The 72,089-nt window shown below is 39.6% G+C and overlaps 1 long non-coding RNA gene across 1 annotated transcript; it reads right to left on the bottom strand.

Annotated features, from left to right (window-relative positions):
• Window positions 1-24,784: 24,784 nt before the first annotated feature.
• LOC129534100 (uncharacterized) lies at window positions 24,785-64,339 on the bottom strand. The gene is made up of 3 exons (XR_008680524.2): window positions 63,422-64,339; window positions 40,072-40,186; window positions 24,785-28,138 (listed from the first exon to the last, which is right to left on the bottom strand). It is a non-coding gene; the product is annotated as an uncharacterized lncRNA (long non-coding RNA).
• Window positions 64,340-72,089: the final 7,750 nt, after the last annotated feature.

The raw sequence follows: 72,089 nt of genomic DNA, 5'->3' as shown, positions 1-72,089 counted from the left end.
ATGTTTATTGCGGCACTATTTACAATAGCAAAGACTTGGAACCAGCCAAAATGCCCATCAATGATAGACTGCATAAAGAAAATGTGGCACATATGCCCCATGGAATAGTATGCAGCCATAAAAAAGAATAAGTTCATGTCCTTTGCAGGGACATGGATGAAGGTGGAAACCATCACGGTCAGCAAACTAACACAGGAACAGAAAACCAAACACCGCATGTTCTCACTCATAAGTGGGAGTTGAACAATGAGAACATATAGGCACAGGGAGGGGAACATGACATACTGGGGCCTGTCAGGGGTGGGGAGCAAGGGGAGGGATAGCATTAGGAGAAATACCTAATGTAGATGACAGGTTGATGGGTACAGCAAACCACCATGGCACATGTATACCTATGTAACAAACCTGCACGTTCTGCACATGTGTCCTAGAACTTAAAGTATAATAAAACAAAAAAAAATTTTTTTAAGTAATTTTGGTTTTTGCCAAAGTAATGGCAAAAACCGCAATTACTTTTGCACCAACCAACACTATGGGAAAACAATGAAGTTTAGCTTTTGGAGTCAAACTATCTAGGTTTATCTTCCAACACTGCCACATAATAGTTATGAGACCTTGAAAAAAGATTCTTAACCACTCTGTCCCTCATCTTTAGTCTCTTTTAAATGAGGATAACAGTCCTATTCCCCTCCAAGGCTTCTTGTGAGAATTACAGATAAATTACCTGCTAAATATAGAAAAGCACTAAGCACAGTGCCTGGCACGTGCTACTCATTCAATCACTGTGGCTTGTTATTGTCTTCATTGTTACAATTTCATAAAAGAAAGATTATTTTAACATCAAAAAAAGTAGAAAGTATCTCAGAGTAAGGAGCAATTCTTCCCAAGAAAACACAGTTGGCAAAATAAGTATATTGGTATAATATATATTATACATATAAGCAAAAAATGATGACTTAAAATTTCATTTTATAAATGATAAAATACAACAGTTTCCTTGAGACTTGTTGGCCAGTTTGCAGACACATTTAACATTGTTACTTGAAGTGAAAGTCAAATTCAGATCAGCCTTGTACTTCCTGATTTAAACAGACATTGTTGAAAATACAGTTTCTCTTAGGCTTACTTTGAAAAGTGAAAGTAATACAGTACTAATACACCCAGTTCAAACTATTTGGAGCTAATTATGAGAAGTCAAATATTAATAGCTCCCAAGGATGGCAGTTGGCAGGTTTCAGCTTCAGGCAGGTAACAGGAAGGAGCCTTTGGGCAATCCTGACTCAGAGCCTCTGTTCCAGGGCCCAGTCCACAGGTAGGTTGCCCTCATCTCTCTGCCACAGACCTATGACTGCTGCCCTAATACATGACCAGACATGTCTGGCTCCAGAAAACCTTGAGTAATGGTGCTTTTGTTACCCTTTCCTTGTCCATTATCACCCTATTCCTGTCAACCACTTGCAAAAAGAGTGGTGTAAGAATGGAAATATCACTCTATGTGCTGGGTGATTTTCATACTGTTGGAAAATCTATACTTGGGGTTATGTTACTGTATTTTAATTCTCACTACATGAAAGAGATAAAAGGGTACAGCACTGTAGATTCCTGCCTGACTTTGAAACATGTTTCAAAATACCTTAAAACAAGAAAATATGTTAGTTGACCTCTCAGGGTCTCTCTCAGCACCAGTCATCAATATCAAATGTCATAGTATTAGCTGATAACAATTATATTGGAAAGATCTAGAAGAGCAATGGATAGTATACCAAGAATTAGTTTAGAGACCTACACCTGAAAAATGTTTTGAAATAATTGATGATTACAACAAGAACAGTAGTTTTCATCATTACCATTATCCTTGTTGTTTTTAACATGAAAGAGTAATGTTTTAGTTAGGATGCCAGCTGAGAATAAAATTCACCAGAAGGTTCAAATGAAGACACTTTTTAATCTAGGTGTAGGTAGGGTTAGAGAATAAGCAAAGGATATGAAGATATCCACAGACTAGTAAAAGCAGGATGTCTAAAAGTCCAAGGGAAGAAAATAGCGCTCCCAGAGCTCACTGAGGGAGGGCTGAAGACATGGAGTAGGGGCTACTTGTTGAGATCCTTAGCTAGGGAGAGACCCAGCTGTGGTCAGAAAAGCAGTGCTGAAATAATGAAGGGGGAGGAAGAAATAACTCAGTAAAGCTCTCTGTTTTCTCCCACCTGCAGTCTATAGCCAGTGCCTCCTAGTGAGTGAACTCAAGTGGAGGGCAACCAGGCAGGGGGCCCAGGTTATGTAAGTGTAGGGGTCAGTTTCCTCAGCACAGGGCAGAGCAGGGCAGAGAATGGACCTAGGACAAACAGAGTAATTAGGACAAGCCTTTACTACATGCTACACCCTGGGCTAGTGTTTTGCATGGATTATTTTATCTAATCATCAAAAAGACTCTGTGTGGTAAGTACTAGTATTAGCTTTGTTTTCCAGGTGTGAAAACCAAACTTACAGATGTTAAGCAATATGCTCATTGACCCATCTGCCTGCAAGTAGTGAAGCCAGGAATTGTGAACTCTGATAATTTGATTTCACTAGGTAGTTAAGAAGGATAAGCAAATAAAGTTCGAGATGTGTATTAGTCTATTTTCACACTGCTATAAAGAACTTCCCTGAGACTGTGTAATTTATAAAGGATAGAGGTTTAATTGACTCACAGTTCCACATAGCTGGGGAGGCCTCTGGAAACTTACAATCATAGTGGAAGGTGAAGGGAAAGCAAGGCACCTTCTTCACAAGGTGGCAGGAGAGATAAGAGAAAGCAAAGAGGAGAAAGCCCCTTATAAAACCATCAAATCTCATGAGAACTCACTCACTATCATGAAAACAGCATGGGGGAAATGACCCCATGATCCATTCACCTACCTCCCTCATGGGGACTACAATTCGAGATGAGATTTGAGTGGGGACACAGAGCCAAACCATATCAAGATGTTATGCTAGAACAAGGTGTCAGCAAAACATAATCCTTGGGGCTAAATCCAACTTGCCACCTGTTTTGGTAAATCAAGTGTTATTGGAACATAGCCATGCCCATTTGGATTACATTTTGTCTCTAGCTGCTTTCACAGTGACGCAGAATTCAGTAGCTGCCACAATAAAGAAATGTCCCACAAAACCTAAAATATCTACTATCTGGCCTTTTACAGAAAAGGTTTGGTGACTCCTTCACTAGAAAGAAGTAAAGATTTTACTTGGAGGCTCTCCCTGACTTCTACACTTCTTACTATCATCCTACAAAATATTCAGAATGAACCCCCTCCATTTCAGACACAGCACACGCCTGCCTGATGCATTTCAGGCAAAGGAAGGCACAGGCATGGCACCAAACTACAGATTAAGGCAGCTGATTAGAAATAAATGATTAATTTCAATTCTGAAAATAATTTTTATTATACAAATTTTGGAAGATATTAAAATGGTGAGATAGAAGATTAAAATTATGCTGCCCAACAATATTTTCATTATACATAAACACATATAATTTTTACTTTTCACAAAAATGAGTTTATACTATGCATACTACTATTGTAATCTATCTATTGAACTGTCATTTCACCTAAATGTTCCACAATATATTTTCCTTCAGGGTTATTTTAATGGTGATTGAAGTAATTCAATTAAAATAATTATTATTTATTTAAATAAAGCTAGTCCCACTCAAAATTTATTGACACCTTCCATGTGCCAGGCACTCTCCTAAGTGCTAGGGATGAAACACTGAACAAGAGAGAGATTGTATCTACTTTCAGAGAGCCTTTATTCTAGAAGGGAAAACATAGAATAACAGAAAAATAAATAAAACCATTGCAAACTGTGATCAATGTCATAACAGAAAGAAATAATAGAGAAAAATTATGCAGAGGTGTTTTATATAGCCTGGTCAGAAAATGTCTTTCTGTGGAGAAGGCATGTTAGTTGAGATCGAAAATGATGAGAAGGAGTGAGTTATGCAAAGGATGGGGAAAGAGCATTCCATGCAGAGGTAACATCAGATGCAAAGACCCTGAAGACTCAAAGGAAGCTTATTCAAGGAACAAATCAAAGATCAGTGAGGCTCAAGTTTGGTGACTACTGAGAAGAAGGTCAAAGGTCTGTAGAGTATAAATACCTAGGATATGCAATGAAACACTACTTAGCAATAAAAGGAATAACTTGATACAGGCAGTAACATGGATGAAATCTTGAAATCATTATGCAGAGTAAAAATAGCCAGGCACAAAACAGAAGACATGGTACGCTTTCATTTATATGAAATTCTAGAACAAACAAAACTTATCTATGGTGATAGAAATTATAACAATAGTTGTCCCATAATTAGGGAGTAGAGCAGGGGTTAACTAAGGAGGGACATGAGGTTATTTCGGGGGGTATTGGAACTGTCTTATATGATGATAGGAGTGTTTGTTACATGGGTGAATAAATTTGTCAAGGCTCATCAAATTATACACTCAATATCTGTGCATTTCACTGTGTGTAAATTATACTCTAATACAAATTTTTTAAAAACAAAAGATGCATAAGCACAAACACGCACAACCACACACACACACATTGTGGCTGGGGCCATTTCTTGAAGGGACTTTGAGCTCATGGACTGAGTGTAGATTTTATTTTCAGGGCAATGGAAGGCTCCAGAAGGTTTTAAGGAGTGGAATGATATGACTCGATTTATAGTTTAAGATTCCTATTGCTGCTGTGTGGAGAACGTATTGGAGGATGAGGAATGTGGAAGCCCCAAAACCAGTTAGGACCTACTGCAGTAGTTCAGGTAAGAAGTGATGGTGACCCTCAGGACTAAAGTGGAGGCAGTGGGCTAGATCAAGCATATATCCAAAGTCAGCCTCTTACTAAGTGACAGTTGTTCTGTTTCCTTTCTGTACTATTTCTGTTATAAACCATGGTACAAAGAACATCTTAACAGATCAATATTTGAACATATCTAATGGTTATATTATTGGATTAAATAAATTCTTAGAAGCAGAACTACTAAAATAAAGCAAAGTAACATTTTTATTTAGATACATGTTATTGAATGATCCAAAAATCAGCAAAATAACCATGAGTGCCCATGTTTCTAAATCTCCACAGAAACAGGCCATTCTAAATAGTAATATGATGCTTACACTAATTTGTTTGTTGAGCTGAAGAATAGCCTCTTGGTGTTATTAAAAATTACCATTTTGAAGATGGCCAAATAGGAACAGCTCCAGCGTACAGCTCCCAGCATAAGCCATGCAGAAGATGGGTGATTTCTGCATTTCCAACTGAGGTACCGGGTTCATCTCACTGGGGAGTGCCAGACAGTGGGTGCAGGACAGTGTGTGCAGTGCACCGTGCATAAGCCGAAGCAGGGCGAGGCATCGCCTCACCCGGGAAGCACAAGGGGTCAGGGAATTCCCTTTCCTAGTCAAAGAAAGTGGTGACAGATGGCACCTGGAAAATCAGGTCACTCCCACCATACTACTGGGCTTTTCCATCAGGCTTAACAAACAGCACACCAAGAGATTATATCCTGCACATGGCTCAAAGGGTCCTACGCCCACGGAGCCTCGCTCATTGCTAGCACAGCAGTCTGAGATCAAACTGCAAGGCAGCAGCAAGGCTTGGGGAGGGGCGCCCGCCATTGCTCAGGCTTGAGTAGGTAAACAAAGTGGCAGGGAAGCTCGAACTGCGTGGAGCCCACCACAGCTCAAGGAGGCTTGCCAGCCTCTGTAGGCTCCACCTCTGGTGGCAGGGCACAGACAAACAAAAGACAGCAGTAACCTCTGCAGACTTAAATGTCCCTGTCTGACAGCTTTGATGAGAGTAGTGGTTCTCCCAGCATGCAGCTGGAGATCTGAGAATGGGCAGACTGCCTCTTCAAGTGGGTCCCTGACCCCCGAGTAGCCTAACTGGGAGGCACCCCCCAGTAGGGGCAGACTGACACCTCACACGGCCGGGTACTCCTCTGAGACAAAACTTCCAGAAGAACGATCAGGCAGCAACATTTGTGGTTCACCAATATCCACTGTTCTGCAGCCACCGCTGCTGATACCCAGAAAAACAGGGTCTGGAGTGGACCTCCAGTAAACTCCAACAGACCTGCAGCTGAGGGTCCTGACTATTAGAAGGAAAACTAACAAACAGAAGGGACATCCACACCAAAAACCCATCTGTATGTCACCATCATCAAAGACCAAAGGTAGATAAAACCACAAAGATGGGGAAAAAACAGAGCAGAGAAACCGGAAACTCTAAAAATCGAGTGCCTCTCCTCCTCCAAAGGAACGCAGTTCCTCACTAGCAATGGAACAAAGCTGGACGGAGAATGACTTTGACAAGTTGAGAGAGGAAGGCTTCAGAAGATCAAACTACTCCGAGCTAAAGGAGGAAGTTCGAACCAATGGCAAAGAAATTAAAAACTTTGGAAAAAAATTACACGAATGGATAACTAGAATAACCAATGCAGAGAAGTCCTTAAAGGACCTGATGGAGCTGAAAAACACGGCACGAGAACTATGTGACAAATGCAGAAGCTTCAGTAACCTATGCGATCAACTGGAAGAAAGGGTATCAGCGATGCAAGATGAAATGAATGAAATGAAGCATGAAGAGAAGCTTAGAGAAAAAATAATAAAAAGAAATGAACAAAGCCTCCAAGAAATATGGGACTATGTGAAAAGACCAAATCTACATCTAATTGGTGTACCTGAAAGTGACGGGTAGAATGGAACCAAGTTGGAAAACACTCTTCAGGATATTATCCAGGAGAACTTCCCCAATCTAGCAAGGCAGGCCAACATTCAGATTCAGGAAATACAGAGAATGCCACAGAGATACTCCTCAAGAAGAGCAACTCCAAGACACATAATTGTCAGATTCACCAAAGTTGAAATGAAAGAAAAAATGTTAAGGGCAGCCAGAGAGAAAGTTCAGGTTACCCACAAAGGGAAGCCCATCAGAGTAACAGCTGATCTCTCAGCAGAAACTCTAAAAGCCAGGAGAGAGTGGGGGCCAATATTCAACATTCTTAAAGAAAAGAATTTTCAACCCAGAATTTCATATCCAGCCGAACTAAGCTTCATAAGTGAAGGAGAAATAAAATACTTTAGAGACAAGCAAATGCTGAGAGATTTTGTCACCACCAGGCCTGCCCTAAAAGAGCTCCTGAAGGAAGCACTAAACATTGAAAGGAACAATCAGTACCAGCCACTGCAAAAACATGCCAAATTGTAAAGACCATCAAGGCTAGGAAGAAACTGCATCAACTAACGAGCAAAATAACCAGCTAACATCATAATGACAGGATCAAATTCACACATAACAATACTAACCTTAAATGTAAATGGACTAAATGCTCCAATTAAAAGGCACAGACTGGCAAATTGGATAAAGAGTCAAGACCCATCAGTGTGCTGTATTCAGGAAACCCATCTCACATGCAGAGACACAGATAGGTTCAAAATAAAGGGAAGGAGGAAGATCTACCAAGCAAATGCAAAACAAAAAAGGCAGGAGTTGCAATCCTAGTCTCAGATAAAACAGACTTTAAAACAACAAAGATCAAAAGAGACAAAGAAGGCCATTACATAATGGTAAAGGGATCAATTCAACAAGAAGAACTAACTATCCTAAATATATATGCACCCAATACAGGAGCATCCAGAGTCATAAAGCTAGTCCTTAGTGACCTAAAAAGAGACTTAGACTCCCACACAATAATAATGGGAGACTTCAACACCCCACTGTCAACATTAGACAGATCAATGAGACAGAAATTTAACAAGGATATCCAGGAATTAAACTCAGCTCTGCACCAAGTGGACCTAATAGACATCTACAGAACTCTCCACCCTAAATCAACAGAATATACATTCTTTTCAGCACCACCTCCACACCTATTCCAAAATTGACCACATAGTTGGAAGTAAAGCACTCCTCAGCAAATGTAAAAGAACAGAAATTATAACAAACTGTCTCTCAGACCACAGTGCAATCAAACTAGAACTCAGGATTAAGAAACTCACTCAAAACCACTCAACTACATGGAAACTCAACAACTTGCTCCTGAATGACTACTGGTTACATAACGAAATGAAGGCAGAAATAAAGATGTTCTTTGAAACCAATGAGAACAAAGACACAACATACCAGAATCTCTGGGACACATTCAAAGCAGTGTGTAGAGGGAAATTTATAGCACTAAATGCCCACAAGAGAAAGCAGGAAAGATCCAAAATTGACACCCTAACATCACAATTAAAAGAACTAGAGAAGCAAGAGCAAACACATTCAAAAGCTAGCAGAAGGCAAGAAATAACTAAGATCAGAGCAGAATTGAAGCAAATAGAGACACAAAAAACCCTTCAAAAAATCAATGAAACCATGAGCTGGTTTTTTGAAAAGATCAACAAAATCGATAGACCACTAGCAAGACTAATAAAGAAGAAAAGAGAGAAGAATCAAATAGATGCAATAAAAAATGACAAAGGATATATCACCACCGATCCGACAGAAATACAAACTACCATCAGAGAATACTATAAACACCTCTATGCAAATAAACTAGAAAATCTAGAAGAAATGGATAAATTCCTCAATACATACACTCTCCCAAGACTCAACCAGGAAGAAGTTGAATCTCTGAATAGACCAATAACAGGATCTGAAATTGAGGCAATAATTAATAGCTTACCAACCAAAAAAAGTCGAGGACCAGATGGATTCACAGCCGAATTCTACCAGAGGTATAAGGAGGAGCTGGTACCATTCCTTCTGAAACTATTCCAATCAATAGAAAAAGAGGGAATCCTCCCTAACTCATTTTATGAGGCCAGCATCATCCTGATACCAAAGCCTGGCAGAGACACAACAAAAAAAGAGAATTTTAGACCAATATCCTTGATAAACATTGATGCAAAAATCCTCAATAAAATACTGGCAAACCGAATCCAGCAATACATCAAAAAGCTTATCCACCATGATCGAGTGGGCTTCATCCCTGGGATGCAAGGCTGGTTCAACATACGAAAATCAGGAAACATAATCCAGCATATAAACAGAACCAAAGACAAAAACCATATGATTATCTCAATTGATGCAGAAAAGGCCTTTGACAAAATTCAACAACGCTTCATGCTAAAAACTCTCAATAAATTAGGTATTGATGGGATGTATCTCAAAATAATAAGAGCTATCTATGACAAACCCACAGCCAATATCATACTGAATGGACAAAAACTGGAAGCATTCCCTTTGAAAACTGGCACAAGACAGGGATGCCCTCTCTCACCACTCCTATTCAACGTAGTGTTGGAAGTTCTGGCCAGGGCAATTAGGCAGGAGAAGGAAATAAAGGGTATTCAATTAGGAAAAGAGGAAGTCAAATTGTCCCTCTTTGCAGATGACATGATTGTATATCTAGAAAACCCCATCGTCTCAGCCCAAAATCTCCTTAAGCTGATAAGCAATTTCAGCAAAGTCTCAGGATACAAAATCAATGTGCAAAAATCACAAGCATTCTTATACACCAATAACAGACAAACAGAGAGCCAAATCATGAGTGAACTCCCATTCACAATTGCTTCAAAGAGAATACAATACCTAGGAATCCAACTTGCAAGGGATGTAAGGACCTCTTCAAGGAGAACTACAAACCACTGCTCAATGAAATAAAAGAGGATGCAAAGAAATGGAAGAACATTCCATGCTCATGGGTAGGAAGAATCAATATCGTGAAAATGGCCATACTGCCCAAGGTAATTTACAGATTCAATGCCATCCCCATCAAGCTACCAATGACTTTCTTCACAGAATTGGAAAAAACTACTTTAAAGTTCATATGGAACCAAAAAAGAGCCCGCATCGCCAAGTCAATCCTAAGCCAAAAGAACAAAGCTGGAGGCATCACACTACCTGACTTCAAACAATACTACAAGGCTACAGTAACCAAAACAGCATGGTACTGGTACCAAAACAGAGATATAGACCAAGGGAACAGAAAAGAGCCCTCAGAAATAATGCCGCATATCTACAACTATCTGATCTTTGACAAACCTGAGAAAAACAAGCAATGGGGAAAGGACTCTGTATTTAATAAATGGTGCTGGGAAAACTGGCTAGCCATATGTAGGAAGCTGAAACTGGATCCCTTCCTTACACCTTATACAAAAATTAATTCAAGATGGATTAAAGACTTACATGTGAGACCCAAAACCATAAAAACCCTAGAAGAAAAGCTAGGCAATACCATTCAGGACATAGGCATGGGCAAAGACTTCATGTCTAAAACACCAAAAGCAATGGCAACAAAAGCCAAAATTGACAAATGGGATCTAATTAAACTAAAGAGCTTCTGCACAGCAAAAGAAACCACCATCAGAGTGAACAGGCAACCTACAAAATGGGAGAAAATTTTTGCAACCTACTCATCTGACAAGGGCTAATATCCAGAATCTACAATGAACTCAAACAAATTTACAAGAAAAAAACATCCCCATCAAAAAGTGGGTGAAAGATATGAACAGACACTTCTCAAAAGAAGACATTTATGCAGCCAAAAAACACATGAGAAAATGCTCATCATCACTGGCCATCAGAGAAATGCAAATCAAAACCACTATGAGATACCATCTCACACCAGTTAGAATGCCAATCATCAAAAAGTCAGGAAACAACAGGTGCTGGAGAGGATGTGGAGAATTAGGAACACTTTTACACTGTTGGTGGGACTGTAAACTAGTTCAACCACTGTGGAAGTCGGTGTGGCGATCCCTCAGGGATCTAGAACTAGAAATATCATTTGATCCAGCCATCCCATTACTGAGTATATATCCAAAGGATTATAAATCATGCTGCTATAAAGACACATGCACACGTATGTTTATTGCGGCACTATTCACAATAGCAAAGACTTGGAACCAACCCAAATGTCCAACAATGATAGACTGGATTAAGATAATGTGGCACATATACACCATGGAATACTATGCAGCCATAAAAAATGATGAGTTCATGTCCTTTGTAGGGACATGGATGAAGCTGGAAACCATCATTCTCAGCAAACTATCGCAAGGACAAAAAACCAAACACTGCATGTTCTCACTTATACGTGGGAATTGAACAATGAGAACACATGGACACAGAACGGGGAACATCACACACCGGGGACTGTTGTGGGGTGGGGGGAGGGGGGAGAGATAGCATTAGGAGATATACCTAATGTTAAATGACGAGTTAATGGGTGCAGCACACCAACATGGCACATGTATACATATGTAATAAACCTGCACATTGTGCACATGTACCCTAAAACTTAAAGTATAATAATAAAAAAGAGAAAAGCACAAAAAAATTACCATTTTATTACTACAAAATTAGAATATTTTCATATTGTTTAGGCACCTGCATTTAATTTTGATTTATCCATCTCTTTTTTGAAAGGTGGTTGTTTTTTAGTAACTCTTGATTCTATGATGTTTACGATTTAAGCTACACAATAATAGACTCATTAAAAAAATGTGGTACATATGCACCATGGAATACTATGCAGCCATAAAAATAACAAGATCATGTCTTTTGCAGGGACATGGATGGAGCTGGAGGCCATTATCCCTTGCAAACTAACACAGGAACAGAAAACCAAATACTGCCTGTTCTCACTTATAAGTGATAGCTAAATGATAAGAATATATGGAAACATAGAGGAGAACAACACACACTGGGGCCTATCGGAAGATGGAGGGTGGGAGGAGGGAGAGAATTTTAAAAAATAATGAATGAACACTAGGCTTAATACCTGGGTGATGAAATAATCTGTACAATAAGCCCCCAAGACATAATTTTACCTATGTAACAAACCTGTACATGTACCCCTGAACTTAAAATAAAAGTTTAAAACAATTTTTTTAAAAATTAAGTCTCCATTCCTAAGCCTTGTAATGAGTTTTATGAGTTTCTTCCAACAACAACAAAAAAAGTGAATTGTACATCGTAGATGCATCAGGTAGTCAGGCCAGGTTCCACTCCCTCATGTGAGACTTCTTTTGGCATACCATCCTGGGTCAGCCAATTGAGTTCCCAGTGAGTCACAATCTTCTAGCTGAGTCAGCATCCTTCCCACAATATCTGTGTGAATGTTTCCTGTTTCTCACTTCTTATTGTTACACAGAGATAGCACCAGAGAGGTCAGATGGTAACTTTGCATAAGAAGATTCCAGAAGGTCATTGTCTGTTCTCTGTTTTCTATGCAAAATGGAGTTTGTTTGAATGGTTGAACCCTGTGAGCCTGCTCCTTCAAACGTAATGTTTCTCAGCATTTGCTTTTCTGCAGTGGTAATTCTAGTGTGGGAATTGAACTGAAATCTGGTTTTCTGTTGTGTTCCCCAAAGTTTCATTCTTTGAATCCTTTTCTTTTCAATATTTATACATTCTTATTGGGCAAAGCTGTCAACGTAGATTTAATGTTCATTCACTTGTGTGTACTAACAACACACAGATTTATAGTAAAATTATTTGTGTCAAGCCTATTTTCTGTATTTTCTACCTGATTTTTATTAAAATAAAAATTCATGGATGTTTAATAACTCCTTCAAGACCAAGGATTTCCATTCTTTTATAGAAGACTCCTAGTACGATATTCACCTTTGCTCCCTATTCTCCTGGCAAGCCTCTCATCTTGTTCCTGTTAATATTTAGTAAATGTCTCGGGTAGCCATTATTTTTAGTAGAGGAATTAAATTATTATGTATTAATATTTCTATTTGGAAGCTTATATTTTTTTCCTTCTAAGGTTCTTTGGTTTTTTTCAAAGTGGTTCCAGAATCTCCCCAGTGTTTTCCACAACAATTTGACTTTATTAAACTGGTTATTCAGATTCTGAACACACACAGTACAGGTATGGCTGCATCACCAACTAGCAATTATTATTATAATTTATGACTCTGGAGACAAAGTTCCTTAAGGACCAAGAGCATTTCTTGTGAATCTTCGGATGCCTTCAATTCATCTTTAATGGCAAGTGCAGTGACTGCCATATGATGGACACTCAATATATGTGTGTGGATGGGACCTAATGAAAGAATGAAAAAATGATGAATGAATGGTTAATTAAAGAAATAAAAATACAGTCTGGGACTCTGGAATTCTCTATGGAGGGACCCCAGGTATTTTCTCCCCTTAGCACCATGTTATAACCAGTCACACCCTCAGAACACTGAAAAGCTTAAATATCCAGATAGAATTTCACACAAATTGTTATCAAGTACCTTAAAGTAGGATAAGCTTACTTATAATAAGAATTTTATTAGAAGCCTGAAATCCTGGGTATTTTTCTCCTACGTTTAGTATGACATTGTGCAAGGAATTTAAATATGCGGTGCCCACATCATCCTTCTATAAAACTCTTAACTCATAGTTAAGATCTACAAAAAAAAAATTGAGAACTTTTTCTGAGATTGCTTTGTAACTGCTAAATTTGTATAAGAAAATCTTTAAAATGTTCACCAGCAACCATAACCATCATTAAAAATCAGCAAATATCTTTAGATTTCTTTATAAAACATATATTTAGGTATGAAGAACATGAAGAAAAAGATATGATGCTAATCAGTTAATGATGCATAGAAAACAAGTTTTGCTCAAAAATAAAAGTTATATGATAATATATGCCTAGCCTTAGAAAAGTTATTTGCTGTAACCTAAAGTTTGATAAACATAACTAATCTAGCATGAATGGGATGGGACACCAGGAATGATGACAAACAGTGTCTATTTCCTAGAAATAAAATTTGGGTTCTGGGTGAAAGCACTCTATGAGTCTCAGGTATAATTCCAGGACCAGGAACTAGATGATGTGAAAGATCCTCTGGATGGTACGGGCTAGTTATTTTGTAGTACTATGATAATATTGCAGCCTCTCATGCAATGCTCTTGCCCTTAGTATTTATATTCTCTTCTAGAAGAGAAAATGACATAAAGAACAAGTCCCTAATTGTTTTGGTCAGGGTTCCCTAGAGGGACATAACTAATATGATAGATAAACACATATAAAGGGGAGTGTATTAAGTATTAACTTACATGATCACAAGATCCCACAATAGGCTATCTGCAAGCTTGAGGAGCAAGGAGAGTCAGTCTGAGTCCCAAAACTGAAGAACTTAGAGTCCAATGTTTGAGGGCAAGAAGCATCCAGCATGGGACAAAGATGTAGGCTGGGAGGCTAGGCCAGTCTCACATTTTCACGTTTTTCTGCCTGCTTTGTATTTACTGGAAGCTGATTAGATGGTGCCCACCAGATTATGGCTGGGTCGGCCTTCCCCAGCCCACTGACTCCAATGTTAATCTCTTTTGGCAACACCCACACAGACACACCCAAGATTAATACTTTCTATCCCTCAATCCAATCGAGTTGATACTCAGTATTAACCATCATGCTAATCTAATTAAAATCATGTGAACAATGCTTGTAAAACTGTAGATCATAATATAGTGGATTATAACATCAACTGAATGGGACACAACAAGCACTTCTTTTAAAGTGAAATAAAATAGAAAAATGAAAAAAAAATTCATTACATGGAATAACACTGTTATTTTGTGACAATGTTGTATAAATTGTGTGTTTTTATATAAATCTGTATCAACTGTATGTTTTGTTTCTTGAATGTGGGTTGTGTCCAAAAAACTTTGAAGGTCCCTGAATTAGGAGTCCAGGGCAGATTTGTTTTAAGAACTAAAATAGAGTCACCTCCCAGTAGGGGCTTACAGACACCTCATACAGAAGAGCTCTGGCTAACATCTGGCAGGTGCCCCTCTGGGACGAATCTTCCAGTGGAAAGATCAGGCAGCAATCTTGGCTGTTCTGCAGCGTCTGCTGGTGATACCCAGCCAAACAGGGTCGGGAGCGTACCTCCAGCAAATGCCAGCAGACCAGCAGCAGAGGGGCCTGACTGTCAGAAGGAAAACTAACAAATGGAAAGGAATAGCACATAGACTCTAAGACCTCATCCAAAGGTCACCATCATCAAAGACCAAAGGTAGATAAATCCACAAAGATGGGAAGAAATCAGCACGAAAGTGCTGAAAATTCCAAAAACCAGAACACCTCTTCCTCTCCAAAGGATCACAACTCCTCGCCAGCAAGGGAACAAAACTGGATGGAGAATGAGTTTGACGAGTTGACAGAAGTAGGCTTCAGAAGGTGGGTAATAATGAACTCCTCCAAGCTAAAGGAACATGTTCTAACCCAACGCAAAGAAGCTAGGAACCTTGAAAAAAGGTTAGATGAATTGCTAACTAGAATAACCAGTGTAGAGAACAACATAAATGACCTGATGGAGCTGAAAAACACAGCATGAGAAGTTCATGAAGCATACACAAGTTTCAATAGCTGAATCAATCAAGCAGAAGAAAAGATATCAGTGATTGAAGATCAACTTAATAAAATAAATGGAGAAAACAAGATTAGAGAAAAAAGAATAAAAAGGAATGAACAAAACCTCCAAGAAATATGGGGCTATGTGAAAAGACCAAATCTGTGTTTGATTGGTGTACCTGAAAGTGATGAGGAGAATGGAATCAAGTTGGAAAACACTCTTCAGGATATTATCCAGGAGAACTTCCCCAGTCTAGCAAGGCAGGCCAACATTCAAATTCAAGAAATACAGAGAATGCCACAGAGATATTCCTCGAGAAGAGCAACCACAAGACACATAATCAACAGATGCACCAAGGTTGAAAGGAAGGAAAAAATGTTAAGGGCAGCCAGAGGGAAAGTTCAGGTTACCCACAAAGGGAAGCACATCAGACTAACAGTGGGTCTCTCTGCAGAAACCCTACAAACCATAAGAGAGTGGGGGCCAATACTCAACATTCTTAAAGAAAAGAATTTTCAACCCAGAATTTCATATCCAGCCAAACTAAGCTTCATAAGTGAAACAAATAAAATCCTTTACAGATCAGCAAATGCTGAGAGATTGTGTCATCATCAGACCTGCCTTACAAGAGCTCCTGAAGGAAGCATTAAATATGAAAAGGAAAAACCAGTACCAGCCAGTGCAAAAACATACCAAATTGTAAATAACATTGACACTATGAAGAAACTGAATCAACTAATGGGCAAAAAACCAGCTACCATCATAATGACAGGATCAAATTCACGCATAACAATATTAACCTTAAATGTAAATGGGCTAAATGCCCCAATTAAAAGACACAGACTGGAAAATTGGATAAAGAGTCAAGACCCATCAGTGTGCTGTATTCAGGAGACCCATCTTACATGCAAAGACACACACAGGCTCAAAATAAAGGGATAAAGGAAGATCTACCAAGCAAATGGAAAGCAAAACAAAGCAGGAGTTGCAATCCTAGTCTCTGATAAAACAGACTTTAAACCAACAAAGATCAAAAGAGACAAAGAAGGCCATTGCATAATGGTAAACGGATCAATGCAGTAAGAAGAGCTAACTATCCTAAATATATATGCACCCAATACAGTAGCACCCAGATTCATAAAGCAAGTTCTTAGAGACCTACAAAGAGACTTAGATTCCCACACAATAATAGTGGGAGACTTTAACCTTCCACTGTCAATATGAGACAGATCAACGAGACGGAAAATTAACAAGGTTATTCAGGACTTGAACTGAGTTTTGGATCAAGCAGACTTAATAGACATCTACAGAACTCTCCACCCCAAATCAACAGAATATACATTCTTCTCAGCACCTCATTGCATTTATTCTAAAATTAACCATATCATTGGAAGTAAAACACTCCTCAGCAAATGCAAAAGAATGGAAATCATAACAGTCTCTCAGACCACAGTGCAATCAAACTAGAACTCAGGATTAAGAAACTCACTCAAAACCACACAACTACATGGGAACTGAACCTGCTCCTGAATGACTACTGGGTACATAACGAAATGAAGGCAGAAACAAAGATGTTCTTTGAAACCAATAAGAATGAAGACACAATGTACCAGAATCTCTGGGACACATTTAAAGCACTGTGTAGAGGGAAATTTATAGCACTACATGCCCACAAGAGACAGCAGGAAAGATCTAAAATTGACACCCTAACATCAAAGTTAAAAGAACTAGAGAAGCAACAGCAAACAAATTCAAAATATAGCAGAAGACAACAAATAACTAAGATCAGAGCAGAACTGAAGGAGATAGAGACATGAAAAACCATTCAAAAAATCAATGAATCCAGGAGCTGGTTTTTTGAGAAGATCAACAAAATAGACCACTAGCCAGACTAATAAATAAAATAAAGAAGAAAAGACAAACGAATCAAATAGATGCAGTAAAAAATGATATAGGGGATATCACCACTGATCCCAGAGAAATTAAACTAACAACAGAAAATACTATAAACACCTCTACACAAATAAACTAGAAAATCTAGAAGAAATGGATAAATTCTTGGACACATACACCCTTCCAAGTCTAAATTAGGAAGATGTTGAATCCCTGAATAAACCAATAACAAGTTCTGAAATTGAGGCAGTAATTAATAGCTTACCAACCAAAAAAAGTCCAGGACCAGATGGATTCACAGCCGAATTCTACCAGAGGTACAAAGAGGAGCTGGTATCATTCCTTCTCAAACTATTCCAAAAAATAGAAAAAGAGGGACTCCTCCCTAACTCATTTTATGAGACCAGCATCATCCTGATACCAAAACCTGGCAGAGACACAACAAAAAAGGAAAATTTCAGGCCAATATCCCCGATGAACATCAATGCGAAAATCCTCAAAAAATACTGGCAAACCAAATCCAGCAGCACATCAAAAAGCCTATCCACAATGATCAAGTCGGCTTCATCCCTGAGATGCAAGGCTGGTTCAACATATGCAAATCAATAAATGTAATCCATTGCATAAACAGAACCAATCACAAAAATCACATGATTATCTCAATAGATGCAGAAAAGGCCTTTGACAAAATTCAACACCCCTTCATGCTAAAAACTCCGAATAAACTGTGTATCAATGGAATGTATCTCAAAATAATAAGAGCTATTTATGACAAACCCACAGCCAATATCATACTGAACAAGCAAAAACTGGAAGAATTCCCTTTGAAAACTGGCACAAGACAAGGATGCTCTCTCTCACCACTCCTATTCAACATAGTACTGGAAGTTCTGGCCAGAGCAATCAGGCAAGAGAAAGAAATAAAGGGTATTCAAATAGGAAAAGAGGAAGTCAAGTTATCTCTGTTTGCAGATGACATGATTGTATATTTAGAAAACACCATCATCTCAGCCCAAAATCTCCTTAAGCTGATAAGCAACTTCAGCAGAGTCTCAGGATAAAAAATCAATGTGCAAAAATCAGAAGCATTCCTATACATCAATAATAGACAAACAGAGAGCCAACTCATGAGTGAATTCCCATTCACCATTGCTACTAAGAGAATAAAATACCTAGGAATACAACTTACAAGGGATGTGAAGGACGTCTTCAAGGAGAACTACAAACCACTGCTCAAGGAAATAAGAGAGGACACAAACAAACAGAAAAACATTCCATGCTCATGGATAGGAAGAATCAATACCGTGGAAATGGCCACACTGCCCAAACTAATTTATAGATTCAATGTTATCCCCATCAAGATACCACTGACTTTCTTCACAGAATTGGAACAAACTGCTTTAAACTTTGTATGGAACCAAAAAAGAACACGCAAGCCAAGACAATCCTGGGCAAGAAGAACAAAGCTGGAGGCATCACACTACCTCATTTCAAACTATACTATAAGGCTACAATACCCAAAAACAGCATGGTACTGGTACCAAAACAGATATATAGACCAAGGGAACATTACAGAGGCCTCAGAAATAACACCACACATCTACAACCATCTGATCTTTGACAAACCTGACACAAACGAGCAATGGGGAAAAGATTCCCTATTTAATAAACATTGCAAAAACTAGCTAGCCATGTGCAGAAAACTGAAACTGGACCCCTTTCTTACACCTTATACAAAAATCAACTCAAGATGGATCAAAGACTTAAACATAAGCCTAGGACCATAAAAACCCTAGAAGAAAACCCAGGCAATACCATTCAGGATGTAGGCATGGGCAAAGACTTCATGTCTAAAACACCAAAAGCAATGGCAATAAAATTCAAAATTGACAAATGGGATCTAATTAAACTAAAGAGCTTCTGCACAGCAAAGGAAACTATCAGCAGAGTAAACAGCCAACCTACAGAATGGGAGAAAATTTTTGCAATCTATCCATCTGACGAAGGCCTAATATCCAGAATCTACAAAGAACTTAAATAAATTTACAAGAAAAAACAAACAAAAACTATCAAAAAGTGGGCAAAGGACATGAACAGACACTTTTCAAAAGAAGACATTTATGCAGCCAACAAACATATGAAAAGAAGCTCATCATCACTGGTCATTAGAGAAATGCAAATCAAAACTGCAATGAGATACCATCTCACGCCAGTTAGAATGGCGATCACTAAAAAGTAAGGAAACAGCAGATACTGGAGAGGATGTGAAGAAATAGGAACGCTTTTACACTGTTGGTGGGAGTGTAAATTAGTTCAACCATTGTAGAAGACAGTGTGGCAATTCCTCAAGGATCTAAAACCAGAAATACCATTACTGGGTATACACCCAAAGGATTATAAATCATTCCACTATAAAGACACATGCACATGTATGTTTACTGTGGCACTATTCACAATAGCAAAGGCTTGGAACCAACCCAAATGTCCATCAGTATTAGACTGGATAAAGAAAATGTGGCACATATACACCATGGAATACTATGGAGCCATAAAAAGGGATGAGTTCATGTCCTTTGTAGGGACATGGATGAAGCTGGAAACCATCATTCTTAGTAAACTGTCACAAGAACAGAAAACCAAATACCGCATGTTCTCACTCATAAGTAGGAGTTGAACAATGAGAACACATGGAGATAGGGAGGGGAACATCACACAATGGGGCCTGTTGGGGGGTGGGGGCCTAGGGGAGGGATAGCATTAGGAGAAATACCTAATGTAGATGACGGTTTGATGGGTGCAGCAAACCACCATGGCACGTGTATACCTATGTAACAAACCTGCACGTTCTGCACATGTATCCCAGAACTTAAAGTATAATAAATTTTTTTAACTAAAATACTAAAAATGGAGAACTGTAGCTCAGATTGAGTGACCACACCATTTCTGAAAACGCTGTGGCTAGCAAAACATGCAAGCTGCAAAGTGAGTTCCCATCAGCTACACAGGAGCGGTACCAGCTGCCCCCAAATGCAAGGAGCATGGAGAATTTGGCCCAGTCTTCATGACAACAGCAGCAGGTGGCTCTGTTGGGAAACTCCTTCTCACCACTACAGGTTGAATCGCCCAAACCCTACATTCACACTGAGAGAGCAAAGGACAGAGGATAGGAACAAAGCATGTGAAAGCTTTAAGAGACCTTGGAGACCACACAGCCCACCCCCACATTTTATATCCTAGCCAACGAGAGGGTGTGAAAACCTCCTAGTGTCCAAAGATGGCTTCAGAGCTTCTCTCCCTTTCCCCTACCTCCACTCCTCTACTAGATAATCCTGCCTGACATGTGGGATTTGATGGGATAGAATTATGTTGGCATCCTCAAAATTGTGACATTTCCACTTTACATAAAGCTAATTAGCATGAGGTCTTTCCCAAGCCAAAACCTGCCCGTGATTACTAAATGATGTACAGTTGTTTGCAATACAGATAACGTTCCAATAGGGACCTCACTAAATATCCTCTAAAAACTCCTATTATCCAAGACCTCTGGCTGAACTTCAAACCTCCGTTAAGGAGTGAAAAGAATGGTGCTGTACTTGCTAACTGCCAACCCCTCCACCTTCCCTAGTTCCACTCCAAATTTTAGAAATGTTAGGTGAATTATCCTATTTACCTTGTAAAAAAAAACTGGACAAAGTGAAGCATCAACCCCTATAAAAGTGTAGTTAATTAAAGCTAATTGTGTTGATTGAATTTAATACTCAATTCTGGAGTGCCTATAGAAGGAAAAGCGTGACCATGTGTTATTAAGTTCTTAGTAGCTTTTGGCTTTCTTTATAACAGTTGTGTTCCTGTGTTGGTCAGTAGTATCTTCAGGGTTATAAAATAAAAAAAGAAGTCTGAACAATTCATTGGCAAATTTCCCAAACTTAGGTCAGCCTCGAATATATGAGAAATGGTGCTACATGGAGGGCAAATATAAAAAAGAAAATCAGTTTGATTTTCCAAAATCTATGCTAGTTTGGCTGGCTGCTGGCTGAACTCCTGCAGCAGAGAAGGACAGTGGTCAGTGTGCAGTTCCAGCAATCAATACCAAAGATGCATTTGTGTGATAGTACTAGACAGTCTCTTTAGATTTGTTGGGGAGGTTACTGCTAATCTAAGAGTTTTTCTGCTTGTCACTGATATTTTCCTTAGAGTTTCCTTAGGGCAATATGAACAGATGCCAATTGCAAAATTATGTTTGAAAAAGGAAAGACTGAAAATCCATACTGACCAGTATTTACCAAATATTGTGCGACTACAAAAGTACTAAGACTTTCTAAAAAACAGACATACAAGAACTTGTGCAGCTCAATGATGTCATCTGTACTGCTCCAAATGTCTGACTCTGCTTTCCTTGTTTGGAATATAATTGGAACTCATTCCTTGAGTCTGTAGAATTTTGATATCTTGTATAAGTTGTTTAAACTCTCAGTGCCTCCATTTCCTCATCAATGAAATGGAGATTTTTTCCCATAGAAATCTATCTTGGAATATACATGCAGCATAATTGCAAAAATATTTTTGAGGATTAAGTAAAATAGCATATGGAAAGTTTCAAACATAGAAACTAGCTTATAGTAGGACCTTCATACATGGAAGATGTAATTATGTTTTATGTACATATGGCTCCTTCCACAAAACATGAACCTTCACTCTCTGAAATATACTCAGAAGCAAAAAATGAAAGTAAAAATGTTATTCTGCGCATCCCTCAACCTCGCCCCATTCTGTCCATTCTCTACACTACAACTAGCTTTGCAGAGGTTGGGGGCTGGGGTTTGTCTGCCTAATTTCTCTGCTTAAAGACTTCTTCAGCATGTTATACATTTGGAATTCTTAACCATCTGGCCTTGGCCTAACTTCCTAGCCTAACTTCCATGCTGAGAATCTCATTGTTAGTGTGCTATCTCATGCCTTTTTGGTTTTGAACTCAATTCCTCATTACTTGCAATGTCTGTCCCTGATTCTCCCTCCAGCAAGTGCTCTGTAATAGTACCTCTTTTTCCCACTCTGCAGTTCATCATTATTCTCTCCCTCCACTGTGCTCCAGGAACATGCTGAGGCATTAAAAATACTTGCTTGCATACTTGTCCCCTCCACTAGAGTAAACAGTAGTGTCTTAGAGTAGATACCACGGCTAATATTGTATGGAGAATAAAAGCACATATTCTGGAGCTCTTCCCTTTACTAGCTCAGATGGATGACTTAACCAACCGCTCTAAACCTCATCTAGAAAACAACAATCATAATAGTACCTGCTTCATAGGATTACTGTGAATATTAAACAAAACAATGGACACTCAGCACTTCACAACATTTTGTGACACATTCCAATAACTGCTAGCTACTTTGTTTTATTTGTCTGTTTATTCCTTGATGCTTTACAGTACCTAGGGCCTAGAACATAGTAGGTTTGGTTAATATTGAGTAAATTGGCAATTCAAGAAACATGTCAGAGATCTATTTATTTATGCTTAAGAAGTTTTAAAAATATATATATATATTTGTGATTCACTCAAATAATGCATTATAGCAGCTTATAGTTCATATAGTTCATATAAGGAGAGATATGATGAAGTTTGGAAGAGAGATGATCCATTTTAAATGTATTCTCATTGGAATATGTATGTTTTGAGTAGCTATAACTCAAAAAATGCTACTTTTCTGAAAAGTTACTCCTCTGGGAATTGTGAAGTGAATGAATTATTCACATTGACTTCACATAAAAAGGTCTTCCCGTGGGAAAATGTGACTGCAAAAGTGTAAAAAAAAGGAGGGGGGCAATGATCCCATCTGTAGTGGTTAGAGCTACAAGAGACATCCTTAGATTAATTGGGCTTTTTACTGTCACAGTGTCCCTCAGTGTTTTAAAGGTTGTGTGCATCATTGGTTGCTTTAATGGGGAGCTGAATACCTGGTGTAACATGTGTCTGGCCCAGGATGGTGCCTGATAACCCTAATTCATGATTTATATTTGTATTAGTCTGTTCTCATGCTGCTAATTAAGACATACCCAAGACTGGATAATAAAGAAAAGAGGTTTAATTGACTCACAGTTCTGCAAGGCTGGGGAGGCCTCAGGAAACTTACAGGCATGGCAGAAGGGGAGGCAAACACATCCGTCTTCACATGGTGGCAGGAAGAAGTGCATTTTTAAAAATAAAACCTGACTCTGTAAATTTAAATGAACTATAATTTTACTTCTTTTTAACCCTTTATTCTATCCCTGTGACTCTTATTTCACCATCTATTAAATGTGCATACTTGTTTCTTCACTGGCAGATAGTAGATAGTGTAACCTTTGTTTTATATATGCAGGAGGCAAAGGTTTCATTATGTTAAAGATTTGTGTTCTGTACCTTTCCCCAGTAATATATTTCAGATAGAAAATCTGCATTCTTTATCAGTCTGGCCCTATAAATCCATAGATTTGAATTATCCTCAAAGTCTGGTTATGCATCAAAAGATCTCTTTTTTTCAGAGTATCATGCCTAAGATGAAAAGCTGCGAGGTTGTTCATACACTGTTCTTTGAGGAACAGCTTTTCACAGATGGAAGGGCATAAAAATGATGGGCTGTTATCTTGTAGCCTGAAACTTCACTCTCTGAACATATGAAATATTGATATTAAATCAAGCTGTACCTGGTTTCTCCCATATGAATCCTTCCAAGTTCTTGACCTCTGTTCTGTTGCTGTTTCATTTTAGGCAGAATTCCAGTGGCAGAGTAGGGATTGGCGGGTGGTGGGGAGGGAGGTGCAGGATATGTGGACATCAGTAAAATACAAATTGAAACAGGACTAGCCTGTCTGTGTATTTTAATAAATTCAGGGCTGGCAGAGAACAGTAAAAATAAGCATCATGACAATATGGTCAGACGGATAAACATTCGCTCAATGTGAATTTTTCACTCACTTTCAAAGACATCACCAAAAGCTGACGTATAGGACTTCAAGTATTCATAAGTAACAAGTTGTGAGAGAAAATAAATTCTATAAAAAATTCTAATTAGACAGAAAATTAGTTAAGGTATTCTTGCTGCTGTAAAAAAAAACAAATTCAAAGCTTATAATGGCTCAAACACTCATTTCTCACGCATGTGCAGATGAAATGAGTATTCCTGATTAACTGGGGCTCTCCTGTGAACACTGATTCAGAGGTGTGGGTTCCTTCTATCTTGAGGCTCCACGAACTTTAATAGCTTTCAAGGTTACCATGCCCCTCTGCATTAAATCACGTGAAGAAAAGGAGCACAGAGAAACAATAATGTGAAGTTTTTATGCACCTGGCCCAGAAATGCTACATATCACTTCTACTCACATTCCATTGGATAGAACTCAGTCACCTGGCTACACCCAAGTGTAAGACAGTCTGGGGAACGTCTGGCTTTTTACAGCAAGAAGAAAAGCTCTTGCTGATCATTGAAAAGTCTTTGCCCCAGCTAGCATACTTTCCACAAGAGCATTTTCAGAAATTTTATTCAGAGATAATTTGACAAGATTATAAAATAGGTGAGTTACTGGTATAAAGAGTCCTTTCCATAAAAACAAAACAGAGCAAAACCAAACCAAAAGACAGCTATGATTTTTAATAGGTCCTGAGGATATAGTCTGTCCTTTCAGTTCTTGTAATTTTCTTACAATTCTGTTTGGAAGCAATACAGTAGAAGGGAGCCATATACACCTGGAAAGACCTTGGATAAATTCCTCAAACAACTGATCTTTACTTTCCTCATCTATACAATGACATAAGAGTAGTGTCTGGATCCTCCATTGTTATTATGTTCAAATGCGATGGTTTCTGATGCTAAATTTAATACAGCCTAAAGCTGCCTCCTCACATATTTTAAGTTCAGCCTAAAGGTTTCTCCCTACCTTAACCTAACGGGATGTATAAACTGTAACCTAACTGGATGTGTAAACAGACTGTAACCTACACTTGCAACAAATAGGCGAGTAACAATTTGCTAATTGTTCTTTGCTCAATTAAACCCTGTTAAATTCAATTTGTTTAAAGTTTTTCTTTTAACACTGGTAAAAGACCCCACATCCAACATAGTGTTTTGTCTATTGTAAAGACTCAATAATTATTAACTATCATCCTTACACTTTAGGACATTGCTCATTAGAGTTTCTCTCATTGCTGGCATCTGAAGTATAATATATTCCTTCATTAGGCTTCCAATTTCCAACTCTACCACAAGATATTGAATCTTATAGCTTTTCTACCAATCACTGGGGAGCTCTATTTTTAGGGTGAGGTGGTCCTAATAAAACCAAGACTGTGCATGGATTCAAGTCTGCTTTCCCCTCTCCCTCTACTCCCTGGCCTTGGACATTCTCTTTCATTTCTGTAAGAGGACAGAACTCAGGACATATGGATTAGTACAAACCTAACAATGTTACCAAGCAAATAAATCAAAGCAAATATCCTGTGATCCTATCACGCATGTAAACTTATGCCAAGGGCTTGTCAAATACATTTTCATTTAAACCTTACAATAACTCTGAGGCTGATATATAACCCCCATTATATGTTTAAGGAAATTGAACTTCAGGGAATCTAAGTAATATTCCAGTTTCACATAGATAAGAAAGCAGAGACACAATCAAACCCAAATCCACCAGCCTTCAAAGCTGAAACCATCACACTCTAGGAGATCTGCCTCTCATTGGCATAAGAAAGCAGAGACAGCAATCAAACCTAAATCTGTCAGACTTCGAAGTCCAAACCATCATACTCTAGGAGATCTACCTCTCAATTGGCTACACTGAGTCTAGTTCAAACCTTGGTACTTAGTATCTGGTAGAACAGCTACAGAGTCACAGAGACACAGAAGGGAATCAAGAGGAAGGAACTGAAATTTCTGGAGTACTAGTCATAAAAGCTTTCTATATTGGTAACAGGTAACTACTGTTCTTTCCAGTGACTCCTAGAAAGGTAACAGTTATTCCAGGTTCTTTAAGGACACTCATCCAATAGCAGACTACTTACACCCATCCTGGGGATAAATTGTACACCCTTTGGAGGTTAATACTTTCCAGACCTAAGGTGTAATTTAGATGAAGAATTCACTAATTGGCTCTCAGGGGGCCCATCCACCAACAGGAAACTATTTTATTTTCTAAACCAAATTATACAAGTTTTATATCTAGCTTTAAAACTTTGTATTTCAAAATCAATCTTGTACATATTCTTTGAAGTATGTTAGCAAAATAAGACTGACATCTTTAGGCTGAAATCCACTCAAAGTTTACCATCTATCTCCTTTATATTGATTCTCATCCAGAAGCTTCTCTCACTCTTCCATGCTCTGTTGCATTGGTTTGTCCATCTTAAAAATCAGTTGGAAAATCAGAAAATGTCACTTACATGAAGCAATAATCAACATTTTTTTCAACATACATGGTTTTTGTGACTCAAGAATTAGGATTAATTTTCTTGAAGAAAAATAATTATGTGATGAATAAAATACAGATCTTCAGCTTTCCATTAGTTTGCGAGCATTTTGTTGAGCATGAATTAAATGAAGACATCTTAACACATTGAGCATAGAAAGAAAAAAAGGACATGTTTTGCTTCCTCACAGAGGCAAAGGTGGAGAAGTTATACATACACACAATATGATCTAGAAATATTTACTAAGGAGTAAATAACAAATGATAAATCCTCTTATAAGAAGCAATAAGTCAACAAATGATAAACTCTTTCATAGGATGCCACCTTAAAGTATTGCTCTTGGGTTAGATTATGAATCTCTGGAAATAAATAATTTAACTGAAATTCAAATTCCCTTAATGTGCTATTAAACAAAATAAAGAACAATAACCTGCTTTAATATTTAGGATTCATAAGAATCAGTAAATAAACAGGAAATATAAGAATTAATTCCATAAATATACATGTTAAGAAAGAGGAAACCCCATTAATGGGAATTATTCTTTTTCTGTGTATTGACATTTAAAATTGTTTTTAAAAATCTCTTTAATTTAGCAGAAATGGGTAAAATTTTGTTGTATAATTTCAGTTTCTGTATGCTTATTGTTCTTCAGTGAGAAAAGAAAGACCTAACTCTTGATTCCACTGCTCTCATGTGACTCTTCAGAAAAAAAAGGAGGGGGTGTTTTTAAGAAATGACTCCCAAAGAAAGACCAAGGGAAGAATATAATATGGATCCTAGAAAAGCAGAACCATAAGGAAAATATTTTAGCCAGAAACTTCATGCTGTAATATTATAGTGTTGATAGGTTGATTTCATTAGCCAATGTTGATAAGCACTCCAATTATAGATTTAAATCAAAATAGAAAATATAGATTACTCTTCATTTAGGAAAAAATATTCCACCAAATGGATGAGAGAAAAAACCTAGGCTTAAGTTATATAGCAGTCAGGATATGCATAAAAAAGAAAATGGAGATCAAGTAGTTGTGAAGCAGATGTACTCTTTTTCTGAACCCTTCCAAAATACAATGGCATTAAATTATTGACACAAAGTCAGTTTGTCTTGATTCCAGTGGTCTTGATTCTGCAATTAATAATTTGCACTCTAAATTTAAAATGATCAGAAGCAGTGTGTTGAAGATGACAGACTTCTGGACCTGGATTCCACAGGCATCATCCACCACTTCCCTGCTGTGTCTCTTATCCCTGTGTGCTGTACCCCAACATCGTGTATGCTGGAGTGTTCTCCATCCTGCCTGCTGCCTCTTGCTGTCCATCATTCTGCTCTCAGCGTTCTGACAGGCTAACGACCCAGAGCTGCTGGCTGACTGCGGTAGGGTGAGTTTGGAAGATGGGTGGTCACACAGAGAGCTCTAGAGGAAAAAGCATGTTAGATGAGGTCTTTAAAAGTCTTTAGAAAAGACAGCTCATGCATTTCTAGAGTCATAAATTGTCACACTAAGCCAATGATCTCATTTTAGTGATATTTGTTATTGAAAGAAATATGGGTAACAACTTGTCTTAAAATCATTTCATGATGTAGTAGTAAACAATATCAAATCAGCCCAGGGCTCTGGCATTTTACACTGCTTTTAAACATTAGCAAACAAACAAAAAAGAGACCTCTTCATCCTCCTTGAGCAAAAAAGAGGTGGAAATGCAAAATCAAATCATCATATCTATTTTAAAAAACTTATTTCCCCATTTTTGCCATGAAGTAGTACACTGTTTGCAAGGTTATTTTTATTTTGTATGTATGCTGTAGTGCTCAACATTTTAATTGCCACTTCCTCAATAAAATTATTGGAAATCTTCCATCTTGCCATTAGCACTTGCAAAATAACTGTTAACAATATGTTATCCAGACACAGAAACTTCATAATTAATGTTGGAATAGCCTTCAAAGTCTAGTGACTAAAATATATCCTATAAAAATTACTGGACTTCATTCAATGCTGCTCTGCTGTTTTAAAGTTCAATAAATGTGTTGAGGGGGAGATATTTGGCAAACTAAGTTAGGCAGTCTGGCAGTGAGACCCGAGATGCTGGAGAGTTTGGTTTCTGTTGCGCGGTAAATGTATGAAAGGCCGCCAGAGTTTCAGTGCAACCCGTGAAAGGCTGAAGGAGAGCTGACCAAATGCAAGTCCCATTGGGATTCTGAACAATCATTCGGGGCTGTATTCCCACCTTGTCAGTTGATGAGGCTCTTGGGGCAGGTCCCATTTAAGCAATAAAACACAACAGGCCATGTATATATCTGGGTGATTATAGCATAACTCAGATTGTGTTATAAGTCATGAGGCTGAAGGCCAAGTGTCTTAACTTCATGAGAATTACAATATTGGCCTTGAAACACATTGCCTGAAGTGTCTTATTGCTGTCAAGAAATGGAATTTCTACAGTACATTAAGAAAAGGAAAACACTTAGCACAGTGGATTTAAAATAAGCATGGCTATGACATCACTGACAGCTAATCAAAACTCTAATTGCAACCAGAGTTCTGAGGCTATTGTATAAAAGGTCTTAACAGACACAGGCACAAATACAGGGACGAATAATGTTAATGCCCTATGCCATGAGAAGAACTTCAGTAGCACAAGACACTGAAACAAGAATGGGGTGGGCTGGCAGGCCAATCTCTTTAGCATTGAGCTGATAATTTTGCAGTTAACTCACCTTGAGCAATTAAACCAAGAAAAAGGAGTGCAAACACTCCTTGAATATTCTTTCTGCTTCAGTTGCAATCTTCATGTTCATAGAGTTAAATATTTCTTTAAATTATTGAGATGAAACATAATAAATAGAATATATATATCTTGAATTCAGATGCCATAGAAGAGATGAAAGGTTATAATGAACTGAGAAGAATTTGAGGGTCACATGTTGCTCATGATCCATGCAAGGAATTTCTAGTGATATTAAGTTAAAGTTGTCCAAAAGGATTGAAGTCAGTATGTGGTCATAAGGACGCAGTTCAGATTTTACATCTGAATCTGCCTAACACCACAAAGTGGAACGTACATTTCAAGGTCCAGTTAACAGCCTCAATAAATTTAGCCATGCCAAAGCACATACTGAGAAGGTATGTTAAGAAGGTGCCATGGGGAGGCACATAACATCATAAATGAAAGCAAAAAAAGGCTGGTCTCAGGAGTCAGAGGATTTGGGTCTAATGATTTTCTGGGTCACCATGGATAAATACTTAATTTTTGTGGGCTTTAGTTTCCCTCAGGCTGGCTCCCCTGGATTCTGGTTACTGGCATTGCTTCCTCAGACCCAAAATGAAGCTACTCTGTGTCATTTCCTAAAAGTTCACTGACAATGCCATAAAGAGGGAAAATATAACTGGGAAATGCTGCCTTTGACAAATCATGGGATAATATGTGTATATTTGTAGGTGAAAGTCAGATAAGAACTTTACCTTCAGTTTATAGCCTTATAAATAAGCAATTACTAATGTACCCTTACTAATAGCATCAGAGCAAGAAATTCTGCATGTTCTTGTGGGAGAAAACAAGTAGGAATTTGTCCCATCAAAAAGTCCCCTCAAATTCTGGAGCAAAGGCCTCACAAGAATATGTAGCTCCCTTCTCAATATATTGAACATTTTTACCTACATTATATTCATCAGCTATGGTTATACTCATTTATAGGTAATAACTGTACACTACCTGTGATAAAATATTTCTCATAGTTTTGTGTATTTATGTATTTATAATCATCTTTATTTACATTAGCTTGGGTTCCATTGGAACAATAAAGATGTTAAATGAGTAACCAAATGACTAAAATTGGAGCTAAGTACAATTTTAATTCCTTAAAAATGTTGTGCTTTTACATCTATACTCTTACGAAACAGAACAATTGTTTGATTATGCCAAAATTTTATATCTCAGTATTTCAAAATTTAGCTTTGTTTAGACAACCCATGAAAGATTGTTATGAGTCCTGTTAGTCAAATGAATTAGGGGTCAAAGCCCCTAATGAATGTGGGGCTTAAAATCTAGATGACAAGTTGATAGGTGCAGCAAACTACCATGGCACATGTATACCCATGTAACAAACCTTCATGTCATATACACCTATCCCAGAACCTAAAGTAAAATAAAACAATTAATAAAAAGAGTCCTGTTGCTTTGAATGGCATCTGAAGTATAAGGCACATGTTAGTCTAATTTGAAATAAGCCACATTTCCAAATTTAGTTTTAAATAATGATCCTGTAATGGGTATTTAATAAATGAGATTCCTTATTATTATAACCTTCTACACATGTAATGATAGACAAAGACAAAAACTGTAATTAAGACAAACAATTAGATTCTAATACTTATTCAACTAATGACTTAGGATGTAAAATATTGTCATAATCTCTAAATTAGTCACTGAATAAATTGAATAAGAATATTCCACTAACACTACCATTAAGAGAGTGTTATATCTCATGGAAAATGAAGTATTATACAGAGATACAAGCACTGGGGTCTAACAACCAGCTAATAATGCATCAGTCAGAGCCACTAAGAAGTTATGTATATTCTTTTGTTGTATACCAATGCAATAAGTATGTACAAAGCTGCTTTCAAAGGAGGCATGTCTAATACTTCTAGTAACAGCGTAACATAGTTTCACCTTTGAAATGATCTGCCTAGGAACATACATGGGCTGCCACAATGTGACCAGTTCCTAATTATTTGAACTAATGAATATCCTGGATAAGTTAAGTCAACAAATAAACCCAGATCTCTTATTTTAGACATTGTTTACAACATACTTGTTAGAAGCGTTGCTGGGGTGTTGATGATATTTGGTTATAAGACCCAAAATAGATATATTCTACTCCAACAATCATCCCTCTGAAGAGGTACTTGGTGAGCCACCACAAACACAGACACACACACACAAACACACACACACACACACTTGCACACACACACACACACACAATAGGCACAAGGGAAGCAAAGCACAAAGTGTTGGAGGGCTGGGAATCGGGGGGTTTTTGTTTTTTACTGGCTTAGCCATGGCCAATCACCTCCAGTACCAAGTGAAGGTAAAACAAGTTTGACTCTTTATTCAACATAATCTAAATAAATAAATGGAGCCTTTTCTTTATCCCCAAGCCCTTACTGACATTAGGCTGTTATCATCTTCTGGCCAGACATATGGTACAGAAATCAAAGCAATGATTAACAAATGCAGGTATGCTTTGGGAGAGAACAAGACAGCATTTGGCGTTCTTGCTGCACTAGCAGCAAGATGCAGGGTCACAGTAAAGAGTTCATAAATGCATGGTCATGAACAAAGTGACCCTGACCACCAATCAGTCATCCCAGACTATGACAATCAGCTTAGCAGCCTTTCCTTGATTGGGGACGAGCGTGGAAGAGGCTGAGCAGAGAGGGATTGAAAAGGTAGGAGGATTCTCTCTCTGCTTCAGTTTTCTCTTTGACCAACAATATGTCAGTTCTATATGTTTAATGAGATAGGCTGGGAAATGGAAAATAATTGTCAGATTTTTTTTAATGACATATTAGGTGGGGTCAAAAGAAAGTCTGCTTGCTAATGGTGATCTCACAAGGAGTAACTTTAGGAAAGAAAACATTAGGAAGGTGGAAGTTGTGGGGGAGGCAATAGAGATCTGGGAATTACCTGGAGTGGCATTTCATGGCAGTCTATGGACTATAAAATGCTACAGGGATAAGCTTGCTGATGGCTCATAATTCACTGAAATCCCTTTCCCCCACCAACCCATATATACCATGTAGCATAGGGATAATGAGAATATGAGTCCACCCCACATGAAGGAGCAGGTGGACCATCTGTTCCACAAACAGAACCTGTCTACTGTGTAATCATTAAAATGATGTAACTTACATCTTCCTCCTCTGAATGAGCGAAATAACTTTTTTCTAAAGAAAGAAAATAAGAAAGGCTAAAAAGATGGGAATCAAATACCAAAGAAGAAAGGGAAAGCAAGAGCCTAAAAGAAACCACAAAGAAATGAGTCAGACCTCAGTAGTTAGGGTGATTGGTACTGTGATAAATCGAATAGTTTCCCCTGAAGAATTCATGTCCACCCAGAACCTGTGCATGTGATAATATTTGGAAATACGGTCTTTGCAGAGGTAATCAAGTTATGACGCAGTCATACAGGATTAGAGTGAGCCCTATATTCAGTATGACTGGTATCCTTACAAGAATAAGGAAATTTGAACACAGACACAGACGTAAGATGGAAATGTGAAGATGGAGGCAGAAATTGAATTATGCTGACATAAGCCAAGGAAAGCCAAAGACTTCTGGCAACTACCACTACCTAGGGGGATGCAGAAATCGATCTCCCCCTGGGGTTTTCAGGGAGAGCATGGCCTTGCTGATACCTTGATTTTGGACTGCTAGCCTTAAAAACTGTGAGAGAATAAATTTCTGTTGTTTTAAACTACCCAGCTTATGGTAATTCATTATGGCCCTAGGACACTAACATAGACACTAATGGTGCATTACTAGAACTTGTATGTTTATTACATTGCTTTTTCTTTATGAAATTTATTTCATAAATAAATTTATTCCATTCACGCATGTACACACACACACACACACACACACACACACAAACACAATTAGCCCTTTCCATCGGAAAGTAATACTGTTTATCCACTCCCAGAAAAACATGCCCTTGGAGTTTTTTTCCCGTTAGTGGGAATTTATTGGTACCATATTCTCCCTCCACTTTCTCTTCATTTCTTTTGTAATCATCATCATGCATTTGCAACACAGACTATAGGGATATGAGTACAATTTTTAATTATGGAGCAGAATGTTTCTCTATGCTATCAGGCTTACATGAAGATAAGATCTACAATCCAGTCTCATTAGGACTATTATCTCCTGAATGACCGAATTAACTGATCCAAGCCACAGTGAGGTCATGAAAATGATTACAAAGATTACATAGACAAATTGCATTATTTATCTTCAGTATTACTTTTCTTTCACTATAATATATTTTGTATTCAAGAACTTGGATGAAATAGCCTTGCTTCTCTAAGTTGCAGTAATGCCTTTTTATGTGCTTAAAGAATTTTTTCCTCTACCTCATGGTACTGATTAAGAATTTCTTCTCTAAATTAGCTTAATTTGCATCAAGGGATACATAAAAATGAATGGCACTAACCATTATCTTATAAATGTATTCAGAAATAATGATGATCAGAACTATCCTGCTGTGAGTTTTATCAATCACAGGAATATTGGCAAGGGTAGATTTATCATATAATGGGCCTAAGGGAACCCAACTTTTGGTTGCACTTAGATGTTGCCAAGTATCCTGACTTGAGCTGAGGTTTTGGTCAAAAGCCCAGCTCTCAGCAATTTTATCTCAGTCCCTATGTCTGGGTCCTAAATACAAATGATCATCATGATAACAGTAATGAGAATGACAGCTAACATTCATTGAACACTTGCTATGTCTTAGGAACTGTGCTAAGAATTTTACCTATATTAACTCACTTAACCATCACAAAACTTCTATGATGTAAGTGCTATACTTAGGAAATAGATTTAGAGATGAAAGATAATTGTACCTGATGGGATCCATCCCAGCAGGGAACAGAAGGAAACTTCAAAAGAGGTAAACAAAGATAATTAAATGAAGGGCTATTTACAAAATTGTGGGAATGGTTAAGGGAAACCAGCAAGCAATGGTGAAGGGATAGCACCATTAGAACGTCCTTACTGTCCCACTTTGGAACATTGCAAGACCAGTCAACAGCAGCTGAAGCCTTTGAGACAAGGGCACAGTGATTAACAAACTGCGGCCTGGAAGGCAGGCATCTGGGAGAATAACTACCCTCCCCTCCTGCTCTTCTTCCTCTCTTGGATCTCCTGAAGCATCTCCCATTAGTTGAACCCAACTGTAAATCAGAGGTAAAGAGAACTTGGCAATGCAGTCCCTAGAGGCCAGCCTCCAGGCTGCAGAGCAGGGTGGAGAAGACTGGAGAATAGATTTGGAGAAACAGATGAAGCCTAGTACAGTAATTTACCCAGGACATACAAAAGCATTTTGGTGGGTGAAAGCAAATGCAAATCTGGGCAGGGCTTACATTTTAACCACTACACTGTTTATGAGAAGGAAGAAAATTCTGATAAAGAACCCAAGAGGTATTGCAAAGAATGATGTTTCTCTCTCCTACCCTTGTAGAAATCCACCACAGCCTTCCTGCTCCAGCTGAACTAATCTTTGCAGAGAGCTCCTCTGATGCAGACAAAGAGGGTTTCTGCAGAAATGAGGCAACACACAGCCATACCCCACTAGAATGTAAGCTCCCTTATTATGGAGATTTTAATAAGCTTGTTCACTGCTACCTCCCTTAGAATTCAGTTCCTGAGATAAAAGAACTGTCTTTTAGACCAAAAGATAATGAGCTATCCATCTTCAAAATGAAACCACCAAGAAACAGAATTTAACAAATGAAATATTCTGACTCCCTGCTTATCTTTCTTGTTTCCAGTCCCTCATTTCTTTGATCCTTATAGCTGTGAAATGGTTCTAGTCTTTAATTAACTGTTGAATATTTTTACAGGGAAAATCTATGAGTGTGATGTGTTATGTTTTGTGCTAAGAGCTTTATATACATTATCTTACTTGGTCCTTATCACAGATCTTTCTGAGATAAACACTATTATTAACTCAATCTTATTGTTAAGTACACTAAGATTCAGACCCAGGTATATCTGACTCCAAATGTTAAATAAACTACTTACCTCATACTGCCATCTGATTCTGATTCTTAATATCACTGTTAAAAAGCAACAACTGAGCTGGTAATGAAGGTTCACACCTGCAATCCCAGCACTTTGGGAGGCCAAGGCAGGTGGATTGCTTGGACCCAGGAGTTCTCGACCAGCCTGGGCAACATGGAGAAACCTCACCTCTGCAAAAAATGCAAAAATTAGCCAGGTGTGGTGGCGTGTACCTGTAGTCCCAGCCATTCAGAGGACTGAGGTGGGAGGATCCTTTGAGCCCAGGAGGTGGAGACTGCCGTGAGCCACGATTGTGCCACTGCACTCCAGCCTGGGTGACACAGCAAGACCTTGTCTCAAAAAATAAAATAAAATAAATACATAAATAAGTTAATGGAGAGTTATGTTCATGGACTAGAACTTCAATATTACGAAATATATTGTTCTATAATATGTCTCTCATTGTTCTATAAAGTTATATTGAAATATATTTTTTAAATTCCTTCATAAATAGAGAGATATGCCATGATTATATATTGAAAACTCAACATAGAAAGATTCTAATTACCTCCAAATTCAGCCATAAAATGATAAAACTACATGAAAAATATTTTGGAAAATATAAATACAAAGAAAATATACAAAAATAAAATAGAGGTGGCTAAGTTGTTTTGATGCCCTATAGGTGGATGATGAGTAACTGTGAGTCATTAACAGACAGTTAAAACCTAACCGTGAGAATCAGGACAACACTTTGGTAGCTTAAAAAGATGCCCTTATCTCTGAAGTGGAAGAGTAGACACAGCTGAGCAACACCCTAGAGCTTAGACAGTTGAGTCTCAGAGCTCCAGAGACACTTCAACTTTCACCCAAGGCAAGTCTGTTATGCTAAGAACCCTGGTTGGGACACCCTAAACTACTGGATGGGACACCTGGATGGATTACTCTGAAAACAGTTCTGCAGTGTTTCCTGAGACTGTTGGAATTGTGTGTCATCTCATTTTGGGTAACAGTACGAGAGAACTTCTTCACCTACAAAAAGGATAGGTCTCTCTTGTTAGAAAGAAGTATACAAGAGTGCACATGGAAGCTGAACAGTTTCCCTTGATGACTTTGCAGCCCTTCCAGTGACCACCTCACTGCAGTCTTCCTGTTGTCAACACTGCACCCCAGAACTTGCACTGGCAATGGCGCCCTAAACCCTTCTCCATGCTCACCCACCAGCCCCAGTTCACCTATACCCCAAAAGGTTGTTTTCTGCCACCTGACAAAAGCAGACCAACTTTGGCCCAAAAAAACCAGCAAACATCTCAGCCATCCAGTTGCAACCATACCTACTCCACTGAGGTCTGAACCCTGGCCTTGGGAGGACACCTTCTTTCCAAGATGTTCCTTCCTTGGATATGTTTCCTCAGTCCTAGGAATCACTTTAGGGTCATTTTTATATCTTTATAGTTATTCCTGTACCATAGTTTAATAAATCTTTACTTTTAAAACCCTTTGTTCATATTACATGGTAGTTTCTGGTTTGTAATTAGACCCAGATTGGTAAAAGGTACTATACTATATCAAGGGATCCAGAATGTAAGATTAAATAATCAAAAATTTACTGGCTTGAGGACACTTTCTTGGTGAATTATATTTAGTACTCTGGCAAAGACTCCAGGTAATACAACAAACTCACTGCTAGAGTAGCTCTTTGATGCTCGAAGAAAGTTACAGCAAATGCTGAGAAAAGTGGAAATTCCTGAGTTGCCTTGGCTTATAGTAGAGGCTGAGGGAAGAGTGTGTGCTGGAATGGATATATTGTTAAGACTAGATGATTATGTTCTACATAAAGCCTGGAGAGCATACCATTCACTAAGGCAATTAAAAATGCATGGGTGGGAGTAGTATGAGCATCACTGAGAAGTACGTGGTACCTCTCCTCAGAAGGCTAGGGCTGACTTTAGGGAAGGCAGTCATCATTAATATTCATGATGATGATGGGACCTGAAAGTAATAGAGGCTAGGTGGGTGTATTTAACCAACAGAAACCAGGAAGGTGCAATTACCATAATCCCTTGCAAGGTTGTTGAGGTAGCTAAGAGTCTTGTCCCACAGGGAATTGTGAAGATGGTTATTAGGACATGGCATCTTCAAGTTATACAACAGACGAGTAGCCAGAAAGTGTGCTGTATAACCTCTACAACAAGAAAAAAGGGAAGAATGGAAGAACAAGAAGCTGAGGACAGTCGCCCTAATTAAAAGTTACAATCTCTTGCTCAGTTTCTGGAGTTGGGCCAATTTGTAGATCCAAAACGCCTTGACTTCAAGGGGTCCCTAGAAGAAGAACACTGCAACACTGCAATAAACATATACCGTAATGATTTCCGCAGTCCTTCCCCAAAGAGACGTATGTCCATATACTTGGGTGACTGGATACACTGGGAAAAGAGGAATACCCAGACATATCAAGACACAAAGTCTGAGTTGACACTGGTTCCCAGAGACCCAAAGCATCATCATAGCCCCCTTTTAGAGAGGGAACTTCCAGATGCCTGATAATAAATGGAGTTCTGGTTAAAATCTAGCTTATAAGGCCTATGGACCAAGTGGTCATTTCCTGAGTTCCCTATTTTATAACTGGAATTGACATACTAGGCAGATGGAGTTACCCTACATTGAGTCCTCAGCCTATGGAGTAAGAGCTATCATAGTGGAGAAAACTGAATGGAAACCTCTGAAACTGTTCTTGTCCCACAGACCAAGACAGTCAATCAAAAACAATTGCACAAACCGGAAGGGAAGGCAGAGATTAGTGTCTCCATTAAAAAGATGCCAGGGTAGTGCTCCTGATTACATTTCTGCTTAATTTGGCACTCTTCTCCCTGCAGAAAGCAGGTGCCTCTTTCCAGCCTTAAGCTTCTTTATCCAGAAACAGACCAGAGAGTGATTCTGTTGTCACAATTACTACACATGGAAATTTCATCACTTGAACTCTGATTTATTACTCAAATTATGAATACTTGCAAATCACACCAAATTAGGACTCTTTCATTTTTTGTAGAGTTTTTTGGTTTTGTTTTGTTTTTCTTTTCTTTTTTTTAAAGAGCTTGAGAAAGAGAACAACCTGGGTATGCTTTTGGACAGGGAAGATTACATTCTGGACACATTATATTCATCTTGACTGCACTCCATCAACAAGAAAATTCATGACATTCTCAAAAGTGGCACATTGCTGTTTGGTGCTTTGCTTCTCCAAGTTCCTCTGTGTGGATTGTTTTTTTCCCTATATTTTGCCAGATACACTACAGCTTCTATTTTCAGACCCAACACAAGAGCTACCTTGACCAGGACACTTCCCTGAAACTTCATCTACACACCACATGAGTTTAGTTGTCCTTTCTTGGTGCTCCAGCAATATCCTCTGCAATTTAAAAACTGCCAATAATATTGCACTTATTTTATAACCACATTTTAATATATCTGTCTCCTTCTTCAACTGAGAGCTCCTTGAGGGCAAAAACTGTGTTGCATTCATCTTTGAGCCTCCGTGGTTTAGGATAGTGCCTGATACATGCTTGGTAGTCCATAAATACTTGCTAAATAAAGGAATAAATAATAAAATAAATTTAAATGTTCTAGTGTGATGCTTGGATTGTATACCAGATCCTTAGAATGCAGCACTTTATGAGCAATTTCCTCCGGAACACATTAGACTGTTTCATGAATGTGTATGTAGGCAATTTTCCAGCTCATTCTTTTGAACTGGAACAACATCCTACTCCAGACCACCCAGCGAGGACCAGTCTCTTTGCTTACCACTCCACACCCAGACTGAAACATTGGCCTTCAGTTGATTCCAGGTGGACTTCTTGGCACACACCATCTCCACAGATGTGTCCACAGAAGGTCAGAAGAGTTATCAACAGCAGAATTATTGATTAAATTGTGGGACATAGTGTGTTTCCTGAGGGCCTGGGGTACTGCTAGAGCCTCACACCTGCTTCATCTGTTAAGGGTCCCTTTAGGTGATGCCACTTTTTACTTCCAGCTTAAAGCATCATTTTACCAGGCTCCACAAAACTATGTCTGTCATGTGCCCAGTGAGAAAGTTCTGTCATGGCAGTTAGGTCAGTTGCATATCTTAGGTTAGATCTTATACTAATTCTCGAGCCATACAAGCCTGATTTCACCACATAGAAGAACCTGCTGCAATCAAAGCTACAACCAAGATCTGCATGCACCACATACAGGAAAGAATTACAGCACAATTAACATAAATATTTAACTGTTTAAACATCTGTGCACAGCAGCTAATAATATGTTGGTTACTCTTTTATACCTGTTTCCCCTGCCTGATTTGTTTTTCCCAGGTTCAAAGTATAAAAATATGAGACATCAATAAATTCAGATATATGTCTCTACCAGAGCAGAAAGGATCCAACTATATGTTAGGACCAAACAACTTCACATAGTTAGATATTTTATCATTGTTCAGGGACATCAGGGTAGGAAGTGGGATTATCAGCTTTTGAAATACACTAACCTAGATTCTTATCTAGGCTCCACCACTTACCAAATGTACAACTTTGGACAAATTATTTCATCTCAGTTTTATTCATTCAGCTGCTTCCATCTTATCATGCTGCTCCTCATTATGAGATATGATCTTTGGTCTTGAATATATGGTTCTAAATGGGAAAAAAGACAGAAAAACAAGTAAAATACAATTTAAACACTTTCCAGTTACTCAGGAAAGTATTGGCTCAGGTTTCTAGGAAAACAGAACAGGCATTCGAGTTAAAAATAATATATACATGCCTCTCCCAGAGGCTCATATAGAATATATACTATGGAATAACAATATCATGAACACTTAGGATCAGAGCTACCCACTTAGTCATCGTTCTGACCCCAAATGAGTGTTTATATCACTTGGCTATGTAATGTGCTTTTTAATGTGCAAATAAAGCCCATCAAGCAAATTCCAAATGTCTGTGCCATAATACTCTGCCCTCCGGACGTCTCAGCATAATTGATCCCAAATTGAATCTGCCTACAAGTTAAGATTCAGTACCTAGTAAATCTACTACTTACTAGCTACTTGACCTCAGCTTCTCATCTGTAGAATTGTTTATAATACATATCTCACGGGGTCAGTGTGAGGATCAAATGTGGTAGCATATTCATTTTAAAACATGCCATCAATAATTGTCAAGCTCCTAATTGTGTCTTCAGCATTATGGATAGAGTGATAAATGAGAAAGAATAACCACTCATGAGGAGTCTTAAATCAACATTCATAGCACAGTGCCTGCCACAATATTCTGCTCTACAAATAGTAGTTGGTAGGATTCAAAATCTGACAGCCAGAAGGACATTCAACTGTTTATACTCACAAGAAAGATACATACCCTTGCCATATCCTGATCCCATGTCTACAACAAAGGTTCTGTGCCTGTGGTCCCCATATCTATATTACTCAATTTTGTGATCATGGGCACACTCAAAGATTACTGCAAAACAATTTAGTTCCAGAAGATTCCAAGGATGATTTATACCAACTGCCCAAGGCTGGGCAATTTACAAAAGAAAGAGGCTTAATGAACATACAGTTCCACATGACTGAGAGGGCCTCACAATCATGGCAGAAGGCAAGGAGGAGCAAGTCACATCTTACATGGATGGCAGCAGGCAAAGAGAGTGAGAAAGAGCTTGTGCAGGGAAGCTCTCATTTTTAAAACCATCAGATCTCTTGAGACTTATTCACTATCATGAGAACAGCACAGGAAAGACTTCCCCCCATAATTCAATTACCTCCCACTGGGTCCCTACCACAACATATGGGAATTCAAGATGAGATTTGGGTGGGGACACAGCCAAACCATATCACCAACCCACACTTAAAAAGCTCCCACTGATAAATACTTTTGCTGCTATGTATGTAACATTTATTTAAACTTAATAAAAGGAATAGTATTGATTTCCAAAAATATCCCCTCAAGTGGTATGATATCACTTATTACCTATGCATAGTTTTATGTATATCAACCTAAACTGCATGTTATATAATTTCTTCTAGCTGAGCTTCTGTTTTTCTCATTCTTCCATAGAGTAAGTTATCAGATCTAATTTTGAAATATGAAAGCTATTATTCAAAATGTACCAATATTTCCAGGTGCACTTTATGGAAGTGCAGAACTATTTCTCAGAAGCATAAAAGAGTCATTGAAAAATGCTTTAAAGTGCCAACAAGTTAAAAGTCTGTTGAGTTGAGCAGGGTCAAGCTCAGTGGAGTGGAACATTGAGATCTATTTGTCCCAGTCCCACATTCATGATGGGCCTCATATTCAGACTTTTGACAGCCTATGGTAATAAGGGAATTATAATAATTATAATAAGTTTTACTTTGAGAGGTAAAAACATTATTTTATTGCTTGTAAACATTTAAAATATACTACAGTTATTTTAACTCCATGTAATATTTATTATCTAATACCCTGCAAGCATCAAAAACAGCCCAGGCTCTCTCAAACTTACAGAAGACCTGAAGGAGACAAAAGATGTTCAGACAGCCTTTATATTCTAATATATTTGATTTGTCAAAGCTTCAAGTTGGAACATTAGTGATTAAACAATTTCTCTAGTGATCAGAATTTTGGAAAACTTACACAAGTGAAGGTCATGAGAGTGATTTATAGCAAAACCCCAAATTAATGATTTACTATTAGAAGTACAGCATATCATTTACACTAAGAACAGGAAAGCTGTTAGGAAAGCCTATTTAGGGGCTCCCATCATGAGTAGAAGCAATTTGCTGATGTTATGTTTTTTGTTCTTCAACAAGCATTTATTGAATACCTAAAATGTTCTAAGTAGCACATCAGGTATAATGGCCAGTGGTAAAGAGAGCAGTAGAATTGGTCTCTTTAGGAGATTTCACTGGCCGTTACAGTGGATGCTTAATCCTTAATGCTGAGCTAAACTTTGATCCTTAATGCTGCAGTTGCTCCTGTAGGCATAATTAGTAGTTAGGTCCCTACTCTACCTCATTCTAGACTTCCCTCATCCTTGGCTGGCATTGCGCTGACTTAGTGGAATTAGACAATCATTCCTGAGAAGTCAAAGCCTTCAATTATACTGCTATGGTGGATGGAATTGCCCACTACCCCTTATCACTGGCCACAGAAGCACACCAGTAGACAAACCAGTGAGTCCTTTGCCTATCAGACATAATTATTCCATGCTCCCAAATTTGTAGTCACAACCCAAGGTCCTAATGATAATCAAGATTCACTATGCCTGGCTTTGTTGGTCTAGTTGTGCTTAATACAGAATGGCCAGGTAATAATTACAGCTTTCAGGTCAGTGGATCTGACTTTGTCTCCTAGAAGAAGTCACTACCATCTGTGACCAAGGAACTCTAACTCAGCAGACCCTAAAGAGGCAGGTCAGGGAAACAGAAATTCTATAAATGGACTACTGGGAATGGATAAATCCTACTTCTACCTTATATTAATTTGTATCATCATTCAAGAAATACTTTCTACCACTCCAAGATGGTATTATTTGTTCAATTTATTTATTAAGGAAAATGCTTGTGGTAGATAAAAGGAAGAGGAAAAGGAAGAAACAGTCAGAGAGTGCAATTCAGGTCTGATATCTGTGAAAGGAAGTAGGGAAGGTGAAATGCTATCTTTGCTATGTAAATGAAATTGCTTTTATTTCTTCCTACTGCTGGAGATCAAAGGAAAGCGTTCCCCAAATTAATAGTTGATTACCAAGTGTCTCGATGCTGTAGTAGCCAAAAATGAAGCTACCAATACCCACCACCACTAACACACACACACACATACACACACACACACACACACACACACACACACACACACACACAACATTTCCAGTAGTCCTCTTTCATCAACCATGATCCATCTGGTTTTTGCAGAGGTCTGGTTGGTAAATTTAATGGAGACATGATGGAAACCACTTTACATCTTCTAAGTGTTTGATAGCAGTGCTCATTTCAATACCCCTCAGGATGCTGTATGCTTTTGGTACACTTATCCTGGTCAAGAGAACGGAGGTTAGCCCTAGGAGCTTGTAATTGGCCCTTCATTGTGAGGAGTCTATCATCTTCTAAGTATATATTTGAAGTATAACCATGGGGTAGATCTGCGAACTGCGTGGACCCACAATGAGAAAACCTTGGACTAAAAGTTCGTATAGTATCTGAACGTCATAAATCTCCACTCTACCCAGAGAACCAGCATGGTTCAGATCTCCTATTATAAGTGCCAGCTCAGCCGCCATATGTTGCAGTCTTCAAAAAGTCTAGATGTTCCATTTTTCCCAGAGTAAAATTACCCTGGTCACGGGGTCTTTGAGGAAAAGACCTGTATACATTTATCATATGTATCTGAGTTGGCACTTCAGGTTGTTTTTCCAAGAGGAATAGCCTCTTTTTCACTAGACTCTGCTGCTGTGAACTATACCCGGTCTGGAAACCAGGTAAGGTAATGATTTTTCCATGGCTACAACTGATGTCAGCTGTCTGCTTTTTAGATATCAATTATTTTTGTTATACAAATCAAGCAACACTCAAGTCAACTTCCCCTCTATCTTGGTCCTAAGAAATTTATAATCTCTTAGCCATCACCATAGGTCTGTGGTCAAGGCTCACTGATTGCCACTCTTGTCTTACTGCCCATTATAGTAATCATGTTCCTTTTACCTCTGATAACTAATGCTGCTACCAGCCTCAGTTGTTATATAATAACACCATCCCCATTGATATTGGGATCCAAGTTCTATGACCTTCAGAGGACAACCACAGCCAAAGGTCTCAAAGATATTGGAGGTTCCCTTCACCAGTGCCTACTGCTTTAGAGAATGGATTTTTCCCTCTTGCCTCTCAGGGACATAGTCAGGGGTCTCAGGTGCTAATTCAGTTCTAAGATTTCCACCACACTGAGCCTTCTGACCTTCTTCAATACTCTGCCAAAAAAAGTTCTGGCATTACTACCTTACTTACTGTAGGCCACTGCATATCCAAGTTTCAAGGAGTTATCTCAACAAATTGTTAAGACTAGCTATAGACATACTCGTTAGAACACTGAACTGGGTGAAATCCCTATGAATTCTCTCTTACCCAACCCGTATGCTTCACCTCACCCCAGTTAACCCCCTCAAGATCCCATCCTGCATGTAATCCCATGTTCCTGCTGGTGTGTGTGTGTATTCATTAATATATATATACTCATATTCATATATATGTATATATACATACATCCTGTTTCTACAATTCTGTTGGTATGTAATTGTTTCTTCTGCATCAGTCTTGTACTTCCCTGCTTAGGCTGTGCTGGGACCTAACCCCGGTTATTGTCTGGAAGCAATGAAATATGGTGGGGACAGATCTTAATGACAATGAACATCATTGTCTGGGGCATTGACTTACTCGAAGTAATCACATACTCTCCAAGGCCTGGCAAAGGGTTACACGTACTCTCCTTGACCTCCTTGGAGTTAATGGCTCTCAGGCATATTCACCCAAGTGTTTGTACCCCAGTTCTCAGAACTCTTTTCCTTATCAGAACTCTCATTTAGATACAGAGGAACTACTGAGGCTGCACATTTAGTTTTTTTTACAGACTTGCCATCTTATAAACAGATCGAGGGACTGAATTTCAGTCCAGTCAGTCATGCAGTTGCAGGAGATGAAAGTTTTGTTAACATTGCCATAAGGTCCTCTGACGGTCACAGCATGACATAGGTTATCAGTAAGCTGTCTTAAGCCCATATTTTTTTTTTTGCAAGGCTTCTGTTGATGTCAGAAGCAGCCATCAACACTGCAATCCTTATAACTATTGTTTTCTCAGATAATGTTCAAGTACAGGAGATATATTCTAATGCTATGTCACTCACCTGTACCTCAGCCAAATTAACCATATGTAACAGCTTTAACAACATATTAAAGCATATTAATATAGTAAAGCACACCAGGGGTTAGTACCATGACACTTCTATACCAATTGCCTTACACTGTGTTTCCTACAGCTTTGTAACTCAAAATGTGATCCACAGACCAGCTGCATTGGCATCACTTGGGAGCCTGTTAGAAACACAGACTCTCAGTCCCCAGCCCGAGTATTGAATCAGAATCTGTACTTCATTGAAATACTCAGGTAATTTTTATGAACATTAACATATGAGGAGGTTTACTCTAGAAAACAGATCCTGAAGCAAAGCTTATATGCTGCCACTTTTTTGGATAATACAACCCCAGTGAAACAACAGAAAGGGAAAACTGAGGCAGAAAAAAAAAAGAAAGCAAATGCATTGTCAATTCACTGTAACTCCTCAGGAAATCACAGGCTCAATAATTGGTCACATGGTATTTCTTCAGGGAGACCACATATAATCATAGTAATTTGGAAGAGTCTGTTGTTGGGAGGAAATGGGGGAAGTGAGCAATTTATGTGCTGACTCATCTCTGGTTTCCTATCTATTGGTCAAAGACTTCCACAAGAGGCTTTAGTTTCCCAGCACTTCTGGGTGTACTACCTAGCCCCTTTACACAGCCACCCCAGAAGCCAGAGTTTCTTCAGGTCCTGTGAGACCATACCTAGTTGCTGGATCGTACCCAGACATCCAGGGAAAGTCTCTGTTATAAAATATGTTAACCAAAGTAAATCTAGAGGAAGAGCATCTTAGAATAAACAGTATAGTGAAGTGAAAACTTTACAAAATCTATTAATAGCTGCAGAGAAGAGAAGGTAAGTGAAAATGTATTGCTTATTATTTATAGAAAGTTTCAGTTGAAACTTCAATTTTGTCATATATCTTCTAGAGTAATTTATATCAGTCTCTTTTCTGCAATGTTACATGTTCTAATCTTGAAATATGAAAGCTATTAGTCTACAGTAAAATAAGAGATAAAAGATGGTGCATTTGTAAGGCAAAACAGAAGGATTTTTTAAAGAAACATTCAGGGAAAAAGGGAAGAACCCTTCACAAGTAAAATATGATAGCAGAAATGAAAACTATATGGAAGGAATGGAAGTAAATTTGAAGAAATTTCCAAGAATGTAGAGCATAAGGACTAGGTAAAATATGAAAGAAAAAGTATATTTAAAAAAAAACAAAATACATAGAAGTTCAGTTCAGGAGGTCCAACAAAAGAAGTTTTAGAAAAAAAAAAGATACAACGCTAACGGGAAAATCTACAAGGTAATTTCAGAAAATTTTTTGTAGCTGAAGGACTTGAGACTCTAGGTTGAAAGTGGCCTAATGTTCAGCATAATAAAATTTAAAAAGATCTACACCAAGATACATCACCATGAAATTTTAAAACAGTGGGAAGAAAGAAATTATAGGACTTCCAGTAGGAAACAAGAAGTTACATCCGAAGAATCAAGAATCAGAAAATCAGATTTATCTACAGCAACATGGAAGCTAGAGGAAAATTGATACAAATAATGGATTTAATGACTTTAAAAACTGATATAATACATTTGGAGGAAAATTGATTTTCACCTGAAATTCAATATCAGCAAAACTTAGTCAAATGCAGGAGTAAAACGAATACATTTTAAAACATTCAAGCTCTGAACATTTTTACTCAGTGTGTGTGCTTTATCAAGAAGCTATGGAAAGAGGTATTCCACCAAATCAAATAGTACACCAAGAAATAGAAAACACTGAGTCCAGATAACAGAAATCCAAGAACAGAGAGAGAAAAAGAAACTCCCCAGGACTCCCTTAGATCCCAGAACCAGAACTGTGCTCAGAGAGTAACTGGGACAGATTAGAACAGGTCAAAAAACTCTGGGATGCAAACCTAGTAGAAAGTGTAATGTGTCTGAATATATTGAAGAGAGGGTTTGACATTTAGGTATCAAACAAGCTCACCTGCAATACCATTTACATAGTCATAATAATGTAAATACCAATATAGATCTAAGTAAAATTGTGATATAACTATATTCTGAGGAGAGGAGATGAGAAGTCTGCAAGTGAGTGATGAGGGAGAGAAAGAAGAGGTGTGAGAGAGAACTAATTTCCCCTCCACCCAGTGTTGAAAGTTAGTAGATAATGCCTCAAAATGAAAAATTACGAATCTTAAAAACATGGTTTATATGTAAAAAAAAACTATTTTGTTAACACAATTTCATGTTTTAATTATGTTGCTATGAAGTGTTTGGTACCATCTGGACCCATTCCTCTTCATTAATCATATTTTTAAGTATGCACACAAACACCCCTCTGCCCCAATGTGTTGCGTGCACACACACAAGTGCATGCACACGCATTTTATTTTTAAAACAGTTTTACTGAGATATAGTTCACATATCGTACAATTTACTCATCTAAAGTGAATTTAATGTTTTTAACATATTCACAGATACATGTGAGTATCATTACAGTCAATTTTAGAACATTTTAACCACCCCAAAAAGAAACCCTGTATGTCTTAGCTACCATCTCTCCCCACCCTCCCTCAACCTCTTCCAACCCTAGGTAAATACTAATCTGCTTTCTGTTTCTATAGATATGCCTGTTCTGGACATTGCATAAGAATAGAAGCATGTAATATGTGGTATTTTGTGACTGGCTCCTTTCTCTTAGCATAATGGTTTTCAAGTCTCATCAATGTTGTAGCATGTATCAGTACCTTATTCATTTTTATGGCCAAACAATATTCCATTGTGTGGATATACCACATTTATTCATCCATTCATCAGTTGGTATTTGGGTTGTTTCTACCCTTTGCCTATTATGAATAATGCTGCTGTAAATTTTACATTTGTTTCTGGGTGAACACATATTTTCATCTCTTTTGGGTATATATTTAGCAGTGGACTTGTGGACTCATATGACAACTCTACGTTTAATCATTTAAGGAACTGCCAGACTGTTTTCTAACACGGTTGCACCCTGTTTTATACTCCCACTAGCATTGCATGAGAGTTCCAATTTCACCACATCCTCACTAGTACTTGTTATTATCTGACTTTTTTTTATCATAGCCATCCTAGTGGTGTGAAGTGTAATGTCATTGCAGTTTTGATTTACATTTCCCTAGTGGCTAATGACGTCAAACATCTTTTCATGTGATTATGGGCTATTTGTATATCCTCTTTGGAGAAATGTCTATTCAGATCTTTTGCCCAGTTTTAAATTGGGTTGTCTTTTTATTATTCAGTTGTAAGAATTTTTTATATATTTTAGATGCAAGACCTTTATCGGAAATATTATTTGAAAAATATGTGTAGAATTTTGTTTTTACTTCCATGGGTTTTTTGGGGGAACAGGTGGTATTTGGCTACATGTGTAAGTTCTTTAGTGGTGATTTGTGAGATTTTGGTGCACCCATCACCCAAGCAGTGTTCACTGAACCCTATTTGTAGTCCTTTATCCCTCACCCCCTTCCCACCCTTTCCCCATGAGTCCCCAAGTCTATTGTATCATTCTTAAGTCTTTGTATGCTCATAGTTTAGGTCCCACTTATGAGTGAGAACATATGATGCTTGGTTTTCCATTCCTGAGTTACTTCATTTAGAATGATAGTATCCAATCCCATCCAGCTTGCTGTGAATACCATTAATTCATTCCTTTTTATGGCTGAGTAGTATTCCATCATATATACATGTACACAGTTTCTTTATCCACTTGTTGATTGATGGGCATTTAGGTTGATTCCACATTTTTGCAGTTGTGACAAGGGACTAATACCCAGAATCTACAATGAACTGAAACAAATTAGCAAGAAAAAAATTAAACAATCATATCACAAAGTGGGCTAAGGACATAAATAGATATCTTCAAAAGAAGATACACAAATGGCCAACAAACATATGAAAAATGCTCAACATTACTAATGATAAGGGAAATGCAAATCAAAACCACAATGTGATACCACCTTACTCCTGCAAGAATGGCCATAATCAAAAAATAATAGATGTGGGCATGGATGTGAACAGGGAACACCTCTACACTGCTGGGGGGAATGTAAACTAGTATGCCCACTATGGAAAATGGTGTGGAGATTCCTTAAAGGTCTAAAAGCAGACCTGTCATTTGATCCAGCAATCCCACTATTGGGTATCTACCCAGAGGAAAAGAAGTCTTTATATGAAAAAGATACTTGAACATGCATATTTATAGCAGCACAATTCAAAATTGCAAAAATGTGGAAAAATATGTGTACAATTTTATTTGGCATGTTTTGGTAACTCTCTAAATGATCACAATCTCCATTTAGACATATTTTCTGTATTCAAGTTAACTTCAGCATGTTTTGTAGTTAAACCCTTAGAATTAAAATTAGATGTGTTGGATACATATTAGCTGTGTTGCTTAGGATTCTACTTCACTTTTCTAAGGCTTAATTACCTCACCTGTAAAATGAGTCTAGAGATAATATCTACTATATGGTGATGTACTAGTGATTAAACTGGGCTAATAGAGTAATGATTTGGCTGCAATTTCAGACAAAAATAGCAATAGCTATTATGTTTATTATTGTTGTTATTATTACGATGTGTACTCTGTTCCAAGTATATTATCTAATTTAAACCCTCAGAAAATTATATAAAACCAATATTATCATAGGTAATATTTTCCTTCTCTCAAAATTCAGGAACACTTTAAAATATTATTGTTCTATAACCATAAAAAAGGCATTCAGGCCGGGCGCGGTGGCTCACGTCTGTAATCCCAGCACTTTGGGAGGCAGAGGCGGGTGGATCACGAGGTCAGGAGATCGAGACCATCCTGGCTAACACAGTGAAACCGCCTCTCTACTGAAAAAACAACAAAAAAAATTAGCCAGGCGTGGTGGCGGGTTCCTGTAGTCCCAGCTACTCAGGAGGCTGAGGCAGGAGAATGGCGTGAACCTGGGAGGCGGAGCTTGCAGTGAGCCGAGATCGTGCCACTGCACTCCAGCCTGAGCGACAGAGTGAGACTCCGTCTCAAAAACAAACAAACAAACAAACAAACAAACAAACAAAAAAAGACGCATTCAATAACCACTGCCTGGCTAAAGATAATTACTGGATTAGAATATTTGTTAAAATTATTTAAATTTAATTTTTCAAAATCCTGGTTTATTTACCTATCCTTGTGGAGTTTAATTATTTAAACCTAGTATGACTTAAATATATACTGTTTTGTTTTTAAATATATACTGTTTTATTTAATGAAAAATATTGACAGTGTTTATTTTGGCATCCAGTTGAATTCTTTAGCAAACATTCACTTTTTTATTAAATAGATTTTCATAGTCTTTCCTCAAACATGTTTTAGTGATTTATATTCACTCATCACATTAATAAACTAAATGATAAGCAATTAATTAAATGTTTATTTAAAATACCAGAGGATAATATTTCAGTAGACAGAATTTTTTAAACAGCACATGTTAAAAAAGAAAGAAGGAAAACGTTTTGTGGCATGTACTATAAAATTCCATTGTCTCTGAAAACAGTCATCATGCCTTTTGTATTTGCTGAATTTTTAATTTACAGATGGCATTAGAGTGCTAATTATAAACACACCTTTTGGAGGGCTGCAGAAAGTTTCTATAGGCAGTTATTAAAACCAAATACATTAATCTGTGTAAAGGCTATTTCATCTTTGGATAAATAATGTATATGCTCAGATTCCACAATTATTTGAGAACCAAACACTGAAGTGAATGCTTTCATATCCCTGGAATATTATTTCTTTTACTCCTAAGAGCAATGAGTAGAGGCAAGTTTTATTATTACCCCTATTTATACAGAACAGAAAACAGAAGTTAAAAGAAGTTGTATGTCTTGGCAAAAGTTCTTCAGCTCCGAATATTTAAGAAAAATCTATTCTGTTGCTTGCATCACGAGTAGGTGATGAAGTCTTAATTAGTGAGTAGAGTGGGCTTTTCTTTCCTTCTTCTTCTTTTTTTTTTTTTTTTTTTTTTTGTCCAACAACTCTTCTATCCTTGGTGCTCTATAGCAGTGATTCTTCAAGTATAGTCCTGGATCAGCAACAGCGGGATTGCCTGGTAACTTGTTAACAATGCAAATTTCCCAGGCTTACTGAATCAGAATAGGAGGATAGAGGGTGGGTGTGGTCCAGTATTCTGTGTTAAACAAGCCCTCCAGATTATTCTAAAGTGTAAGAATCACCACTCTATAGAAATTGCTCTCTCAATGATCACTGTCAAATTCTTAATTCCAAAGTCATTGACCTTAGTTTCTATGAAATTTGCCTCTTTGGTGGCATTTAATATAACTCACCAACATCTCATTCTTCAACATCTCATCTCTTTCAAGAAACTCTGTTTTCTTGAACACATTTTTGTCTTTTCACCCCTTCTGAAACATCCTCTCACTGGTTTTCCTCTTTATTCCTAAAGGAGGAGATTTCCTAAGGTTCCTAAATTCTCTTTTTATCTCTGCTCATGATTGTTCATTTCACCAGCTCTCACAGCATTATACATGTATCACTGACTTCCAAGTCCCATCTCCTCCTGAGAACTTTCAATTCGTAAATTATTTTGTCATTAACACCATTTGTTGGGACACTACAGGAAAAAAGAAAAACATGCCCTCAGGGGCAGATTATAGAAATTTACAAAACATTTGTATGACCATTAAACCTTCATGTTTTATGGGCATTATCTCAGCATTCCCCAAGTTACTAAAATCACCTTTCTCCCTAAAATTTATTTGCTTTTTGAGTCCAATATCAGTTAAAAGTACCATCATCTACATTGAAACTATCTGACCCCTCGCTTTCCTTTATCGCCCATACCTGGCCAATACCCAAGTCTCTTTTTGTTTCTGTAAAAACATGTCTCACATGCATCTCCCTTCCTCACGGCCGATGCCTTGTGTCATGTTCTCATCTATGCTGTAGTAGATTGTAGTATATAATAGACTGCAGTATATTACTACCTGCTTTTCCATTCTTTTCTCCATCTAATATATCTTTCACAGTGTTGTCTGACTTATTTCCCTAATATTTAAGATTTAGTATTTAAAGTCACAACATTACTCTGCTTAAAAACACCCAAATAAACAAATGAAACACTTTAATACTCCAAAGTGCCCACAAAGACAAAATTCATAAATGAAACACTTAAAATTCTAAATGTAGCTTTAAATTCACCTTTCCCACTTATATGCTGGGCTGTGGTGGAAGGCATCAAGGCTCCATCTAGCTTGTGGCTGTGCTTTACATGGCCTCCATTCCCAAGACAGCTAAACATATAAAGGAATTATGTCCACTTTCCAGTTATTTTCCTTTCAGGAGACTTCCCATAAGTTGTCACACTGAGGTAGCTTAGAGAGGGTGATCATAGCCTCCCTTAAAGGGGCACAAACTTGCCATAATGATGGAGAGAGCAAACTGCTCAACAGTGCACAAATTGCACCCTGAGCTTGTGGCTAGAACATCCTGCAACAAGGGAGTAAAAGAGCAGAAGGGAAATCCTCATATTCACGCAAGTACAGAAACCCATGATTAGTCTCCTTGGGCTGACCTATGCTCACTATAATAATAAAAAACACACCCCTGGGTGGAGAATTAAAATGTTAATGAGACATGTCATATATGTACTAGTATGTACAGCAATATCACGTGCACATCCAGGAGACCACTCACAATATGCTTAACAACAATGCCCATTCCCATCCCTTTATAAATAATCATGCAAGATTCCCATAAAGGAAGTTTCCTCAGTGCCAGATGGTATTGTCTCATTCTAGAACAGTCTGCTCTGACCAAACTATCAGAGTGTATTTTCACTTTGCAATAAACTTCTTTACCTACCTTCACTTTGGACTTGCTCTCAAATTTTGTGTGTTGAAGTCAAGAACCTGAACCAGCCCACTGAAAAAAGCACTTCTGCTTACATCCTATTGTCCAGAATTTAGCGCATGACTGCAGCAACTGCAAGGAATCTGGGAAATGTAATTTCTATTCCAGGAGTTATGAGTTCAGCTAAAGATTACGAGTTCCGATACTAAGGAAGAAGGAGGAATAAAAGGTGCAAGACCATCAGCATCCTCTTACCCAGTGTTTCAAGCTTCCATTCTCGGAGAAATTCCCTAACACACAGTCTCAGTCTCACTCTCCAACAATACATAAAGGAAGCATTTCTGTATTTGAAAGATAAGTGCCCCTCCCACATCAGCATTTTACTGTCAAAGTAGAAAATACCTTAGAGATCATCTCCAGTGATAGTCTACAAACGGTTTGTTACTAATGCATAAAGAGGTAAGATCAAAAGTTGAGAATAAACACTTAAGAATTCACAGAAATTTTACATTTCTGTAACATCTAAGCTCATGATCAGTATACTTACCTCATTGAATAGAGTACATACCAGTTTGAGTGTAATCTAATTCTCTCAGTAAATCATACGTGGCACAAGCTGTGTGTAAGTCATGTATACTAGGACCATGTATCAGTCCAAAAAGAATTGGAAATTTTTTAAATTAGTCCTTGACAGAGAGTTTGAGAAGCATGGATCTAAGCCAATTTAAGGGAAGATCTGGGGCCAGAACATGGGGTTTCTGACTTCTGGACCAGCATTAGCTGTCAGGTTCTTAACTCTTCAGATGCTGGCATTGATGCCACCAATCCACATCTCTGACCACCTGGGGGTTCCATAGCCATTCCTCATCAGAGCTCTAAACCTACTGTGGCTACTGCTGAAATCTGATTGGCTTCTTTCTATCCAGACTTCAGTGCTCCTGGGATGGGTCTTGCACACCTGAGTTCTATGGGATACATTCCCCAGCATTTGCCTCCACTCCTATCTCTTACCTTCAACACCATTCTAGATCCTTCCCCAAATTGCATAAACTGTAGAAAATTATGACTCTCCTACCCAGCTTTAAAAATTTCCACTGCCTAAATGACACCCCTCCAGTATTCCCCCTTCCATAACACACACACACACACACACACACACACACACACACAAACACACGTGAAAAAAGCAGTTTGGACACAATCCACTCTCATTTGAATCAATAGTCACCCTTTACTGGTCTGACCAAGTTGTTAAATAACTAATTCACTGAATTGTTATTGATTTTTTTCAAAATGTTAGTTTTAGTGAAACTAATCAGTAGTAGATTTAGCGAAACTACATCAGCAGTTTTCACAGATGATTTCATAGGTCTGTTCATTTCAATGTCAATTTCCCATGTGATTCACATTTCAGATGCTGAAGCATTTTTCCAGGATTTAACATTTAAAACATGAGCAGACAAGCTTTCCTTTAAGTACAGTTTACAGCCTTCTCTTTTCTCAGTGGCATATGCCCCATCCTTGCCTCTACTTCTGCTAGTGAGAAGCCTTTTAAAGCACTCTTCTTTCTGGTAAAATGTACTTCCTGGATGGTTACCCTGCAATTGGTAATCTGGCAAATTGATTCTCAGACAACTGATCTAGAGCCACCACCAAGGGCTACCTCCTCTCATAGTTAAATTATGTCTTTATTCACAAAGCAAATGTTTTCAGCAGCCTGGAAGCAAATGTTTGGTGGAAAAATTATTCACCAAAATTACTGTTTTTACATATATTCAGGATGCCAAATAGCATATCAAAAAATTCTCCCCCCCATCCCACCTCCCTAAAATGTGTTGCTTCCTGTTGGCTTCTTCCATGTGCTGAAATGAAGGGGCACAGCTGTTTGTGTGTGGATGTGGGGGTGTGGAGGGGGGAAAGGAGAAAGCAGAGAGGAGAGAATGACATGAGGAAGTACAAGAGTAAGGCCTCTCCTTGCCTTTACTTTATGTGGCACTTTACCATCCTAAAGCACTTTCAAATATATAGTCTCATCCAACCTGCACAGTCAGTTAATGCATTTGCCAGGGCCCACATTATGCTCTTCATTTTTCATTTGAGGAAATGGAGGCTCATAAAAGTTAAAGAACTTACCCAAAGTCATACAGGTAGTAAGTGAAAGAATCTGTACCAGAAACAACCTCTCAATTCTTATGGTTTGCTTTGTCCTGACTCCTACTTGGACACTTTTTGACACTTTTCCCTAAAAGAATATTACCCAAATATTTTTACCTACATTTCCTTTAGGTACTATCATGGGTTTGCCTCTGACTATGCTTTCCTTGCTTTATTAGTAGAGTTAATTGATTTTTTATTTACCATACAGTTTACTTGGCTATAAACTCCTGAAGGCCAAGGCCACATCTTCTCTGTGGTCAGTACAGTTTGTAACATGTATCTCCTGTCACTCGGTGGATCTCCATTAAATTATTTTATTTGGCTAGAGGCTTCCTTAGGTGCTTTTGATATGGCCAGTGAACATTAGCCAATAAAGCAATTTATAAGATTCTGGAGGACTTCTAAGACTCCCATACAAGTTCAGAAATAAGAATAATGTTAAGCTATTTTAAACAATAAATGCAATTGTTCTAAAAATAGACAACACAGATGTTTTTCTAGTCTCTTTGACCCAATACAGATTAGCTTGCAATGTCCATTTTCTCTCCTAGAATAGAAAGATTTCTAGTTTTCTTCTCTGCTGTACTTATCATCTGGAAAATTTGATGGTACTGGTGTTGAACCAACTATCCTAAATGGTATTACAATATACTGTTCGGTGAGAAGGTAAAATGCAAGACTGTAATGGAAAAAAAAACTTAACAAGAACACTGCAACCACTTTAGAAGTATAAAGCTCCTTCCACAAGGTAGTTGGGACACTAAAACTTCCATCAAAGCACAAGAAAATAACATCAGTGGTCTGTTATCCTCTCATAAATTAACCAGACCTGAGCAAAGACGTTAGAGCAATATCAGCCCTTGTCAAACCAATAACAAGATTTGACATCTGTTAAATCATTAAAGATACAAATAAAGTGTTAACCAAGACAGTTCGAAGGGCGAGTGCTGATAGCATGTATTAGTACTAAAAGTAAAAGACCAGAAAAGAGGTGATCAAATCCTGGATTTTGGAATATCACTACAGCTTGTTGGCAAAACTTTCCCAAGTTTCAAGTCACTGGCAACTACTTTGGTAATAAAAAGACTATGGAAATCTGTAATAGAATGGCTTTGGGGGCTTTTAACACTGATATGGCTGTTACCACAATAAGTGGGTATCCCTTAGTTCTTCACATCCTCATCTTCCTGCGGGCACCTTGTTTCAATTCCATGACATATATTTCTCCCCGACCTCAAAGAGAACTTTGTCCTTGAACCAGTTCCATAAGTGCAAAGCCAAATAATGGCCTATAGCACTCCACCTAGTTTTTACACCTGATTCAACAGTAGATTCTACTTTCTCTGTCATTTGAGTCCAGGGGCATACTGGCCTTGGTGTTTCTCCAGCACAGAAAAGAGAAAAGTTTCCCTTTAAAACTTATGACAGACAGAAAGCTAGGTAGTCATCAAATTGTTTTATTTCCTTTTTCCTGGGCACAAAGAAATGCTACATTTCTCCAGATTCTTCTGCAGGTACATGGGGCTTTGGGGATGATGTCTTGCCAGTAGAATGTGAACAGAAATTACAATGTCACTTCCAGGCTGAGGTAATTAAGAACAGGTGAACTTTCTCTATACTCTTTCCTCCCTTTCCACTGCAAACATGGAAATCAAGTTCCATGGAAGTCAACTCCACAAAAAGGAGTTCCATGGAAGTCAGCTCCACAAAAAGGAGTTAACTTCTGGGTCCCTGAATCACCAATTGAAAGAAGGATGCACAGAAGAGCCACCTGATTCACTTGGCTCTTAAGTGAGAAGAAAACTATTGAGTTATTCCACAGTTATTCAGGGATTGTGTTATATTGCGGTTAGCATTAATTTTGATGACTAATAACTGCTAGAATGTTGATAGTTTCTAAAATAAATAATCCTAAGATTTACAAGATAAATGTACTGAAAATCTACCATATAAAGATTTAGATGATACATGGATGGGAATAAACATACATCCAATTGAGCTCAAGGAAACCTAACTGGCCTGAAGGGGAACAGAGATCAGCTTCCATGTGTCAATACATGGAGATTCCTACAGCTACAAGGAGAGGTACAAAGGAAGTACTATTTCACATCATACCCCACCACACCCTTGGACCTGGCAGTCAAGGAAAGAACTTCAGCAAGAATAGCCAGAGTGTGTTAGCTCACTGAAAAGGACTTTCACTGCTGTGTGGGGATGGGGCTAGGAAAAGAGAAGCAGGAGAACCCAGAGCAGGAGGGAAAGGCAACAAAACTGGACCACTTTAGCAATGCCTCCAACATGCAAGATCCAAGCTTGTACCCAGGCTCAGCAATGGGAAATTGGTTTGACCACGGAGATGGCATCAGTAACAGAGGCAACAGCAAAGTTCAGCCACTTGGTGGCATTCAGCAGTAGCAGCAGAAGCTCCAGAAGCACCAATCTTCTAGGGAAAAAGTGTGTGAATTCTGGGCCAGCTGGCTTAGGCTGAGGCTCTGGGTTGGCTACAGCATAAAAGGCTGCTTGGGGGAACTTCAGTTTAAGGTGAGTATAACGGCCTGATGGACGCAGGGCTGCAGTCCCAAAGACCTCACTGGTAGAAGGAGTTAAAAAAAAAAAAAAAGACTCTTCATAGGGATTTATTGTATCTTCTCTTAGCAGTATTACTCTAAAGATCTAAAGAGAAGTCTACTGGTTATTCTGGAATCCATTACAGAAGAGGAATCTAGAGACATACATTTCAAACAGAGTAGAGCTTTCTTCTCACTCCTTTTTTTTAAAAAAAATCTCCATTTCCCTGGGAGAGTTTTACAGAGTTGGCAAATATGGACAAAGAAACCATGCCACAGGAACAGGCAGGCCTCTCCGTCTGCCCATACTGGGGACTAGGAAGACACAACTCAATACCCACTACCTATCTTCATCAGATGAGAAAAAATTTCCCCCCATGTGTCTTTCTCCTTTCTGCCATCATAAAGCCTCCTTCTTTTCTGCCACATTCTATACATTAGCTAAGGGAAAGAGGTGAATAATTGTTCTAGACCATTCGGCCTGTACCCTTCAAACAAAAATAACAAGCACAAGCATGACTGTATATATCCTGGCTGACATGGAGACAAGACAGTAATACTTGACAGAGAAGGAGCCTATGTGTACCAGTGCCCCCAAAGTCTAGCTGTCTCTGCCAAACAGTGGGAGAGTGTTAGCTTGCTCTCTAATTATTTTTATTTTTTTGAAGCAGGGTCTTGCTCTGTCACACAGGATGAAGTGCATTGGTGCAATCATGGTTCACTGCAGCCTCAACTTCCTCGGCTCAAGCAATCCTCCCACCTCAGCCTTCCGAGTAGTTGAAACTACAAATGCATGCCACCACAACCAGCTATTTTTTGAAAAAACAGAGACAGGGTCTCACTATGTAGCCCAGGCTGATCTCCAACTCCTGGGCTCAAGCAGTCTTCCTGCCTCAGGCTCTCAAAGTGCTGGGATTACAGGTGAGAGCCACTGTGCCCAGCCATTGCCCTCTTTTTAAATCAAATTAGTGTATGTTATAAAGGGTCAGATTTTATTCACTCAAAACTACTTATTGAGCACAGTTGTGCAAAACACGGAGCTGGCTCTTTTGGAAACACTGATGTAGACACCTGTCCTGAACTCATGGAGCTTATGCCTAACAGAGAAGAAATAGTTTGCAATCACTATAATACAAGGTAGGAGTGCTATATCCCTTAAAAGAGGAAGACAGAAAATGCCATGGCAGTTAATTCAGAGAAAGATGAAGTCACTCTCAGCTATAAAGTGGATTCAGGACCATAAAATATTGGTGCTATGTGTCACCATTGGGATCATCCTGTCTAAATACTTCAGGTAGAAGCTCAGGATGTTGAGTAGTTACTCAAATTCATAGAGCCAGTGACAGAGCCAACAAGCCTCGGGCACCCTCTTCTGACTCCAAGTCCTTGTCCTCCCTGCTATGTCATGTGGCTTCTTGGAAGTTTAGTCATGGGGCTGCATCAAGCTGAAACAAATTATCTGCTGTTCTAGATTTGGCCAATCAGTACATAAACATCATGAGGTTTCTGACCTTAGGAAGCTTACAATCTACTAGAATACATCAAACATGCACATATACTTCTCCATACTTTTCTAAGATACAGCTAACCTTGGGAAATATAATATAGGGTCTTAGATACACTGGATTGATAGTTAATCTATTATCAACCCACAAGTTTTTGCAGGAAGAGAAGGGTAAGAGTTTAGTGGATGCTTAGCAGGTGAAAGAAGGGAAGACAGAAGAGGAACAAAAACAGAAGACCTCTCTGGAGGCAAATTGCCTGGATAGTCTTAGGTGATAGATCCAGAACAGAGAGCTCATCTCCATAAAACCTGGCACCACTGCTGGGTCTTAGCAAGTACTCAGTTTAAAAGCACTACACAGGAAGTGGCAGGATGAGGAAGGATTGGGGGAAGAGAGTGTGACCTTTTTTAGGCTCCCCCAAATCCCCAGTACTGAATACTTTAAAAGAATATTGACTTCCTGTAGTGACATGCAAAACCTCCCACTCCAAAATAATATTCTTTACCTTCTTTTGGATATACTTACCTCCTTTTGGAACTAATTCATGCCATGACTTATCCCAATATTAAGGTGATTCAGCTAGCTGCCATCCCCACTGGTGACTAGGAGTGGGGCTGCTACAGAGAGCAGTCAGGGACTGGCCCACTTCTGTACTTGCTGATCTAAGGCACATCTTACCAGCACTCACTGCTCTCTCCCAGAAACTGGCTCCACTCTTTAACCACTACAGACAAGCAGGGAGCGTGAGGGAGCTCAGAGATCTTGCTCATCTGTACTGACAGATCTTGGAGCTCAAATTTTAGCATTCTCCTTTGCTCTGAGGTCCAAAAGAAGAAGTACCCTTGAATGCTATGAAATTGTGAAAAAGGAGAAAGGAAACTAACATTTGTGGTACATTGATGACAATTAAAACAACAATAATAGCCTAACACTTATAAAAAGTTTCTGACATGTCAGGCTATAGAATAGTCTCTCTTTCAGCTAATAGGATAGATTTTTTCCATTTTAATAAAAATATGGAGTCTCAGAGAGAGAGTGAGAGAGAGAGAGAGATGAAGTGCCTTGCCAAGGGTTACAGCAGAGCAGGAAGTTGGCACTCAATCCAGGTCTGATTCCAAAATTCAGACAGCAAACTGCCTCTCTATAGAGAAGCAGCTTTAATCTATATGTAACAAAGTAAAAATAGCCCAGGAAGAACAGCTGTGTGTGTTGAGGTGAGGCAGGGGCAGTTGGTTTCCCAAACAGAGCAGCATGTTAAACATACTATTGCTACTGCAGCAAATATCATATCGTCGTCATCATTATCATCATCATCATCATCATCACAACCTTAGGGAATATATTGCTTTCTGTAAGTAACTGATATGATTTCTTCTTGTCTTTTGATAGGGTCATGTTTTGCTTTTTACTTTTGCTGCTAGGAAGCTCTGAGACAAATTTAAAGTTCCTCTTTAACAACTATCTAGTATTTTCCATGCATATCAGAGTTCTTATTTTCTTCTAATCTTGACTCTGGATTGTGATTTCAGTTTTACCCGGTTTTAATCATTTACTCACCATTTACATATTTATTATATGTATTCTCCAGAGACTTCTCAAAACCTTAGTGGAATAAGGTAAGGTATGCATGACATTAAGAAGAAAAGTAATTTACCTGGGTAGGGCTTTCATCTGTAGCATCACACAGATTCTTTAATCCTTTGAATTCTATTGCTAAAAAAATTCTGAAGAAAAATCAAGACACCATCTGGCTGCCTTTGGAAAGACAGAGGTACTTCGGGTCTTTGATCTGTTCTGCACATGGACCGGGAGAGGGAGAGAGGACCAAATCTCCCTGACACAGACAATCGTTTGCTTTATTAAACAAGTGTCTTGTATTACACACAGAGAGTATGCATTATGTGGATGCACACAAAAAAATATGATGAAAAGTAGATACTAAGCATACTGAGTACTTTGGGTTTTGAATCATTAACATCACAGCTGTTTCTAATAATTTTTCCCTAAATGCAAGCTTATTTCCACAGCATGTACTAATGTAACTGTAACTGCCCCAAAATGTTTCATTTTGTAAAAAATGAAGTCTTAGAAATAACTATGCAACTGAGAGTCCGTAAGCACTTTAGATCACCACCCTATATGCCTTTACTTTGCTTGTTTTTTTTTTTTTTTTTGGTCAGCTATCATTCAAGATGGGGGCAGTTTGAAACAGTTGATTTACTGATAAACTTGTGAAATGTGCCTTTCTAAACAAACAAAAAAAAAGTGGGGGGCGGGCAAAAATAACTTCACTAATGAGAGAAGTCAAAGAAAGTTACAGGTGGAGTGTCCTGGGATTTTAAATGGAAATGCAATGGAGGAGTTGCTCATTCATCCACCACTATATGGAGCGATGATAACGGTAACGGGTCTTGGGAACTTGACTGGGAAATATCCCTTAGCTGGCCAGGGCTTGAGGATACTTGGCATTTTTGTTTGTCGGTTGGTTCGTTTGTTCCATTAAAATTCTGAGGTTTAGACAGAAATTCATAAAATAAAATCTGGGGTTATCTCACACTCAAGCGCAAAGAACATTTACGTTAATATTCCTTTCAGGTCCCTCCTCCTAATTACCTTTTATTTTTAATTGTTTCCCTCCATCCATGTGGTTGCTCGCTTTTCCAGATGGCTTCATATTTTTGTAAACGGTTGGGAGACTTAGAGTCTATCTCGCGGAGGTTCGGCGCACAGAGGCCAGTGCCTTCTTTAGGTCGCTTCTGAGCGACTCGAGACGGCCTCCCTCGAATCCGCAGCAAAGAGCAACAGACAGGGCTTCCCTTTCAGTCCGGGTTGCCATGGGGCACAGCTCCTGCTCCGGCCCAGAGTGCCAGAGTCTCCCAAGGCTGCTGCCTTCAGCCAGGTGGAGGGGTCAGCGCGGAGCCAGGTACAGAGCTCCTCCGAGCCTGAGGCGGCGGGAGGTGCTGGGCTAGGCTGCGCCTCCCCAGGCAGGACGCCAGGCAGTGCGGCGGACGGTCCCCAGAGGGCGCCACGTGCCCCCGCCCGGTGCCCGGCGGCGCTCACCCGCCCGCAGCCCGGGGAGTCCAGCGGAACCTAATTGCCCATTAACCCCTTTCTGCGGGGTCTGGAGAGGGGGAGCAGGCCGGGGCCCGAATACCCCCCACCCCACCCCTAAATCTGGGCGGATTGTGAACAGCCACACAGTGGGACAGTTAAGTGTCTCTGCCAAGCCCGGTCCTTCCCTCACCGGGATATATTATCCCGCCACCATCCGGCAGGCCGGCCGGGGATTATTATCCCCGTTGTAACGCAGAGGAAGTTATGGCCGGGACGCGGTCAGGGTCACGAAATAAAAACATGTGGACCCACGGCGCGAGCTGAGCTCTGCCGGCCTACCCCGCCCCCGAATCCTGTAGAGCCAGGCGAGGCCGAGGCCCAAGGCCCAAGGCCGGGGCGTATTCGGGTTTACGTCTGCGGGAGAAAGAGGTGGGTGGTGCGGCTGGCGAAGTCAGTGAGGGACCGGAGACAGCCGGGCCTGGGGAGAGCCGGGACCGGAGACAGCCGGGCCTGGGGAGAGCCGGGACCGGAGAGTCGGGGCGCGGGCGCCGCGGAGACTCGGAGCCGCAAGGAGGCCCAGGCTCCCCGGGACGCGGCCACTGTACCTCCATAGCCAAAGCGGCGGGCGCCCAAGGCCAGAGCGCTACCGACGAGAAAGTCGGGGCCGCGCCGCCCAGGAACTAGAGCTCCTCGCGGGGACTTTTAAGTTTTCACTCACTAGGCTCTGAACCTATTTTTAAAAAGCAATTCTTTATTCAGATATGTAGAAGACTATGAATGACAGCTCCTTCTCCCCAACACCATTCCCGCCGGAGCTGCCCAGGTACTCCACACCTACCGCCTGAAGCGAATCTGCGGGCGCACGCACGCACGCCCGTCGCGCGCAGTCTCCGGGTTGGCCTCGCGTCATAGGCTGCCGGTGCAGTGCGGGAGCGCAGCCCGGGACACCGTTTGCGCGGTGGTGCGGTCTTATAGGTTCCAGGGTTTCTGAGGCTTTTGGTGAGCATTACGAGTTCCCCTTAGAGGAGTCGGGCGCCTTGCGGGGCCAGTGGCATGTGGTGGCCGTGGCTGCGCGCCCTTCTCGGCCGGCGCTCGGAGGCGCAGGCGCGGCGCGGCGCGGACGCCCGCACTAAGCTATAACCCTTGACGGGCTCTGAAACGCAGGCAGCTGAGAGGCGTTTTCGAGACAGCCGCCCCGGGAGATGATGTATTTATTTTTCGCACTTACTGTGCACTTAGCACCGAGAGGGCCGTACTTTGCACTTATCAACAGAAACCCGCGTCCCGCGCTCCCTGACTCCCCGTGGCCGCCGATGACGTGCTGCCGCCGCTGGCGCGGTTCTTGGGCCTGGGCTTTCCAACAGGTGGAGAGAGCTGGAAGCGACCGGTCGGACGAGCCCCGCTTAGCTTGACACCCACGCCTCGGGGGTTCGGGGGCGCGGCCGGCCAGGTCTTTCCAGGGAAGGGGGCGCGGGCTGGGCTGGAGCCGGGATTCCGGAGCGGGGTCTTACACTGGAAAGTGAATGCGCAGGCGGCCTCAGAACTCCAAGAAGCCGCGTTGTAGAGCTTCCCTAGGCGCCTTCTTTGATCTCTCTTAAAAAGGGTATCATTGTTAATCGCTGAGACGAATCTCCTTTTCTAGTGACTTAAGCAATCAGAGGGACTCCTCTGGGATCCAGATAAGTTGGGAATTGTTTCGACTTCCATAGTGCTTCCCACCCAAGTTTGCCTCCCAAGTCTTTTGATTTTACACGCACACACACACACACACACACACACACCCCACTGGAGAATTATCGATGATGAATTAATTAGGAGGTCGCTCCTGCGTGGGCTTGCCTTTCTCTCCCAACACGCCCTTTCCCCAGAAGACTCCGAACCCCTGGCGGAGTCCGATTCCTGCCTGGGCTCCCGCGGCGGAGCCCCGCTCTCTCGGACTGGGCTAACCCAGAGGCAGCTGAGTGCACCTCCGAGCGCTCAGCTTCCCGACGCCACCGCGACGCTGATTTATGGTCCAGTCGCTCGCTTGAACCCCAACGCTTTGGCTGGGTTAATTTTTGTCGATTGTTCCTCATCACACTCAGATAGTTTGTAGCTTGAGACGGATTTTATTTATCACCCTGCACATATGAAATACAGTCAGACATAAAAATAACTGACTCTGGGACTCTGGCACAATATTGGAGCCGTCGGGGAATAATTTGGCTAAGCGATTTAGACGTTTCACCTTCTAAACAGAAATGCAACTCTCAGTCAAACTGTAAATCAGATTGTCTTCGGCAATGTAAAAAAAAAAAGAAAAGAAAAGAAAAGAAAAGCACCAAAACCAGAAAGAACGAAAACTAAATGAAAGAAAACGCAGATACTGCCCAAAACAATATGAGCTTCAGAAACCCAGACTGGATTTTAATTTCAGCTGTGGAACTTCATCGGAAATACGAATTCCTTAGTATTTTACCAGTGGGAACCGCCCCCAGGGATTTTAGGGTGTCCCCGGAAACTGGACTGACTTCTTTCTTTTTACTTTATTGAGAGTTTTGTTATTAAATAATATCAAGTAATAAATGCTACATAAAAAATTAATAATCCCGAACTAAGCTTACTCTCGGATGGAGTCAGGTTGGGGCCCCCTTACAAAGTTCTAATTATAAGTGGAAACAAGGAGACGTGGAATGGCCTGGACGGGGCAGGACAGGAGCTCAAGAAGCAACAAAAACTTGGAAAATAAAAAAATCAGAAATTTCTGCAGCACTCTCCTTGTTTCCACCTTTCCGTAGGCAGATGGAAAAGAAGCTGATAGGTTTTTCTGAGCCTCATTCGTCTCCCTCATCTTTCTGGAAGCCCATAATATAAAACGCTCGATTCCTCACTGTCTCACAGAGACCAAGTGATCCAAAGCCTGGCCAGGGGGAGCCCTGGGCAAGGCAGGAACTGGGAAAGAAGAGAAAACCAATACTGGCGACCACTCGATTGATCGCAAAGGGGAAATTCAAAACACAACCAAATAAAACTTCTGCCTGGGTAGGGAACATCTGCTGTAATTTTACATTATTCTCCCCTCAAATCCGTTTCATTCTTCTACAACAAAGTGGAGACCAATCTTGCGTGTTTCCCTATGCCTCCACGATGGAACTCTAAAGATGGTTTTCTTGAAGCGAACTCACAGCGAACTTACCTGTAGGCACCTGCCTACTTTCAGGGTATTTATTTGTTTGAACCCATTTTTGACCAAGACCATTTAGATAACTTGCTTCACAAATTTCTCCAAATAAACTGAAACAAGAGAGCTCTGACTCTTAAAATCTACAAAATTAAATGTAAATTTAAAGATAACAGGGTGCTACAGGTAGAAAATTAGAGTGATTTTTTTTAAATCACTTTGAAGGTGAAGGGAAGATGTCTTGGTAGTTGATAGTACTTGATATCCATTGATAATACTGAGTATGTAGTATTACATTATTATTGCAATCAAAATGTGGTTTCAAACGTGTTAAATGAAATAAATTGCATATTTTGATGGAAAATAAATCAGCAAGCACTTGGAATTTTTTCTCAAAAGCAAGTTTAATTGCTGTGTTTTTGACATTTGCATGGTCCAGATCTTAATCTGATGGTTTTTATATCAGCCCCAAGCTGGCTTTCCTCAATTGATATCTCTGCTGCTTTGTATAGGGAATTCAATATACAGCACGCCCTGCTGACAGGTACCTCCCGTGTTGTGAGTAATTATTTGCCAATAGATGGCCTGATGTCCTTTTCAGTATAACAAGCTGAGAAATAAAAGAAAAATGTTTGCCACTCCACATATTTATTTTTATTTGTTAGGGTTTTTTTCTTGATTTTTAAAAATACAACAAGATAAGTTCTTTATCTTAGAATCTCAAACCACAAATATCTCAAAAAACATATTTCAAAAATTAAATCTACAGATGTAATACATACTGTGAACCCTATAAAATGCGTTTACAATGCTGACTTAAAGAAAGAAATTTATAACTTTCATATGTACCTTCCTTGTGCAATAGGCAACTGCCATATGTTTCCGACTTCCATAATTCAGTTTTCCTGGACATCTGTAGCAGGTAGTGAGTGCTTCTTAAAGTACATTTTATGTAATTTGAGAAGGAACCCGCACTGAAGACTAGAGGTGAACATTAAAAAGCACAAGACTTTCTAGAAATGCTAGTTATTCTAAATTTACATCACCTGTTATGCATGGCCTGCGATAGGTTTTTTTTTTCATTCCCTTTTCTTCATGTGACTGAATTTGGAAATTCCAAAACATGTTAAGTGTTTTGGTAGAGTTCCTCTCATTACGACTACTCTTTAGCCTTTTACTTGAGGATTCTCGTTTGACTATTTCTGAAAATTCAGCTTGGAAATACATTCCAGTATGATTATTGTATTTGAAATAAATTTTAAGAATTCTATATTGAAGTGGGAAAAACCCTAAGCTGTTTCATTTTTTTCATTTTTCTTAATTGTTTATGATACACTTTTTAAAGGACAGAAGAGTTTACACAATTTAAAGTGAAGACAAAACCAAACCAAAAGTCATGCTGAAAAGTCATAACTTCTTGTCAAACTTTTGCTCATGTGTTTAAATGCAGGGTTCATTCCTAATGCTAATACTATTTTTAATTTTTCAATAGCATATTTCTTTTTGCATAATTCCAGTGCTGGCTTTAAATTAATCCATTAAAAATCCTTTCATTCAGCTGAAACTGAAATGCCTCATCTGTCAGTACAAAAATATGAATAAGTTCCAGCCACATTTTTCATTGTTTATACTTTCAGCAGATTATATGAATGTGCACAAAATTTCCACTGTTTAAGAACTGTCGGTATCTACAGATGTAAAATATGAGAACAGGACCTAATTTACAGCCAATTAGAGGGTGCAATAATTTGTATTAAAAGCTAAACACTAAATCTAGTGACTCTTAAATGGGGCCTAAACGGGAACATTTATTTCCATTTTCAATTCATTTTGTAAAACCAGCAGACTCAAGGTAACTTTTTGTCTATAAGGAAAAATAACATTAAATGTTTAATTCAAAGAATAGGAAGCTGTGTATTTTAAATATCAATTTAAACATGTTTTTATATAGCATAGACTATTAAAATGCTCATTATAACTAATTAGAGAATATTAGTTAGCTTCCCTATTGAATAGTTTGCTTTATGTCCAAATTGATCTGTTGCAATGTTGGTATTAGCAATGTCCAGCTAGGCATCTTCCGGTATTCATTTACATCTGGGTGTTAATTTCAGTACCTCCTTCAAGCCATCTTACATGTCACATATTAGTGATAAAGACAAGTGTGGCCTTCTTGAACATTTCTGTTACTGATCCCTCAACACTGTAGTTTTGTGGGAGGAGTGTGAGTCAATAAATGAGGGAGATAGGGCAGCGGTTTTTCACCCACGGGGTGAAAAAAAATAATTGCAGTGTTGTTTGGAGGTAGAGCAGATACTGCTGGAGATACACCATGCATGAATACGGAAGCTCATTTTCCCAGAGGGTGAATTTTCTTCTGGACGCATCACAGATTCATTACTTCCTCAATGTCCCTCGACTTGGTGGAGCAGAAGACCCCTTCTCCCCTTCCTTTCTCCAAGCTGGAAAACTGGAGGGATGGAGGGAGAGAGATGAAGACAAGCTTACCCTGGGAGTATACTCTCATTTGACACTCCAGAAACCGAGCACCTCCCTGGAGCCCCAATGAGAAATGATCATTGATTTTAAAAAATCAGCGCTTAAAGAGATACTCCGCGGGCTCAGACCTGATTCTGATTCTTCTACCTGAGAACTGCGGAGTTGTTCCGCGGGCTGCACAGGTCCTTTGTAGAGGGCTTCAGTCTCAGCTAATCGGAATTGAGAAGGACGAATTGTTGGGGGAAGAATGGAAAACAGTCGCCAACAAGTGGGGAGGCGATGTCTGTGCGTGCAAGTCAGCCACAGGAGTGAGCAGGGAGGAATTGCAGCTCCGGATCGCTTTGTTCACGGGGCCTGGGTTTGCATCTGCAGCACCAGACCCGGCAGAGAAATCCGCAAGAGTGCAGTCGTTGAGCCCTGGGACGCCTGAATTTACTACCGTAGCCTTTATAAACTTGTACAAGTTAAAATATTTTCATTAACCCAGATCAGAAGGAGAGGCGAGAAGAAAAGTATGTGCAAAGAGAAGAAAGAGAGTGGGAAAGAGTACGGACAGGAATCGCGGAAAGGGGAAGCCCTAGCCCATTTGTGCGGCGCTGCCTGGTGACTCAGCGTAGGCTGATGTTCACGGTCTCCAATTAGGCTATGGCTCCTTCCCAGATTAAACTATAGAGGAACGCAGCCAAATAAGTACCCCTCTTGGTGTTTGCATTTGGCCGTTGCCCACCCATACGCTCCCTCCCATTTCTGCTTCTAGCTCACTTCATCTTTTACTAATAATAAACTTCTCTATGTGTGGCAAAGAAGTCTGGGTCCGGATTATTTGGAGACTCGGGGACCATTTGATGTGCCCTGAGATCAGGGGTAAAGAACAGATTCTTGTCTGAACAGACTCAGGGCTTACCTTATCGAGTCTGAGAAATCAAATATAGGGGTTGAATACAGCGAGTGTCAAGTGTAAAAGAAAAAAATTCAGTCTTTCTAAGGAATGAAGACCGAACGCATAGAACTTTAACAATTATAACTTAAAAAAGAAACAATTGTTTATAAACAAAATGTATCTTATAAATCAGGTAAGATGAAATAGCAAACTATACACAACTGGCCATGTATCAGTGCTATGTAAACAGGCTCCAGGCTAAAAAGCAGAGTGGAAGCCGACAGAGAATGAGTTTAAAACAACAACAACAAAAAAGCACTATTTCGGAACTGTCCAATTTTAAACTGCACCAAGAAAAATAAAGAAGAGACCGGATATGCTTTTTAAAAGTCCATCTCCCGCCCCTGCACGCCCCCTCCCACCAGTTAGTGTTGCTGTCCGGCAGGACATGGATTCCACTGTATATCGTTGTCCCAGATCTGGGAGCTCAAGGATCTTTTGCCCTTCCCTCTCTCCCCAAGTCCTTGAGACTGATTCATTCTGACAATATTCTTCTCTGGCTGCCTTTTATTTAACATAGAATCCGGCTGGTCTTGAGAGAGGTCTGACAGTTTATTTCAGTTTTGTTTCCTCAATGTAGCTCAATACTGGGAAAAGACATTTTAATCTCCTAAAGCAACAGAAGACACACATTCTCAGGTACTTAGACCCCAACTGCCAACAGACACATTTACACTTGAGCAGGTGCACATGCTCACGCACATGCAAACACAGACACGTGCACACGCGCGACCGGACATTGCGATTAGGCGCCCTGTCCCCGCTTTCTTTGCTCTCTTGACTTGCAAAGTGCGAGGGCCTCGCGCTCTCCTCGCAAGGGCGTGCCGCGCTGTTGGTAAAAGGCCTTGCTAGGACGAGGCTTTGCTGTCACTCGTCACTCTCAAGGCTGCCACTCCGCCCAGCCAACTCGGAATGTCTTTCCCTCCCATGCCCAAGAGAGATTCGACGCCCCTTCTCCAGGAGCCGAGGTTGGAGTGGGCTGCAGTCTGTGACACACTGCCCCTCGGGACCTGGGTTAGCTGGTCCTGCTCAATCCAGTAGCCTGAGCCGAACTTAACGCAAGTTGGAGGCGGCGGCAGCAGTGGTGCGGCTCTACTGCTATGATTCTCCTTAGCCAGTACCAGGACTAGGGGACAAACGCCTTGTCCTGTCCTCGGCGCCCTACTCACACTTGAATTATTTCTAAGGGCCACGTTCTAGAAACATCGTGGATGCAGACGAGGCTCTGCTTTCCAGCCTTTCGGCTATGCGGACACCAGTCCCCGGGTGTCCCCGCCTGCTGGGGTCTGCTGCCCAGGGTGAAGGCTAAAGACATAAAGAAATGGCAGAGGAAAAGAAGAGGGCGTGAGGCTGTATGATCCTGAGAGCGCCTTGCAGGCCTGTGTATCCCTTTCTAAATCAGTTTGAGCTGCAGGACATATACAGGGAGAACTCCTTTGCGGAATAGGCTTTGCGTCAGCAAACAGTGTTTGTCCCTGGCAGTTTCTCCCAGGATAGGGGCTCCCACTACCCCTGCTGATCCCCAGCAGGCCCGAGGGCTCCGACGACTACACCCCTGGGCAGCAGCGTCTACGAGTCTCCAAAGCTGTAAGGACCGCTCGGAGAAGCACCGGGTCGCTCCCTTCTTGGGGTCCCCCAGAGCCTGGGATTGGGGCGGGGCACCTTAGCTGAACGGAACTTCTTCCGGCGTCTACTCCTGCTAAGTTAGCTCCCGACTTGTCCCACTCCCACTCCCGGCCCAAACTCTCTAGGCGGCCTCTCAGCTCTCCCCGCCGGCGCCAGCTTTCGGCTAAGCTTCAGAAATGGGATTTGCGCTTCTTTTTAATGATGTAATACCGGCCTAGGGTACCCCGGAGCTTGGAGACCCACTAGCGACCACACAGCTCTAAACCGGTCGCAAAGCCTTCATTTTGTAAAATGCAAAACACCTCCTCCCAATTGAGTTTGTTTCTCAGGCGTCTAAAAGAGGCTTTCTCCGCAAGGATATTACAAAATCATTTTTGACCTCAAGGCTGCCAGGTTTGGCTGGGCGGCTTGCTCGTGCCTCTGCTCATCGCCTGCCAGGTTCCTACTCCCGCTGTGGTGTCCGGCCTCCAGGAACCGCGCGTTCTCTTCTACAATAAAAGGATCAGTCTCAGTGGCGGATCTACCCCCAAATGCTACTCTACTGAAAGTTTACAGAGAAGTCAGAGATAAAAGGGCAGCCAACGGTTGCGGAGATTGAATTAAACGAGGGACGAGGGAGAGGAAAAAATTCCTTTGTCATATATACATATGGAGAGAGAGAGAGAGAGAGACAGAGACGGAGTCTTGCTCCGTCGCCAGGCTGGAGTACAGTAGCGCGATCTGGGCTCACTGCAACCTCCGCCTCCCGAGTTCAAGCGATTCTCCTGCCTCAGCCTCCCGAGTAGCTGGGACTACAGGCGTGCACCACCACGCCCAGCTACTATTTGTATTTATTTATTTATTTAGTAGAGACGGGGGTTTCACCATGTTGGCCAGGATGGTCTCGATCTCTTGACCTCGTGATCCGCCCGCGTAGGCCTCTCAAAGTGCTGGGAATACAGGCGTGAGCCACCGCGCCCGACCTGCCGTGTATTTTATACAAAAGATGGAGTAATATGCACGATTAATTTTATTCCACAAGAGATTTGCTCTATACCAAACATATATATATAATTTGTTAATCCTAACAAAAAGTCGAGTTGAAACTACAAAACAAATTGTACAAATATATATGTTTGGTGTCATTCAATTAAAAAGCACTGATTTTATTAAATTTGTTTTAAATAAATCAATGGACTCCTTAAAAGCCTGAAGTAACGATTGTAAATTGTCAAAAGTAGGACAAATATAAAGTTACTTAAATCACACAGAAGTTTTTCAAATGGGGAATTTTATTGCGTC

The sequence above is a fragment of the Gorilla gorilla genome, chromosome 5 (genome assembly GCF_029281585.2).
Source record: "Gorilla gorilla gorilla isolate KB3781 chromosome 5, NHGRI_mGorGor1-v2.1_pri, whole genome shotgun sequence".
Classification (NCBI taxonomy): Eukaryota; Metazoa; Chordata; class Mammalia; order Primates; family Hominidae; genus Gorilla; species Gorilla gorilla.
The sequence above is the reverse complement of the archived record's forward strand: the minus strand, read 5'-3'. Positions and strand labels throughout refer to the sequence as shown.